At 44.6% G+C, this 72089-nt stretch overlaps 2 protein-coding genes across 3 annotated transcripts in view; one reads left to right on the forward strand and one right to left on the reverse strand.

The window, feature by feature from the left end:
• Positions 1-4396: 4396 nt before the first annotated feature.
• Positions 4397-46175, forward strand: PRPF38A (pre-mRNA processing factor 38A). The gene is made up of 9 exons (XM_088463462.1): positions 4397-4551; positions 21323-21444; positions 24059-24144; positions 24252-24362; positions 30771-30880; positions 40774-40800; positions 41599-41699; positions 44913-44961; positions 45997-46175. Exons 1-9 carry the CDS (start codon positions 4415-4417, stop codon positions 46037-46039), a joined length of 786 nt encoding a protein of 261 aa, XP_088319588.1. The 5' UTR covers positions 4397-4414; the 3' UTR covers positions 46040-46175.
• Positions 46176-70294: 24119 nt separating this feature from the next.
• TUT4 (terminal uridylyl transferase 4) overlaps positions 70295-72089 on the reverse strand; it is a 117159-nt gene continuing 115364 nt past the window's right edge. Inside the window, exon 11 of one of the 2 annotated variants that reach the window (XM_088463464.1) lies at positions 70295-71002. In XM_088463464.1, the coding sequence (XP_088319590.1) occupies positions 70911-71002 (92 nt within the window). In that variant the 3' untranslated portion in view covers positions 70295-70910. Of the gene's footprint in view, positions 71018-72089 lie in introns of both variants that reach the window. The other variant, XM_088463463.1, reaches the window with a different exon arrangement.

Raw genomic sequence — 72089 nt, forward strand, 5'->3', positions numbered from 1 at the left:
TATGTGTATGGGGGGGGGACAGGGAGCGTTGGGGCAGTATGTGTTTGGCGTGGGGCCAGGTAACGTTGGGGCAGTATGTGTATGGGGGGGGGACAGGGAGCGTTGGGGCAGTATGTGTTTGGCGTGGGGCCAGGTAACGTTGGGGCAGTATGTTTATGGGGGCGGCAGGGAGCATTGGGGCAGTATGTGTATGGGGGGGGGGCAGGGAGTATCGGGGCAGTATGTGTATGGCGGGGGGCCAGGGAGCGTTGGGGCAGTATGTGTATGGGGGGGGGCCCAGGGAGCGTTGGGCAGTATGTGTATGGGGTGGGGCAGTATGTGTATGGGTGGGAACCAGGGAGCGTTGGGGCTGTATGTGTATGGGGTGGGGCAGTATGTGTATGGGGGGGGACAGCGAGCGTTGGGGCAGTATGTGTATGGCGGGAGGCAGGGAGCATTGGGGCAGTATGTCTATGGGGGAGGCAGGAGCGTTGGGGCAGTATGTGTACGGGGGGTGCCAGGTAACGTTGGGGCAGTATGTGTACGGGGGGGTGCCAGGTAACGTTGGGGCAATATGTGTTCGGGGGGGGGGGGCCAGGGAGCATTGGGGCAGTATGTGTACGGGGGGGCCACGAGGCATTGGGGCAGTATGTGTATGGGGGGGGGGCCGGGAGCGTTGGGGCAGTATGTGTATGGGGGGGGGCCATCGAGCGTTGGGGCAGTATGTGTATGGCGTTGGGGCAGTATGTGTATAGGGGGGACAGGGAACGTTGGGGGAGTATGTGTATGGGGGGGACAGGGAGCATTGGGGCAGTATGTGTATGGCGGGAGGCAGGGAGCATTGGGGCAGTATGTGTGTGGCGGGAGGCAGGGAGCGTTGGGGCAGTATGGGGGTGGGGGGGGGGGCAGGGAACGTTGGGGCAGTATGTGTATGGCGGGAGGCAGGGAGCGTTGGGGCAGTATGTGTATGGGGGAGGCAGGGAGCGTTGGGGCAGAATGTGTACGGGGGGAGGGCAGGAAGCATTGGGGCAGTATGTGTACGGGGGGGGGAGGGAGCGTTGGGGCAGTATGTGTATGGAGGGGGCAGGGAGCGTTGGGGGCAGTATGTGTACGGGGGGGCAGGGAGCATTGGGGCAGTATGTGTACGGGGGGGGGGCCAGGGAGCATTGGGGCAGTATGTGTACGGGGGGGGGGGGCCAGGGAGCATTGGGGCAGTATGTGTACGGGGGGGGGGCCAGGGAGCATTGGGGCAGTATGTGTACGGGGGGGGGCCAGGGAGCATTGGGGCAGTATGTGTACGGGGGGGGGCCAGGGAGCAGTGGGGCAGTATGTGTATGGGGGGGCGCCAGGTAACGTTGGGGCAGTATGTGTACGGGGGGGGGGGGGGGGCCAGGGAGCATTGGGGCAGTATGTGTACGGGGGGGGCCAGGAAGCATTGGGGCAGTATGTGTGGGGGGGGGGGCCAGGGAGCGTTGGGGCAGTATGTGTATGGGGGGGGGCCAGGGAGCGTTGGGGCAGTATGTGTATGGGGGGGGGGGGGCAGGGAGCGTTGGGGCAGTATGTGTATGGCGGGAGGCAGGGAGCGTTGGGGCAGTATGTGTATGGCGTTGGGGCAGTATGTGTATGGGAGGACAGGGAACGTTGGGGGAGTATGTGTATGGGGGGGCCAGGGAGCGTTGGGGCAGTATGTGTATGGGGGGGCAGGGAGCATTGGGGCAGTATGTGTATGGGGGGGGGGGGGCCAGGGAGAGTTGGGGGCAGTATGTGTATGGGGGGGGGGCAGGGAGCGTTGGGGCAGTATGTGTATGGGGGGGGGCCAGGGAGCATTGGGGCGGTATGTGTATGGGGGGGGGGGCCAGGGAGCATTGGGGTGGTATGTGTATGGGGGGGTCCCGGGAGCGTTGGGGCAGTATGTGTATGGGGGGGGCAGGGAGCGTTGGGGGCAGTATGTGTATGGGGGGCCAGCGAGCGTAGGAGCAGTATGTGTATGGGGCGGGCCAGGGAGCGTAGGGGCAGTATGGGGGGGGGGCAGGGAGCGTTGGGGGCAGGGTGTGTATGGGGGGGGGTGGGCAGGGAGTGTTGGGGCAGTATGTGTATGGGGGGCGTGGGCAGGGAGCGTTGGGGGAGTATGTGTATGGGGGTGTGCCAGGTAACGTTGGGGGAGTATGTGTATGGGGGTGTGCCAGGTAACGTTGGGGCAGTTTGTGTATGGGGGGGACAGGGAACGTTGGGGCAGTATGTGTATGGGGGGGGGGGGCAGGGAGCATTGGGGCAGCATGTGTATGGGGGGGGGGGAGACAGGGAGCGTTGGGACAGTATGTGTACGGGGGGGGGGCCAGGGAGCATTGGGGCAGTATGTGTACGGGGGGGGCCAGGAGCGTTGGGGCAGTATGTGTATGGGAGGGCAGGGAGCGTTGGGGGCAGTATGTGTATGGGGGGGACAGGGAGCATTGGGGCAGTATGTGTATGACTGGAGGCCGGGAGCATTGGGGCAGTATGTGTACGGGGGGAGGCAGGAGCGTTGGGGCAGTATGTGTACGGGTTGTGCCAGGGAGCATTGGGGCAGTATGTGTTCGGGGGGGCCACGAGGCATTGGGGCAGTATGTGTGTGGGGGGGGGTGGGGGTGGCAGGGAGCGTTGGGGCAGTATGTGTACGGGGGGGGGGGGGCCATGGGTGGGGGGGGCAGGGAGCGTTGGGGTAGTATGTGTATGGGGGGGGCAGGGAGCGTTGGGGTAGTATGTGTATGGGGGGGGGCAGGGAGCGTTGGGGTAGTATGTGTATGGGGGGGGGCAGGGAGCGTTGGGGTAGTATGTGTATGGGGGGGGGGCAGGGAGCGTTGAGGTAGTATGTGTATGGGGGGGGCAGGGAGCGTTGGGGTAGTATGTGTATGGGGGGGCAGGGAGCGTTGGGGTATTATGTGTATGGGGGGTGCAGGGAGCGTTGGGGTAGTATGTGTATGGGGGGGGCAGGGAGCGTTGGGGTAGTATGTGTATGGGGGGGGGCAGGGAGTGTTGGGGCAGTATGTGTATGGGGGGGGGGGCAGGGAGCGTTGGGGCAGTATTGGGGGGGGACGCCAGGGAGCATTGGGGCAGTATGTGTACTGGGGGGGGGCCAGGGGTGGGGGGGGCAGGGAGCGTTGGGGCAGTATGTGTATGGGGGGGGCAGGGAGTGTTGGGGCAGTATGTGTTTGGGGGGGCCAGGGAACATTGGGGCAGTATGTGTATGGGGGGGTACCGGGCAGTATGTGTATGGGGAGGGTGCCGGGCAGTACTTGGTAGTGAATAAATTCACTGGCGCAGGTTTCGCAAAGCCAACGTTTCCATGCCTTTAATGTATCTTCACGGTACTATAGCATAATAACAATAAAAAAGCTCATCTTATACCCCCACCACCAAGTGCTGGGACCAGGGGAGGGAGCACAAACCGATGACGTTACAGCCGCGACCGGTATGTGGTACTTCTGCCATTCATATACCTTATGTGTCAGATATATGAGGTATGTGGTACTACTGGCATTTGTATACCTTATGTGTCAGATATATGAGGTATGTGGTACTACTGGCATTTGTATACCTTATGTGTTAGATATGAGGTATGTGGCACTACTGGCATTTGTATACTTTATGTGTTAGATATATGAGGTATGTGGCACTTCTGCCATTTGTATACCTTATTTGTTAGATATATGAGGTATGTGGCACTTCTGCCATTTGTATACCCCATGTGTCAGATATATGAAGCTAAGGGTGGTACACATCGTGATGCCTGGTGGGCTCCCTCCACCCAGATTCTCTAAGATCTCAGCGTAAGACCCCTTAGGATTCTGATTCTTTATACCTTTCTTTTTACTTTATATCATTCTGTGTAATTATATGTATGTCTTCTTTATTCACCTATTTTTCTTGTAATTTCACCCTGGAGATATTTCTCAATAAATCCTAAAACTTTATCAGCGTTACCTCTGTACTGTAATGAATTCACGGCCTGGAGTGGCCCATGCTATATTTGTGTTTAATTGTTTGGCGAACGTAAGAGCGCTATTTTAATACTGTTCGTGGTGGCAGCTTAGGTGAAACCCACGTCACAACCACCCACCTACGTCAGGTTGGCGTATCTGACCTTATGCTGGGCTCGGTGTCGTGCCAGCATCTATTCACCCGATGGTGCCTGTTTCAGCGTAACTTTCCCATCCGCGATACACTGCAGTCGCTGTAAGGGCAGGGTGCATTTTTAGCGTTTAAAAATTGGGCAGGACTCTGCGCCCTTCTGAAAGAGCCGATCAGGAACGCTAGGTATGGGGGTGTAATAAACGATGCCACTAATACCACTCCTACTGCACCTGTTTTCAAGAGCAGTCTCATTAAATCTCATACACACAAGTTTATATTGCAATTTTTTCTTATTTTCCTAGCGGAGCTGGTTGTGGATAAAGCCATGGAACTCAAATTTATTGGGGGTGTTTATGGAGGAAACATCAAGCCCACCCCGTTCTTGTGTCTGGCACTAAAAATGCTGCAGATCCAGCCAGAGAAAGACATCATTGTGGAATTTATAAAGAATGAAGACTTTAAGTGAGTGTAATGATGGAGGTAACAGTATGACATGCAGTACTTCTGCTGAGTGTAATGATGGAGGTAACAGTATGACATGTAGTATTTCTGCTGTGTGTAATGATGGAGGTAACAGTATGACATGCAGTACTTCTGCTGTGTGTAATGATGGGAGGTATCAGTATGACATGTAGTACTTCTGCTGTGTGTAATGATGGGAGGTATCAGTATGACATGCAGTACTTCTGCTGTGTGTAATGATGGGAGGTAACAGTATGACATGTAGTATTTCTGCTGTGTGTAATGATGGAGGTAACAGTATGACATGCAGTACTTCTGCTGTGTGTAATGATGGGAGGTATCAGTATGACATGTAGTACTTCTGCTGTGTGTAATGATGGAGGTAACAGTACTTCTGCTGTGTGTAATGATGGAGGTAACAGTATGACAAGCAGTACTTCTGCTGAGTGTAATGATGGAGGTAACAGTATGACATGTAGTACTTCTGCTGTGTGTAATGATGGAGGTAACAGTATGACATGTAGTACTTCTGCTGTGTGTAATGATGGGAGGTAACTACTTCTGCTGAGTGTAATGATGGAGGTAACAGTATGACATGTAGTACTTCTGCTGTTTGTAATGATGGGAGGTAACTACTTCTGCTGAGTGTAATGATGGAGGTAACAGTATGACATGTAGTACTTCTGCTGTGTGTAAATGATGGAGGTAACAGTATGACATGTAGTTTTTCTGCTGTGTGTAATGATGGAGGTAACAGTATGACATGTAGTACTTCTGCTGTGTGTAATGATGGGAGGTAACTACTTCTGCTGAGTGTAATGATGGAGGTAACAGTATGACATGTAGTACTTCTGCTGTGTGTAATGATGGAGGTAACAGTATGACATGCAGTACTTCTGCTGTGTGTAATGATGGGAGGTAACAGTATGACATGTAGTACTTCTGCTGTGTGTAATGATGGAGGTAACAGTATGACATGTAGTACTTCTGCTGTGTGTAATGATGGGAGGTAACAGTATGACATGTAGTACTTCTGCTGTGTGTAATGATGGAGGTAACAGTATGACATGTAGTACTTCTGCTGTGTGTAATGATGGGAGGTAACAGTATGACATGCAGTACTTCTGCTGTGTGTAATGATGGAGGTAACAGTATGACATGTAGTACTTCTGCTGTGTGTAATGGGAGGTAACAGTATGACATGTAGTACTTCTGCTGTGTGTAATGATGGGAGGTAACTACTTCTGCTGTGTGTAATGATGGGAGGTAACAGTATGACATGTAGTACTTCTGCTGTGTGTAATGATGGGAGGTAACAGTATGACATGTAGTACTTCTGCTGTGTGTAATGATGGGAGGTAACAGTATGATATGTAGTACTTCTGCTGTGTGTAATGATGGGAGGTAACAGTATGACATGTAGTACTTCTGCTGTGTGTAATGATGGGAGGTAACATTATGACATGTAGTACTTCTGCTGTGTGTAATGATAGAGGTAACAGTATGACATGTAGTACTTCTGCTGTGTGTAATGATGGAGGTAACAGTATGACATGTAGTACTTCTGCTGTGTGTAATGATGGGAGATAACAGTATGACATGTAGTACTTATGCTGTGTGTAGTGATGGAGGTAACAGTATGACATGTAGTACTTCTGCTGTGTGTAATGATGGGAGGTAACATTATGACATGTAGTACTTCTGCTGTGTGTAATGATAGAGGTAACAGTATGACATGTAGTACTTCTGCTGTGTGTAATGATGGGAGGTAACAGTATGACATGTAGTACTTCTGCTGTGTGTAATGATGGGAGGTAACAGTATGACATGTAGTACTTCTGCTGTGTGTAATGATGGAGGTAACAGTATGACATGTAGTACTTCTGCTGTGTGTAATGATGGGAGGTAACTACTTCTGCTGAGTGTAATGATGGAGGTAACAGTATGACATGTAGTACTTCTGCTGTGTGTAATGATGAGAGGTAACAGTATGACATGTAGTATTTCTGCTGTGTAATGATGGGAGGTAACAGTATGACATGTAGTACTTCTGCTGTGTAATGATGGGAGGTAACTACTTCTGCTGAGTGTAATGATGGAGGTAACAGTATGACATGTAGTACTTCTGCTGTGTGTAATGATGGAGGTAACAGTATGACATGTAGTTTTTCTGCTGTGTAATGATGGGAGGTAACAGTATGACATGTAGTACTTCTGCTTTGTGTAATGATGGAGGTAACAGTATGACATGTAGTACTTCTGCTGTGTATTGATGGGAGGTAACTGCTTCTGCTGTGTGTAATGATGGAGGTAACAGTATGACATGGAGTACTTCTGCTGTGTAATGATGGGAGGTAACTGTATGACATGCAGTACTTCTGCTGTGTGTAATGATGGGAGGTAACAGTATGACATGTAGTACTTCTGCTGTGTGTAATGATGGGAGGTAACAGTATGACATGCAGTGCTTCTGCTGAGTGTAATGATGGGAGGTAACAGTATGACATGTAGTACTTCTGCTGTGTAATGATGGAGGTAACAGTATGACATTTAGTACTTCTGCTGTGTGTAATGATGGGAGGTAACAGTATGACATGTAGTACTTCTGCTGTGTGTAATGATGGAGGTAACAGTATGACATGTAGTACTTCTGCTGAGTGTAATGATGGGAGGTAACAGTATGACATGTAGTACTTTTGCTGTGTGTAATGATGGAGGTAACAGTATGACATGCAGTACTTCTGCTGTGTGTAATGATGGAGGTAACAGTATGACATGCAGTACTTCTGCTGTGTGTAATGATGGGAGGTAACATTATGACATGTAGTACTTCTGCTGTGTGTAATGATAGAGGTAACAGTATGACATGTAGTACTTCTGCTGTGTGTAATGATGGAGGTAACAGTATGACATGTAGTACTTCTGCTGTGTGTAATGATGGGAGGTAACAGTATGACATGTAGTATTTCTGCTGTGTAATGATGGGAGGTAACAGTATGACATGTAATACTTCTGCTGTGTGTAATGATGGGAGGTAACAGTATGACATGTAGTATTTCTGCTGTGTAATGATGGGAGGTAACAGTATGACATGTAGTACTTCTGCTGAGTGTAATGATGGAGGTAACAGTATGACATGTAGTACTTCTGCTGTGTGTAATGATGGGAGGTAACAGTATGACATGTAGTAGTTCTGCTGTGTAATGATGGGAGGTAACAGTATGACATGTAGTACTTCTGCTGTGTGTAATGATGGGAGGTAACTACTTCTGCTGTGTGTAATGATGGAGGTAACAGTATGACATGTAGTACTTCTGCTGTGTGTAATGATGGAGGTAACAGTATGACATGTAGTTTTTCTGCTGTGTAATGATGGGAGGTAACAGTATGACATGCAGTACTTCTGCTGTGTGTAATGATGGGAGGTAACAGTATGACATGTAGTACTTCTGCTGAGTGTAATGGAGGTAACAGTATGACATGTAGTACTTCTGCTGTGTGTAATGATGGAGGTATCAGTATGACATGTAGTACTTCTGCTGTGTGTAATGATGGGAGTAACAGTATGACATGTAGTACTTCTGCTGTGTGTAATTATAGAGGTAACAGTATGACATGTAGTACTTCTGCTGTGTGTAATGATGGAGGTAACAGTATGACATGTAGTACTTCTGCTGTGTGTAATGATGGGAGGTAACTACTTCTGCTGTGTGTAATGATGGAGGTAACAGTATGACATGCAGTACTTCTGCTGAGTGTAATGATGGAGGTAACAGTATGACATGTAGTACTTCTGCTGTGTGTAATGATGGAGGTAACAGTACTTCTGCTGTGTGTAATGATGGAGGTAACAGTATGACATGTAGTACTTCTGCTGAGTGTAATGATGGAGGTAACAGTATGACATGTAGTACTTCTGCTGTGTGTAATGATGGAGGTAACAGTATGACATGCAGTACTTCTGCTGAGTGTAATGATGGAGGTAACCGTATGACATGTAGTACTTCTGCTGAGTGTAATGATGGAGGTAACAGTATGACATGTAGTACTTCTGCTGTGTGTAATCATGGGAGGTAACAGTATGACATGTAGTACTTCTGCTGAGTGTAATGATGGAGGTAACAGTATGACATGTAGTACTTCTGCTGAGTGTAATGATGGAGGTAACAGTATGACATGCAGTACTTCTGCTGAGTGTAATGATGGGAGGTAACAGTATGACATGTAGTAATTCTGCTGAGTGTAATGATGGGAGGTAACAGTATGACATGTAGTACTTCTGCTGTGTGTAATGATGGGAGGTAACAGTATGACATGTAGTACTTCTGCTGTGTATTGATGGGAGGGAACTACTTCTGCTGAGTGTAATGATGGGAGGTAACAGTATGACATGTAGTACTTCTGCTGTGTGTAATGATGGAGGTAACAGTATGACATGCAGTACTTCTGCTGAGTGTAATGATGGGAGGTAACAGTATGACATGTAGTAATTCTGCTGAGTGTAATGATGGGAGGTAACAGTATGACATGTAGTACTTCTGCTGTGTGTAATGATGGGAGGTAACAGTATGACATGTAGTACTTCTGCTGTGTGTAATGATGGGAGGTAACAGTATGACATGTAGTATTTCTGCTGTGTAATGATGGGAGGTAACAGTATGACATGTAGTACTTCTGCTGAGTGTAATGATGGAGGTAACAGTATGACATGTAGTACTTCTGCTGTGTGTAATGATGGGAGGTAACAGTATGACATGTAGTAGTTCTGCTGTGTAATGATGGGAGGTAACAGTATGACATGTAGTACTTCTGCTGTGTGTAATGATGGGAGGTAACTACTTCTGCTGTGTGTAATGATGGAGGTAACAGTATGACATGTAGTACTTCTGCTGAGTGTAATGATGGAGGTAACAGTATAACATAAAGTACTTCTGCTGTGTGTAATGGAGGTAACAGTATGACATGTAGTTTTTCTGCTGTGTAATGATGGGAGGTAACAGTATGACATGTAGTACTTCTGCTGAGTGTAATGATGGAGGTAACAGTATGACATGCAGTACTTCTGCTGAGTGTAATGATGGGAGGTAACAGTATGACATGTAGTACTTCTGCTGTGTGTAATGATGGGAGGTAACAGTATGACATGTAGTACTTCTGCTGTGTAATGATGGGAGGTAACTACTTCTGCTGAGTGTAATGATGGAGGTAACAGTAGGACATGTAGTACTTCTGCTGTGTGTAATGATGGGAGGTAACAGTATGACATGTAGTACTTCTGCTGTGTGTAATGATAGAGGTAACAGTATGACATGTAGTACTTCTGCTGTGTGTAATGATGGGAGGTAACTACTTCTGCTGAGTGTAATGATGGAGGTAACAGTATGACATGTAGTATTTCTGCTGTGTAATGATGGGAGGTAACTACTTCTGCTGAGTGTAATGATGGAGGTAACAGTATGACATGTAGTACTTCTGCTGTGTGTAATGATGGGAGGGAACAGTATGACATGTAGTACTTCTGCTGTGTGTAATGATAGAGGTAACAGTATGACATGTAGTACTTCTGCTGTGTGTAATGATGGGAGGTAACTACTTCTGCTGAGTGTAATGATGGAGGTAACAGTATGACATGTAGTACTTCTGCTGTGTGTAATGATGGGAGGTAACAGTATGACATGTAGTGCTTCTGCTGAGTGTAATGATGGGAGGTAACAGTATGACATGTAGTACTTATGCTGTGTGTAATGATGGAGGTAACAGTATGATATGCAGTACTTCTGCTGTGTGTAATGATGGAGGTAACAGTATGACATGTAGTACTTCTGCTGTGTGTAATGATGGGAGGTAACAGTATGACATGTAGTACTTCTGCTGTGTGTAATGATGGAGGTAACAGTATGACATGTAGTACTTCTGCTGTGTGTAATGATGGAGGTAACAGTATGACATGCAGTACTTCTGCTGTGTGTAATGATGGAGGTAACAGTATGACATGCAGTACTTCTGCTGTGTGTAATGATGGAAGTAACAGTATGACATGTAGTACTTCTGCTGTGTAATGATGGGAGGTAACAGTATGACATGTAGTATTTCTGCTGTGTGTAATGATGGAGGTAACAGTATGACATGTAGTACTTCTGCTGTGTAATGATGGGAGGTAACAGTATGACATGTAGTACTTCTGCTGTGTGTAATGATGGAAGTAACAGTATGACATGTAGTACTTCTGCTGTGTAATGATGGGAGGTAACAGTATGACATGTAGTACTTCTGCTGTGTGTAATGATGGAGGTAATAGTATGACATGTAGTATTTCTGCTGTGTGTAATGATGGGAGGTAACAGTATGACATGTAGTATTTCTGCTGTGTGTAATGATGGGAGGTAACAGTATGACATGTAGTACTTCTGCTGTGTGCAATGATGGAGGTAACAGTATGACATGTAGTATTTCTGCTTTGTAATGATGGGAGGTAACAGTATGACATGTAGTACTTCTGCTGAGTGTAATGATGGAGGTAACAGTATGACATGTAGTACTTCTGCTGTGTAATGATGGGAGGTAACAGTATGACATGTAGTACTTCTGCTGTGTGTAATGATGGAGGTAACAGTATGACATGTAGTGCTTCTGCTGTGTGTAATGATGGGAGGTAACAGTATGACATGTAGTACTTCTGCTGTGTGTAATGATGGGAGGTAACTACTTCTGCTGTGTGTAATGATGGAGGTAACCGTATGACATGTAGTACTTCTGCTGAGTGTAATGATGGAGATAACAGTATGACATGTAGTACTTCTGCTGTGTGTAATGATGGAGGTAACAGTATGACATGTAGTACTTCTGCTGTGTATTGATGGGAGGTAACTGCTTCTGCTGTGTGTAATGATGGAGGTAACAGTATGACATGTAGTACTTCTGCTGTGTAATGATGGGAGGTAACAGTATGACATGCAGTACTTCTGCTGTGTGTAATGATGGGAGGTAACAGTATGACATGTAGTACTTCTGCTGTGTGTAATGATGGGAGGTAACAGTATGACATGTAGTACTTCTGCTGTGTGTAATGATGGGAGGTAACAGTATGACATGCAGTACTTCTGCTGTGTGTAATGATGGAGGTAACAGTATGACATGTAGTACTTCTGCTGAGTGTAATGATGGGAGGTAACAGTATGACATGTAGTACTTCTGCTGTGTGTAATGATGGGAGGTAACAGTATGACAAGCAGTACTTCTGCTGTGTGTAATGATGGGAGGTAACAGTATGACATGTAGTACTTCTGCTGTGTGCAATGATGGAGGTAACAGTATGACATGTAGTTTTTCTGCTGTGTAATGATGGGAGGTAACTACTTCTGCTGTGTGTAATGATGGAGGTAACAGTATGACATGTAGTACTTCTGCTGTGTGTAATGATGGAGATAACAGTATGACATGTAGTACTTCTGCTGTGTGTAATGATGGAGGTAACAGTATGACATGTAGTACTTCTGCTGAGTGTAATGATGGAGGTAACAGTATGACATGTAGTACTTGTGCTGTGTGTAATGATGGGAGGTAACAGTATGACATGTAGTAATTCTGCTGTGTGTAATGATGGGAGGTAACAGTATGACAAGCAGTACTTCTGCGTGTAATGATGGGAGGTAACAGTATGACATGTAGTACTTCTGCTGTGTGCAATGATGGAGGTAACAGTATGACATGTAGTACTTCTGCTGTGTGTAATGATGGAGGTAACAGTATGACATGCAATGCTTCTGCTGTGTGTAATGATGGGAGGTAACAGTATGACATGTAGTACTTCTGCTGTGAGTAATGATAGAGGTAACAGTATGACATGTAGTACTTCTGCTGTGTAATGATGGGAGGTAACTACTTCTGAGTGTAATGATGGAGGTAACAGTATGACATGTAGTACTTCTGCTGTGTGTAATGATGGGAGGTAACAGTATGACATGCAGTGCTTCTGCTGTGTGTAATGATGGGAGGTAACAGTATGACATGTAGTACTTCTGCTGTGTGTAATGATGGAGGTAACAGTATGACATGTAGTACTTCTGCTGTGTGTAATGATGGGAGGTAACAGTATGACATGTAGTACTTCTGCTGTGTGTAATGATGGAGGTAACAGTATGACATGTAGTACTTCTGCTGTGTGTAATGATGGGAGGTAACTACTTCTGCTGAGTGTAATGATGGAGGTAACAGTATGACATGTAGTATTTCTGCTGTGTAATGATGGGAGGTAACTACTTCTGCTGAGTGTAATGATGGAGGTAACAGTATGACATGTAGTACTTCTGCTGTGTGTAATGATGGGAGGTAACAGTATGACATGTAGTACTTCTGCTGTGTGTAATGATAGAGGTAACAGTATGACATGTAGTACTTCTGCTGTGTGTAATGATGGGAGGTAACTACTTCTGCTGAGTGTAATGATGGAGGTAACCGTATGACATGTAGTACTTCTGCTGAGTGTAATGATGGGAGGTAACAGTATGACATGTAGTACTTCTGCTGTGTGTAATGATGGGAGGTAACAGTATGACAAGCAGTACTTCTGCGTGTAATGATGGGAGGTAACAGTATGACATGTAGTACTTCTGCTGTGTGCAATGATGGAGGTAACAGTATGACATGTAGTACTTCTGCTGTGTGTAATGATGGAGGTAACAGTATGACATGCAATGCTTCTGCTGTGTGTAATGATGGGAGGTAACAGTATGACATGTAGTACTTCTGCTGTGAGTAATGATAGAGGTAACAGTATGACATGTAGTACTTCTGCTGTGTAATGATGGGAGGTAACTACTTCTGAGTGTAATGATGGGAGGTAACAGTATGACATGTAGTACTTCTGCTGTGTGCAATGATGGAGGTAACAGTATGACATGTAGTACTTCTGCTGTGTGTATTGATGGGAGGGAACTACTTCTGCTGAGTGTAATGATGAGAGGTAACAGTATGACATGTAGTACTTCTGCTGTGTAATGATGGAGGTAACAGTATGACATGCAGTACTTCTGCTGTGTGTAATGATGGAGGTAACAGTATGACATGTAGTACTTCTGCTGTGTAATGATGGGCGGTAACAGTATGACATGCAGTACTTCTGCTGTGTGTAATGATGGGAGGTAACAGTATGACATGTAGTACTTCTGCTGTGTGTAATGATGGGAGGTAACAGTATGACATGTAGTTTTTCTGCTGTGTAATGATGGGAGGGAACTACTTCTGCTGAGTGTAATGATGGGAGGTAACAGTATGACATGTAGTACTTCTGCTGTGTGTAATGATGGAGGTAACAGTATGACAAGCAGTACTTCTGCTGTGTGTAATGATGGGAGGTAACAGTATGACATGTAGTACTTCTGCTGTGTGTAATGATGGAGGTAACAGTATGACATGTAGTACTTCTGCTGAGTGTAATGATGGGAGGTAACAGTATGACATGTAGTACTTTTGCTGTGTGTAATGATGGGAGGTAACAGTATGACATGTAGTACTTCTGCTGTGTGTAATGATGGGAGGTAACAGTATGACATGTAGTACTTCTGCTGTGTGCAATGATGGAGGTAACAGTATGACATGTAGTTTTTCTGCTGTGTAATGATGGGAGGTAACTACTTCTGCTGAGTATAATGATGGAGGTAACAGTATGACATGTAGTACTTCTGCTGTGTGTAATGATAGAGGTAACAGTATGACATGTAGTACTTCTGCTGTGTGTAATGATGGGAGGTAACAGTATGACATGTAGTACTTCTTCTGTGTAATGATGGGAGGTAACTGCTTCTGCTGAGTATAATGATGGAGGTAACAGTATGACATGTAGTACTTCTGCTGTGTGTAATGATGGAGGTAACAGTATGACATGTAGTACTTCTTCTGTGTAATGATGGGAGGTAACTGCTTCTGCTGTGTGTAATGATGGAGGTAACAGTATGAAATGTAGTGCTTCTGCTGTGTAATGATGGAGGTAACAGTATGACATGTAGTACTTCTGCTGTGTAATGATGGAGGTAACAGAATGACATGTAGTACTTCTGCTGTGTGTAATGATGGAGGTAACAGAATGACATGTAGTACTTCTGCTGTGTGTAATGATGGAGGTAACAGTATGACATGTAGTACTTCTGCTGTGTGTAATGATGGAGGTAACAGTATGACATGTAGTACTTCTGCTGTGTGTAATGATGGAGGTAACAGAATGACATGCAGTACTTCTGCTGTGTGTAATGATGGAGGTAACAGTATGACATGTAGTACTTCTGCTGTGTGTAATGATGGAGATAACAGTATGACATGTAGTACTTCTGCTGTGTGTAATGATGGGAGGTAACTACTTCTGCTGAGTGTAATGATGGAGGTAACAGTATGACATGTAGTACTTCTGCTGTGTGTAATGATAGAGGTAACAGTATGACATGTAGTACTTCTGCTGTGTGTAATGATGGGAGGTAACAGTATGACATGTAGTACTTCTTCTGTGTAATGATGGAGGTAACAGTATGACATGCAGTATTTCTGCTGTGTGTAATGATGGGAGGTAACAGTATGACATGCAGTACTTCTGCTGTGTGTAATGATGGAGGTAACAGTATGACATGTAGTACTTCTGCTGTGTGTAATGATGGGAGGTAACTACTTCTGCTGAGTGTAATGAATGAGATAACAGTATGACGTAGTACTTCTGCTGTGTGTAATGATGGGAGGTAACAGTATGACATGCAGTACTTCTGCTGTGTGTAATGATGGAGGTAACAGTATGACATGTAGTACTTCTGCTGTGTGTAATGATGGGAGGTAACAGTATGACATGTAGTAATTCTGCTGTGTGTAATGATGGGAGGTAACAGTATGACATGTAGTACTTCTGCTGTGTGTAATGATGGGAGGTAACTACTTCTGCTGAGTGTAATGATGGAGGTAACAGTATGACATGTAGTATTTCTGCTGTGTAATGATGGGAGGTAACTACTTCTGCTGTGTGTAATGATGGGAGGTAACAGTATGACATGTAGTACTTCTGCTGTGTGTAATGATGGGAGGTAACAGTATGATATGCAGTACTTCTGCTGTGTGTAATGATGGAGGTAACAGTATGACATGTAGTACTTCTGCTGTGTGTAATAATGGGAGGTAACAGTATGACATGTAGTACTTCTGCTGTGTGTAATGATGGAGGTAACAGAATGACATGTAGTACTTCTGCTGTGTGTAATGATGGAGGTAACAGTATGACATGTAGTACTTCTGCTGTGTGCAATGATGGAGGTAACAGTATGACATGTAGTACTTCTGCTGTGTGCAATGATGGAGGTAACAGTATGACATGTAGTACTTCTGCTGTGTGTAATGATGGAGGTAACAGTATGACATGTAGTACTTCTGCTGTGTGTAATGATGGGAGGTAACAGTATGACATGTAGTACTTCTGCTGTGTAATGATGGGAGGTAACAGTATGACATGCAGTACTTCTGCTGTGTGTAATGATGGAGGTAACAGTATGACATGCAGTACTTCTGCTGTGTGTAATGATGGAGGTAACAGTATGACATGTAGTACTTCTGCTGTGTGTAATGATAGAGGTAACAGTATGACATGTAGTACTTCTACTGTGTGTAATGATGGGAGGTAACAGTATGACATGTAGTACTTCTGCTGTGTGTAATGATGGAGGTAACAGTATGACATGCAGTACTTCTGCTGTGTGTAATGATGGAGGTAACAGTATGACATGTAGTACTTCTGCTGTGTGTAATGATGGAGGTAACAGTATGACATGTAGTACTTCTGCTGTGTGTAATGATGGAGATAACAGAATGACATGTAGTACTTCTGTGTGTAATGATGGGAGGTAACAGTATGACATGCAGTACTTCTGCTGTGTGTAATGATGGAGGTAACAGTATGACATGTAGTACTTCTGCTGTGTGTAATGATGGGAGGTAACAGTATGACATGTAGTACTTCTGCTGTGTGTAATGATGGGAGGTAACAGTATGACATGTAGTACTTCTGCTGTGTGTAATGATGGGAGGTAACTACTTCTGCTGTGTGTAATGATGGGAGGTAACAGCATGACATGTAGTACTTCTGCTGTGTGCAATGATGGAGGTAACTGTATGACATGCAGTGCTACTGCTGAGTGTAATGATGGGAGGTAACTACTTTTGCTGAGTGTAATGATGGGAGGTAACAGTATGACATGTAGTATTTCTGATGTGTGTAATGATGGGAGGTAACAGTAGGACATGTAGTTCTTCTGTTGTGTGTAATGATGGGATGTAACAGTATGACATGTAGTACTTCTGCTGTGTGTAATGATGGAGGTAACAGTATGACATGCAGTTCTTCTGCTGTGTGTAATGATGGAGGTAACCGTATGACATGTAGTACTTCTGCTGTGTGTAATGATGGAGGTAACAGTATGACGTGTAGTATTTCTGCTGTGTGTAATGATGGGAGGTAACAGTACTTCTGCTGTGTGTAATGATGGGAGGTAACAGTATGACATGTAGTACTTCTGCTGTGTGTAATGATGGGAGGTAACAGTACTTCTGCTGAGTAATGATGGGAGGTAACAGTACTTCTGCTGTGTGTAATGATGGGAGGTAACAGTATGACATGTAGTACTTCTGCTGTCTAATGTAGGAGGTAACAGTATGACATGTAGTACTTCTGCTGTGTGTAGTGATTGGAGGTAACAGTATGACATGTAGTACTTCTGCTGTGTGTAATGATGGAGGTAACAGTATGACATGCAGTTCTTCTGCTGTGTGTAATGATGGGAGGTAACTACTTCTGCTGTGTGTAATGATGGGAGGTAACAGTATGACATGTAGTACTTCTGCTGAGTGTAATGATGGGAGGTAACAGTACTTCTGCTGAGTAATGATGGGAGGTAACAGTACTTCTGCTGTGTGTAATGATGGGAGGTAACAGTATGACATGTAGTACTTCTGCTGTGTGTAATGATAGAGGTAACAGTATGACATTTAGTACTTCTGCTGTGTGTAATTATGGGAGGTAACAGTATGACATGTAGTACTTATGCTGTGTGTAATTATGGGAGGTAACAGTATGACATGTAGTACTTCTGCTGTGTGTAATGATGGGAGGTAACAGTATGACATGTAGTACTTCTGCTGTGTGTTATGATGGGAGGTAACAGTATGACATGTAGTACTTCTGCTGTGTGTAATGATGGAGGTAACAGTATGACATGTAGTACTTCTGCTGTGTGTAATGATGGAGGTAACAGTATGACATGTAGTACTTCTGCTGTGTGTAATGATGGAGGTAACAGTATGACATGTAGTACTTCTGCTGTCTAATGATGGAGGTAACCGTATGACATGTAGTACTTCTGCTGTGTAATGATGGAGGTAACAGTATGACATGTAGTACTTCTGCTGTGTGTAATGATGGGAGGTAACTACTTCTGCTGTGTAATGATGGAGGTAACAGTATGACATGCAGTACTTCTGCTGTGTGTAATGATGGAGGTAACAGTATGACATGCAGTACTTCTGCTGTGTGTAATGATGGAGATAACAGTATGACATGTAGTACTTCTGCTGAGTGTAATGATGGAGGTAACAGTATGACATGTAGTACTTCTGCTGTGTGTAATGATAGAGGTAACAGTATGACATGTAGTACTTCTGCTGTGTGTAATGATGGAGGTAACAGTATGACATGTAGTACTTCTGCTGTGTGTAATGATGGGAGGTAACAGTATGACATGTAGTACTTCTGCTGTGTAATGATGGAGGTAACAGTATGACATGTAGTACTTCTTCTGTGTGTAATGATGGGAGGTAACTACTTCTGCTGTGTAATGATGGAGGTAACAGTATGACATGCAGTACTTCTGCTGTGTGTAATGATGGAGATAACAGTATGACATGTAGTACTTCTGCTGAGTGTAATGATGGAGGTAACAGTATGACATGTAGTACTTCTGCTGTGTGTAATGATAGAGGTAACAGTATGACATGTAGTACTTCTGCTGTGTGTAATGATGGAGGTAACAGTATGACATGTAGTACTTCTGCTGTGTGTAATGATGGGAGGTAACAGTATGACATGTAGTACTTCTGCTGTGTGTAATGATGGAGGTAACAGTATGACATGTAGTACTTCTGCTGTGTGTAATGATGGGAGGTAACAGTATGACATGTAGTACTTCTGCTGTGTAATGATGGAGGTAACAGTATGACATGTAGTACTTCTTCTGTGTGTAATGATGGGAGGTAACTACTTCTGCTGTGTAATGATGGAGGTAACAGTATGACATGCAGTACTTCTGCTGTGTGTAATGATGGAGGTAACAGTATGACATGCAGTACTTCTGCTGTGTGTAATGATGGGAGGTAACAGTATGACATGCAGTACTTCTGCTGTGTGTAATGATGGGAGGTAACAGTATGACATGTAGTACTTCTGCTGTGTGTAATGATGGAGGTAACAGTATGACATGTAGTACTTCTGCTGTGTGTAATGATGGGAGGTAACAGTATGACATGTAGTACTTCTGCTGTGTAATGATGGAGGTAACAGTATGACATGTAGTACTTCTTCTGTGTGTAATGATGGGAGGTAACTACTTCTGCTGTGTAATGATGGAGGTAACAGTATGACATGCAGTACTTCTGCTGTGTGTAATGATGGAGATAACAGTATGACATGTAGTACTTCTGCTGAGTGTAATGATGGAGGTAACAGTATGACATGTAGTACTTCTGCTGTGTGTAATGATAGAGGTAACAGTATGACATGTAGTACTTCTGCTGTGTGTAATGATGGAGGTAACAGTATGACATGTAGTACTTCTGCTGTGTGTAATGATGGGAGGTAACAGTATGACATGTAGTACTTCTGCTGTGTGTAATGATGGAGGTAACAGTATGACATGTAGTACTTCTGCTGTGTGTAATGATGGGAGGTAACAGTATGACATGTAGTACTTCTGCTGTGTAATGATGGAGGTAACAGTATGACATGTAGTACTTCTTCTGTGTGTAATGATGGGAGGTAACTACTTCTGCTGTGTAATGATGGAGGTAACAGTATGACATGCAGTACTTCTGCTGTGTGTAATGATGGGAGGTAACAGTATGACATGCAGTACTTCTGCTGTGTGTAATGATGGGAGGTAACAGTATGACATGCAGTACTTCTGCTGTGTGTAATGATGGAGGTAACAGTATGACATGCAGTACTTCTGCTGTGTGTAATGATGGGAGGTAACAGTATGACATGTAGTACTTCTGCTGTGTGTAATGATGGGAGGTAACAGTATGACATGTAGTACTTCTGCTGTGTGTAATGATGGAGGTAACAGTATGACATGTAGTACTTCTGCTGTGTGTAATGATGGGAGGTAACAGTATGACATGTAGTACTTCTGCTGTGTAATGATGGAGGTAACAGTATGACATGTAGTACTTCTTCTGTGTGTAATGATGGGAGGTAACTACTTCTGCTGTGTAATGATGGAGGTAACAGTATGACATGTAGTACTTCTGCTGTGTGTAATGATGGAGGTAACAGTATGACATGCAGTACTTCTGCTGTGTGTAATGATGGAGGTAACAGTATGACATGTAGTATTTCTGCTGTGTGTAATGATGGGAGGTAACAGTATGACATGTAGTACTTCTGCTGTGTGTAATGATGGAGGTAACAGTATGACATGCAGTACTTCTGCTGTGTGTAATGATGGGAGGTAACAGTATGACATGTAGTACTTCTGCTGTGTGTAATGATGGAGGTAACAGTATGACATGCAGTACTTCTGCTGTGTGTAATGATGGAGGTAACAGTATGACATGTAGTTTTTCTGCTGTGTGTAATGGGAGGTAACAGTATGACATGTAGTACTTCTGCTGTGTGTAATGATGGAGGTAACAGTATGACATGCAGTACTTCTGCTGTGTGTAATGATGGAGGTAACAGTATGACATGCAGTACTTCTGCTGTGTGTAATGATGGAGGTAACCGTATGACATGTAGTACTTCTGCTGTGTGTAATGATGGAGGTAACAGTATGACATGCAGTACTTCTGCTGTGTGTAATGATGGAGGTAACAGTATGACATGTAGTAGTTCTGCTGTGTGTAATGATGGAGGTAACCGTATGACATGCAGTACTTCTGCTCTGTGTAATGATGGAGGTAACTGTATGACATGTAGTACTTCTGCTGTGTGTAATGATGGGAGGTAACAGTACTTCTGCTGTGTGTAATGATGGGAGGTAACAGTATGACATGTAGTACTTCTGCTGAGTGTAATGATGGAGGTAACAGTACTTCTTAGTGCATTGGATTGCATAGGGATTACTCATAGTGTAGGGCTTGGTACACACTGGAGCGTTCGGCTTTCATTCCAACATTGTAATGAATGCCCATGAATAGTGATTGACTTTAATGAACGATCACAGTTACGTCATTCATTAACAATAGATTGGCCGCTAGCGATATCGCTAGATTTGATGGAAAGCATATCAAACCTGACAACCATCGCTAGCTATCGTGATACGCACTGAGCGATGTAGGCGCAACGTCATGATGAAACGGCATATCGGCCCGATATCGCTCCATTGTGTCCTGGGCTTTACTGTAACGAGTGAAGATGGCACCATGATCTTTATTACAACACGTGTTGGTGTAAAACTGACTCTTCTTAACCTAAACAATGGTGTTTTAGTTGGGACCGTTGTATGCGCTGAGTTCTGTGCTCCTCCCATTCTGACAGGTATGTTCGTGCACTAGGAGCCCTGTACATGCGCCTGACGGGCACCGCCAGTGACTGTTACAAATATCTTGAGCCACTGTATAATGATTATCGGAAAATCAAAACTCAGAACAGGAACGGAGGTAATTCTTTTATTGTCACGGTGTCTGTAGCTTTGTGTTTAACCTTTGTTTACATGCAAATCATTTTACTATATATTTTGTGAATTAATATCCATTTTTCTCACCATAGGGACACAGGCTTTAGACAGTGGGTGTAGGCTAGAGTAGGAGTTCGGGGACACCAAACCGGTAATGTTTTTTTCTCCCAGCAGCCCAGGCTCCGTTTCCCCTATACCCTGAAAAAATAATTGAAGGACGCTTGTGGAATGACAACCACGGACGGTCGGGGGCTGTGCTTTATAGCAACAGCCTGCATGGCCCCTGCACTGCATGAAGGAGGTGTAATATGCGGTCTTCAAGTTAAAAGATCGCACATTACACCCCCTGAGTTCCAGTTCCCCTGTCTCAGAGAGGCAAGGGCTTTTATACCAACCTCTTCTTGGTTCAGAAGCTGAACGGTTCCTTCCAGCCAATCCTCAACTTGAAGACCCTCTTGCGGGTCTCCAGATTCCGTGTGGAGTCTCTACGTTCTGTCACTCTGGCGCTGGACCCGGGGACATCCAGGACGCCTATTTCAATGTCTCTATTCGGCTCAGTCACTAGCACTTCGTCAGGTTTCCGGTCCGAGGGGAACATTTACAATTTTGTCGCATTGCCATTTGGTTTTTCCACAGCTCCTTGTGTCTTCATGAAAGGGCGGGCATGGCAGGTCATTTGCGGCCAAGAGGAGCAGGATTCTACCTTATCCAGGAGACCTACTGATCCTTGCCCGGTCACCGCAAGTCCTCAGGGAACACACGTCTCACAATAGATCTTCTCCAGTCCCACGGATGGATCACCAATCGGGAGAAATCTTTCTGGACTCTGTCGCAGCATATGTGCCGTTTTGGGGGTTGGATTCCGAAGTTGAGTGGGTCTTCCTCACGGCAGAAAGGCAGGCCAGGATTCGCAAGTTCTTAATTCATCGCTGAGTGTCAATACACTTTTGCATGCACACCCTGGGCTCTCTTGTCTCTACCTTCGACATGATGGAGTATGCCCAGTTCCACTCCTGGCCTCTTCAGCTGGAAGTTCTGTCCCAGTGGATGAAGTCGTATCAGCAGCTCAAGACGCAGACTATCATCCTCTTGAGAGGTCTCACCTGTACAAGGACTGTCCCTTTTTAGATTCAGAACGGTCTTCCTTACCACTTACGCAAGTCTTTGCGGGTGGGGTGCAGTAACCGGTCAGCAGACCTTACAGGGTCAGTGGCCGGCTCAAGAGAGCCGGCTACCGAACAACATTCTGGAGTTCCGAGCGATCTTCATAGCTATTTGTCTCACTGTGCTGCTCATCCAGTATTGTCCGGACCAGGTACAGTCCAACAATGTGACAGCCGTCATCTACATAAACCATCAGGACGCCACTCGCAGTCGCGGCGCCATGAAGTTGAGACTCATCCTCAACTGGGCAGAGTGTCATCTTCCGGCTCTGTCAGCAATTTTCAACCCTGGAGTCCAGAATTGGGTGTGGACTTCCTCAGCCACCAGGACATTCATCCAGACGCCTTTCAGTTCCTAGTTCTTCGCTGGGGCTTGACTGACAATGACTTGATGGTGTCTCGGCACAACCACTAGCTGCCGAGGTTATTGCTCTCACACCACGGATTCGGGAGTCTTTTCTGGTGGACGTCTAGACTGTCTGGTGAACTTTCTATTTCATGTACGTTATCCCCCCCCCCCCCCCTCTCTCCCCAGCTCTCGCTGATTCCATAGGACCTCCAAAAGTCGAAGGACGAGATGGTGATCCTGGTAGCTGTCAATTGTCCGAGGCAGGCTTGGTACATGGATCTTCTCCAACTATCCGCTGCGTCTTCCTCTGCGGCCGGATCTTCGATCTCTGGGTCCGTGATTTCATCTGTCTGGCCCATCACGCTTTGACAGGGTGGCTATTGAGACAGTTGGCAGGCAGTGGATGACTGGGAGGAGATGAGAGACCTGAAATAAGATTTGTTTCAAGAGAGAGAGGGCAAAGCCATAGGTGAAATGTATGAAGTCTGCAACACCGCGTGACCTCCAGTGTCACTCAGCGGTGTGATAGCATTTTTGGAGGTACCTGGTGAATTTGAAGTGTCCAGTTTGGTGAAAGGACTGACAGAGGCTACAAGTGACACATGAGGCACTAGAGTCCAGGGCAGAATTGTACAGAGGGAGCCTGGTCAAGGCAAGTAGTGATGGAGGAAAGCGGTGCGTGAGGTAGTGTGCTGGGAGAGGAGAATATGGGAAGGCTACAGGAGAGAGGTGATCAGAGAGAGGGAAGGCGGAGTTGCTGAAGTCACTGATTTTGCGCCTGTGGGAAAATGAGATCTAGGGAGTGACCACTGGAGTGTGAGGTGATGCATTGGGTGAGTCTGACAGCGGAGGACCAGGATAGGAGTTTGGCATCAGTAGCCTCCAAGTTTAAGAGAAGCTTTGAGGTTGAGGGGTCTTTAGCTCCCATTCTCTGTCAGGTCAGTGGGTGGTGAGTTCCTGTTGTCCTTGAGGCCAGGCGTTTAGTGTCCTGACTGACAGGGCAGCAGATTTAGCCTATGCCGTGTCCTACCCATGGTTGTACTTTGTGTTAGGAAATGGTTCATCTAATTCTCTTACTTTCTCAGATTTTGAACTGATGCATGTGGATGAGTTCATAGATGAACTGCTTCATAGTGAACGGATCTGTGACATTATATTACCACGGTTACAGGTAAGTGTGCACATCTTGTCACAGCTGCGGATTTGGGCTGCTTTGGTTGGCCAACATTGGGAATGAAAGTGGTTTTGCGCCATAACGTCTGTCTGTTTCCTTCCTAGAAACGTTACGTGCTGGAGGAGACTGAGCAGCTGGACCCTCGTGTTAGTGCTCTTGAAGAAGACATGGATGATGTAGAATCCAGCGAGGAAGAAGATGATGAAGATGAAAAGGTTGGTTTCTACTTCAGGGTCCATAGGGGGTTCACAGGGTTGACCTTGGGGTTATAGCTGGAACAGGATCCATGGGCACCACACAGTTAAGCTTTTAGCTCCCAGGATGCACTTGGGTCCTCCTCTATACCCCGCCCCCGAGCCACAGGCACCTCAGTGTAAGCTGGTGCCCGGCCGGAGTCGGTCACCGCGCAGGGGGGCTGCAGGAGCAGCCCCCAGAAGCTTTTTATTTTAAGTTAGATTTTATTTATTTTTAATCTATTTTTACTACAGACGGCAGCGAAGGGCTGTCTGTACAGACGCCCACGCTGCCGCTCTGATCCCCGACTGGCGCCGCGACGCCAGTACTGATCTGGGGATCGCGGCGGGAGGGCAGAGTCCGTACTAGCCGGACTCTGTCCACCTCCCAGGACTGCTGCCGGAGTCGCCGGGGATTCAGGTAAGCCGCGCGTCGCTGGCTAGCGGCGGTGCGCGGAATGCCTTAAATGCAGTCCTTTAGCCTCCGGTCCGGGGAACAGACCGGAGGCTGCTGGCAGTGGCGGCGGGCCCCCCCCATAACCCGTGGGACCACTAGACCACCAGGGATAAAGGGGCAAGCGGGAAGCCAGCATCCCTGGGGTTATGGCCAGCCAGGGGAGGAAGCCTTCCCTGTTCAGCGGCTCCTCCCCTCAGCTCAGCGCGCCTTTCAGCACGCAGTCTGGCGTCGCTGAGCTGCAGTTACACGGCCACTCCTCCTCTGAGGTCTCCAGCGGCCATTTTCCCAGTGGCAGCGCAGATCTCAGGGAGCACGCGGACCGGTCCCCCTGTGTACCTCTCCCCTGATTAAGGACAGTGTACACAGCACTATAGCCCTCCCAGACACTGAATCTGGGCAGGTTGATTGTAGTGTAAAGGTGCAGTGAGTATATCTTCCTGCATGGTATGTGACTTTTGCTAGTGCTGCCTGTCTGTGCTTATTTTCCGCTTACTGTCAGCTTATACCTATCCCTTTACTTCTCCTACAATCCCTACAGGTGTGTGGGGGAGGGGCGTTTCTACTGACCTCACTTATATAGATCACGTATTTGTGAGGTCCGTCACATACAGTTGTGTGCTACTCAGTGCCATATTGTGGGCTGTTGTTCAGCACACCGGTGAGTGCGTTTTACTTCTACCCTGGTGCCAGATATATAATATATTCTGTCATGTCAGACGAGGAGGTTGAGCGCTCAGTGGCTCCGGTGTTGGCCTCCTGCGGACGCTGTTCTGCAGGAGTAGATAGGGAGGATTTGTCACAGGATGGCCTGTGTAGTCGATGCCAGGTGGCTCCTGGCCCATCCAGACCTTCTCTGGTGCAGGAACCACCGTGGGCGATGTTTTCTCAAGTGCTGGTGTCTATTGCGGACCGTCTGTCGGTCCCGACTGCTCTCCCTACTAGGGCGGTGCCCCAGCCGACCATCCCCCATTCCCCGGGTGTCCCGCAGTTATTGCGGAGTCCTCCTGGGTCTCAATCAGTTGGTCCCTATGCGGGGTTGCCTATGTATATACAGGCTTCCCCTGTGCCGCAGCAGCCTGTGGTACCTTTTCAGGCCCCTATGGCGACGCCTCCACCATGGGTGGATGTGCTCTCCAACTCCGTGCAAAATTTGGCGGCCGCTTCCTCGGCTTTTCAGTCAATGTTGCAGACTGACATGCCTTCTAGGATTTCTAAACGCCCACTCATGACACGGGCTGCTCAGGTATCGGACTCAGAGGGTTCCTCAGATGATGGGGAGGTCCCTGATGACACTGACTCGGACGCCTCGGTCCAGGAAATGGATACCAAGTCGTCCATTAATGTGCGAGCACTAGTTAGGGCGGTGCAAGCTATTCTTCTTATAGAGGATGAGGCACCGGTTCCTAAGTCGAAGTTTCCTAGTTTCAAAAAAACTAAGGTGGCTTCTGCGGTGTTTCCCCTGTCGGATCAGTTGACTGATCATATGGCGGTAGCTTGGCAGGCGCCCAGTAAGAGATTTCTTCCTCAGAAGCGGTTGGCTTCTAATTACCCCGTCCCTGAGGCACATTGTAAAAAATGGGAAACTCCACCGGCGGTGGATTCCCATGTCACCCGTTTAACTCGGGGCGCCACCTTACCATTACCGTCGATATCCTCGCTGAAGGATCCCACGGACAGGAAAGTTGAGACTTGCTTAAAGTCTATTTACTCCCTCTCCGGGGCGGTGGCCCGACCATCCATGGCCATCTCCTGGGTGGCCAAGGCCATTGAGGGGTGGGCCAATGCATTGGAAGATACCTTCCCAGACGACGCTCCGGATGTCCAGCGGACGTTGTTGGGACAAATGAGGGACGCTGCTTCTTACATTGGTGAAGCTTCTTTAGATGCTAGTCTGCTGACCTTGCGGGTATCGGCTGCAGCGGTGTCTGGCCGCCGATCCTTGTGGTTGCGGTCCTGGAGAGCGGACTCTGATTCAAAGAAGGGTCTGGAGGCCTTACCTTTCAATGGTGAATTACTATTTGGTCCGGACTTGGACAAAATAGTGGACACCCTGGCTAAATCCAAGTCGGCCTTCCTCCCTTCAGCGGCACTGCCTGCTAAGGTTCGGAGTTCGGCTTTTCGTTCCTTTCGGGTTCAGGGTAAGGCGAAAGGTCAGTCCTTCCCGAGACAGTCTGCGAGTAAGACTGCCTCTAAACCCAAGAAGCAAGTCTGGAGTGCTCGGCGCCCTTCTTCCAAGCAGGAAGATAAACCTGCGGCCTGATGGGACGGGCCTCCCTCTGGGGGACCTCAGAGTGGGAGGCCGACTTCTTCTATTTGCCCAGTGCTGGCACAATACCACCACGAATGCCTGGGTTCGAGAAGTGGTCTCCCAGGGGTACGCCCTGTCTTTTCGGCACAGACCACCCCACCAGTTTTTCTGCACAAGTCCTTCTCAGGACAAGACCAAGGCGTTACAGGTTCAGGAGGCTATAGAGTCCTTGCTGAAAGCAGGGGTCATTGTTCCCGTTTCTCTATCACAACGAGGGACGGGGTATTATTCGTCTCTGTTTCTGGTGCAGAAACCCAATGGTTCTCATCGCCCTATCCTCAACTTGAAGTCTCTGAACAGATTCCTCAGAGTTCCCAAGTTCAGGATGGAAACGTTACGTTCCATCATTCTGGCGATGGAACCGGGAGATTACATGGTGTCCCTGGACATCCAGGACGCCTACCTCCATGTTCCGATAGCATCTTCACACCAGCGGTATCTGAGGTTCGCTATCCTTCAACACCACTATCAGTTCCGGGCGCTACCCTTTGGTCTCTCCACGGCACCGAGGGTGTTCACGAAGATTATGGCGGTCATGGCCGCACATCTTCGAAACCAGAATGTACGGCTGCTGCCGTATCTGGACGACCTCCTGTTGCTGGCGAGCTCCCCGGAGGTACTGCTTCAACATCTCCAGCTGACGATCGCTTGCCTGCAAGCACACGGGTGGTTGATAAATTGGAAAAAGTCCTCCCTGATTCCATCTCAGCGGATGGTTCATTTGGGAGCCCTGCTGGATTCGCGTCAGCAAAGGATCTTCCTGACTCCGGAGAAGGTCGCCTCCCTACAGCTGCGGATACACAGTTGCCTGAGCCGTTGCCGCCTGTCGGTCCATTCGGCTATGAGAGTTCTGGGGTCCATGGTGTCGACATTCGACATGGTGGAATTTGCCCAGTTCCATTCCCGGCCCCTGCAGGGGCTGATTCTATCAGAATGGAACGGGTTACCTCACCGGATCCGCTCTCAGATGCTGGTGTTGTCTCCGGACGTTCGGCAATCTTTGGCTTGGTGGCAGTGACCGGCTCTTTGTCGCTTCAGGGTCGTTGGTCAGCGGAAGAAGCACTTCTCCCCATCAACATCCTGGAACTGCGGGCAGTATACCGGGCCCTGCAGTCGTCCGGCCCCGCTCTTCACGGAAGGGCGGTACAGGTGCAGTCCGACAACGCCACCACGGTGGCGTATATCAACCACCAAGGCGGAACTCGCAGTCAGGCAGCGATGTCGGAGGTGTCTCGTATCCTGACTTGGGCGGAGGGTCACATTCCGGCGATCTCGGCGGTCTTCATCCCCGGAGTCCTCAATTGGGAGGCGGACTTCCTCAGCCGTCACGACGTGCATCCCGGGGAATGGTCGCTTCACCCAGAGGTGTTTCAGCTACTCGTGGACAGGTGGGGACTGCCGGAGCTGGACTTGATGGCCTCCCGTCACAATCACAAGTTGCCCGTTTACGGGTCAAGGACAAGAGACGCAGGCGCAAGTCTGGTGGACGCGCTGTCGGTGAAATGGACGTTTCACCTGGCGTATCTGTTTCCTCCGCTATCCCTGCTTCCTCGGGTTCTGCGGAAATTCAAGCAGGACGGCGGCATGCTCGTGCTGGTAGCTCCGGCGTGGCCCAGACGTCCTTGGTACTCCGATCTCAGGAGCCTCTCCATCGACGCTCCGTACTTTCTTCCTCAGCGCCGGGACCTGTTGTCTCAGGGGCCCTGCCTTTACCCGGATCTGGGTCGGCTGTCTTTGACGGCGTGGCTCTTGAGACAGCCGTCTTGAGGTCTCGGGGCTTTTCCAGTTCGGTTATTGGTACCATGCTCAGGGCACGCAAGCCTGCTTCAGCACGGATTTATCACAGAGTGTGGCACACTTACTTTCAGTGGTGTGAGTCCAGACATTATGATCCTCAGGTGTTCCGAGTTTCTAGGATCTTGGAATTTCTTCAGTCAGGATTGGATCTCGGCTTACGCCTTGCATCTCTGAAGGTTCATGTGTCCGCCTTGTCCGTGTGGTTTCAACGGCGGATTGCAATACTACCAGACGTTCACACCTTTTTCCAGGGTGTTCTCAGGATCCAGCCTCCCTTTGTGCCTCCTGTGGCTCCTTGGGACTTGGCGGTGGTGCTACGGGTCCTGCAGGGTCCTCCGTTTGAGCCTCTTGAGTCGGTGGAGCTCAAGTGGCTGACATTTAAGACGGTTTTTCTCCTGGCAATTGCTTCGGCCAGGAGGGTGTCTGAATTGGGGGCGCTTTCCTGTCGCCCTCCTTTCCTGATTTTTCACCAGGACAGAGCGGTGCTCCGCACTCGTCCTGAGTTTTTGCCCAAAGTGGTCTCGAAGTTCCATATTAATCAGGAACTTGTTGTGCTAGCTTTTCAGTCCCCTGGTCTTTCAGCCGGTGAGACTTCCTTAGATGTGGTCCGGGCGCTTAGAATTTATGTAGACCGGACGGCTTCGGTTAGGAAGTCTGATTCCTTGTTTATCCTCTTTGGTTTTCACAAGAGGGGTTGGCCTGCCAACAAACAAACGTTAGCCCGTTGGCTTCGTTCCGTTATTTGTGAGGCTTATGCACAAGAGGGTTTACCTGTGCCAGCCTCTGTTAAGGCTCATTCCACTCGTTCTGTGGGTCCCTCTTGGGCTGCTAGACGTGGCGCTTCTGCTGTTCAGCTGTGTAAGGCGGCCACTTGGTCTTCTATTCAAACGTTTTTGAGGTTCTATGCGTTTGACACCTTCGCCTCTCAGGATGCTTCCTTTGGGCGCCGGGTGCTCCTTTCAGCACAGGAGCGTCCCCGCCCTTAGTTGAACTGCTTTGGGACATCCCCAAGGTCAACCCTGTGGACCCCCTATGGACCCTGAAGTAGAAAACAAGAGATATGGTAAGAACTTACCTTTGTTATCTCTGTTTCTACGAAGTCCATAGGGTCCACAGGGCGCCCGCCCTGACGCACCTGGCTTCAAATGGGCTGTGTGGCTGGTCACCGGTTTTCCGTCTCCTATTGCTGTGAGTATGGTTTCTTGTGTGTTCCAGTCTTCCTTCTGTCTGTTCCATATTCTCCTCCGGCCTAGGCTGCTTACCAACTGAGGTGCCTGTGGCTTGGGGGCGGGGTATAGAGGAGGACCCAAGTGCATCCTGGGAGCTAAAAGCTTAACTGTGTGGTGCCCATGGATCCTGTTCCAGCTATAACCCCAAGGTCAACCCTGTGGACCCCCTATGGACTTCGTAGAAACAGAGATAACAAAGGTAAGTTCTTACCATATCTCTTGTTTTTCTGATGCTCTCAATTTTATACATCTATATTTTGTCTCCAGTCTGTCAGATGGGAAAATAAAAGAACATTACAATGTATGATTTGTACAGGTCTGAGAGATGAGCTGGGCATGAAGTAGAACATATGAAGAATCTGTCTGGATGTAGCCCCATCACATTATGTATAGGGTGACGGGGAAGAAACCCACTCCCACACTGTGAGGAACTAGACGGATTATCATGGGTGCTATAGATTATTCTCTGTCACTTACATACACATCAGAAAATGTAGTATAAGAACACACAGGCTGTCTCTTTCTACCGTAGTCAAATGCTGAAATTCACCTGTCTGAGACTGGCAGTAATGATTCCCCTCCCAACCGGTCTGTTACAGGGCAGAGATCCTTCTCCTGATCATCATAGGCGCAGCTACCGTGACCTAGACAGACCACGCAGGTCTCCTTCACCTCGCTATCGGAGAAGTCGCAGCCGTTCACCTAGAAGGTAATTAGAGTGCGCGTAATCTCTGCACTATAAACCTGAGTATATGTTCTGCTGACCAGTTACCCAGATGTTACAGATTGTGTGCCGGCTACTTGAAGGCCCTTTTAAAATGGCTATTAGAGAAATAAATGAGTGCAGGCATTAACGTTTTTAGAAATTTCTTACACGCCCGCGCGCCCCCACGCCGAGCCGTGTACTGCCGATGGGCACACCTGACATAGTGGAAGCTATTCCCCCCTCCTATCTGCGCTCAGTGTGTTGCGGCGGGCAGGTAGAAGGGCATGTAATCCTGGCTTAGCCTGTGAGTGGCTTTTGCACAGTAGATGTATGTGGACAATGAGTGACTATAGGCGCGCGCACGTAACCATTCTGTAACCGACGGTTTTATGTCAGATTTTCCCTTGAAAAGTGAACGATTTTTTGAATGATGAACGAATAATGTTCCTTCCATTAATGAAAATCGCCATGTTGGACAGTCTGAAATGAATGATAACTACTAACGGGAGTGCGCATTTGTGATTATCGTTCATCGGTATAACTCATAAACTGACCGATTGTTTATTTTATTTTTTTGTAACTATTTAACCATAACGACTACGTAAAAATAAGTGTATGCACCTTAACAGTATTGCCCCATGCCCTTCCCCTGCCCGGTATTGCCCCATGTGGAGATTCTGCCTTTTATATGTCTATATGCTTCTCCAGTGTGTAGTCCTCTGCTTGTGTGTAGTGTATATGGATGCGCAGTGTGTAGTGTATATGAATGTGCAGTGTGTAGTCCTCTGCTTGTGTGTAGTGTATATGGATGCGCAGTGTGTAGTGTATATGAATGCGCAGTGTGCAGTGTATAGTCCTCTGCTTGTGTGCAGTGTATAGTCCTCTGCTTGTGTGCAGTGTATAGTCCTCTGCTTGTGTGTAGTGTATATGGATGTGCAGTGTGTAGTGTATATGGATGTGCAGTGTGTAGTGTATATGAATGTGCAGTGTGTAGTGTATATGAATGTGCAGTGTGTAGTGTATATGAATGTGCAGTGTGTAGTGTATATGAATGTGCAGTGTGTAGTGTATATGAGTGTGCAGTGTGTAGTGTATATGAGTGTGCAGTGTGTAGTGTATATGAGTGTGCAGTGTGTAGTGTATATGAGTGTGCAGTGTATAGTCCTCTGCTTGTGTGTAGTGTATATGAGTGTGCAGTGTGTAGTGTATATGAATGTGCAGTGTGTAGTGTATATGAATGCGCAGTGTGTAGTCCTCTGCTTGTGTGTAGTGTATATGAATGCGCAGTGTGTAGTGTATATGAATGCGTAGTGTGTAGTGTATATGAATGCGCAGTGTGCAGTGTATAGTCCTCTGCTTGTGTGTAGTGTATATGAATGTGCAGTGTGTAGTGTATATGAATGCGCAGTGTGTAGTCCTCTGCTTGTGTGTAGTGTATATGAATGCGCAGTGTGTAGTCCTCTGCTTGTGTGTAGTGTATATGAATGTGCAGTGTGTAGTGTATATGAATGCGCAGTGTGTAGTCCTCTGCTTGTGTGTAGTGTATATGAATGTGCAGTGTGCAGTGTATAGTCCTCTGCTTGTGTGTAGTGTATATGAATGCGCAGTGTGTAGTGTATATGAATGTGTAGTGTATATGAATGCGCAGTGTGTAGTCCTCTGCTTGTGTGTAGTGTATATGAATGTGCAGTGTGTAGTGTATATGAATGCGCAGTGTGTAGTCCTCTGCTTGTGTGTAGTGTATATGAATGCGCAGTGTGTAGTGTATATGAATGCGCAGTGTGTAGTGTATATGAATGCGCAGTGTGTATGAATGCGCAGTGTGTAGTCCTCTACTTGTGTGTAGTGTATATGAATGCGCAGTGTGTAGTGTATATGAATGCGCAGTGTATAGTCCTCTGCTTGTGTGTAGTGTATATGAATGCGCAGTGTGTAGTGTATGTGAATGCGCAGTGCGTAGTGTATATGAATGCGCAGTGCGTAGTGTATATGAATGCGCAGTGTGTAGTGTATATGAATGCGTAGTGTGTAGTGTATATGAATGCGCAGTGTGCAGTGTATAGTCCTCTGCTTGTGTGTAGTGTATATGAATGCGCAGTGTGTAGTGTATATGAATGTGCAGTGTGTAGTGTATATGAATGCGCAGTGTGTAGTCCTCTGCTTGTGTGTAGTGTATATGAATGTGCAGTGTGCAGTGTATAGTCCTCTGCTTGTGTGTAGTGTATATGAATGCGCAGTGTGTAGTGTATATGAATGTGTAGTGTATATGAATGCGCAGTGTGTAGTCCTCTGCTTGTGTGTAGTGTATATGAATGTGCAGTGTGTAGTGTATATGAATGCGCAGTGTGTAGTCCTCTGCTTGTGTGTAGTGTATATGAATGCGCAGTGTGTAGTGTATATGAATGCGTAGTGTGTAGTGTATATGAATGCGCAGTGTGCAGTGTATAGTCCTCTGCTTGTGTGTAGTGTATATGAATGCGCAGTGTGTAGTGTATATGAATGTGCAGTGTGTAGTGTATATGAATGCGCAGTGTGTAGTCCTCTGCTTGTGTGTAGTGTATATGAATGCGCAGTGTGTAGTGTATATGAATGCGCAGTGTGTAGTGTATATGAATGCGCAGTGTGTATGAATGCGCAGTGTGTAGTCCTCTACTTGTGTGTAGTGTATATGAATGCGCAGTGTGTAGTGTATATGAATGCGCAGTGTATAGTCCTCTGCTTGTGTGTAGTGTATATGAATGCGCAGTGTGTAGTGTATGTGAATGCGCAGTGCGTAGTGTATATGAATGCGCAGTGCGTAGTGTATATGAATGCGCAGTGTGTAGTCCTCTGCTTGTGTGTAGTGTATATGAATGCGCAGTGCGTAGTGTATGTGAATGCGCAGTGCGTAGTGTATATGAATGCGCAGTGTGTAGTCCTCTGCTTGTGTGTAGTGTATATGAATGCGCAGTGTATAGTCCTCTGCTTGTGTGTAGTGTATGTGAATGCGCAGTGCGTAGTGTATATGAATGCGCAGTGCGTAGTGTATATGAATGCGCAGTGTGTAGTCCTCTGCTTGTGTGTAGTGTATATGAATGCGCAGTGTATAGTCCTCTGCTTGTGTGTAGTGTATATGAATGCGCAGTGTGTAGTGTATATGAATGTGCAGTGTGTAGTGTATATGAATGCGCAGTGTGTAGTCCTCTGCTTGTGTGTAGTGTATATGAATGCGCAGTGTGTAGTGTATATGAATGCGTAGTGTGTAGTGTATATGAATGCGCAGTGTGCAGTGTATAGTCCTCTGCTTGTGTGTAGTGTATATGAATGCGCAGTGTGTAGTGTATATGAATGTGCAGTGTGTAGTGTATATGAATGCGCAGTGTGTAGTCCTCTGCTTGTGTGTAGTGTATATGAATGCGCAGTGTGTAGTGTATATGAATGCGCAGTGTGTAGTGTATATGAATGCGCAGTGTGTATGAATGCGCAGTGTGTAGTCCTCTACTTGTGTGTAGTGTATATGAATGTGCAGTGTGTAGTGTATATGAATGCGCAGTGTGTAGTCCTCTGCTTGTGTGTAGTGTATATGAATGCGCAGTGTGTAGTCCTCTGCTTGTGTGTAGTGTATATGAATGCGCAGTGTGTAGTGTATATGAATGCGCAGTGTGTAGTGTATATGAATGCGCAGTGTGTATGAATGCGCAGTGTGTAGTCCTCTACTTGTGTGTAGTGTATATGAATGTGCAGTGTGTAGTGTATATGAATGCGCAGTGTATAGTCCTCTGCTTGTGTGTAGTGTATATGAATGCGCAGTGTGTAGTGTATGTGAATGCGCAGTGCGTAGTGTATATGAATGCGCAGTGCGTAGTGTATATGAATGCGCAGTGTGTAGTCCTCTGCTTGTGTGTAGTGTATATGAATGCGCAGTGTATAGTCCTCTGCTTGTGTGTAGTGTATATGAATGCGCAGTGTGTAGTGTATATGAATGTGCAGTGTGTAGTGTATATGAATGCGCAGTGTGTAGTCCTCTGCTTGTGTGTAGTGTATATGAATGCGCAGTGTATAGTCCTCTGCTTGTGTGTAGTGTATGTGAATGCGCAGTGCGTAGTGTATATGAATGCGCAGTGCGTAGTGTATATGAATGCGCAGTGTGTAGTCCTCTGCTTGTGTGTAGTGTATATGAATGCGCAGTGTATAGTCCTCTGCTTGTGTGTAGTGTATATGAATGCGCAGTGTGTAGTGTATATGAATGTGCAGTGTGTAGTGTATATGAATGCGCAGTGTGTAGTCCTCTGCTTGTGTGTAGTGTATATGAATGCGCAGTGTGTAGTGTATATGAATGCGTAGTGTGTAGTGTATATGAATGCGCAGTGTGCAGTGTATAGTCCTCTGCTTGTGTGTAGTGTATATGAATGCGCAGTGTGTAGTGTATATGAATGCGCAGTGTGTAGTGTATATGAATGCGCAGTGTGTATGAATGCGCAGTGTGTAGTCCTCTACTTGTGTGTAGTGTATATGAATGTGCAGTGTGTAGTGTATATGAATGCGCAGTGTGTAGTCCTCTGCTTGTGTGTAGTGTATATGAATGCGCAGTGTGTAGTCCTCTGCTTGTGTGTAGTGTATATGAATGCGCAGTGTGTAGTGTATATGAATGCGCAGTGTGTAGTGTATATGAATGCGCAGTGTGTATGAATGCGCAGTGTGTAGTCCTCTACTTGTGTGTAGTGTATATGAATGTGCAGTGTGTAGTGTATATGAATGCGCAGTGTATAGTCCTCTGCTTGTGTGTAGTGTATATGAATGCGCAGTGTGTAGTGTATGTGAATGCGCAGTGCGTAGTGTATATGAATGCGCAGTGCGTAGTGTATATGAATGCGCAGTGTGTAGTCCTCTGCTTGTGTGTAGTGTATATGAATGCGCAGTGTATAGTCCTCTGCTTGTGTGTAGTGTATATGAATGCGCAGTGTGTAGTGTATATGAATGTGCAGTGTGTAGTGTATATGAATGCGCAGTGTGTAGTCCTCTGCTTGTGTGTAGTGTATATGAATGCGCAGTGTGTAGTGTATATGAATGCGTAGTGTGTAGTGTATATGAATGCGCAGTGTGCAGTGTATAGTCCTCTGCTTGTGTGTAGTGTATATGAATGCGCAGTGCGTAGTGTATATGAATGCGCAGTGTGTAGTCCTCTGCTTGTGTGTAGTGTATATGAATGCGCAGTGTATAGTCCTCTGCTTGTGTGTAGTGTATATGAATGCGCAGTGTGTAGTGTATATGAATGTGCAGTGTGTAGTGTATATGAATGCGCAGTGTGTAGTCCTCTGCTTGTGTGTAGTGTATATGAATGCGCAGTGTGTAGTGTATATGAATGCGCAGTGTGTAGTGTATATGAATGCGCAGTGTGTAGTGTATATGAATGCGCAGTGTGTAGTGTATGTGAATGCGCAGTGTGTAGTGTATGTGAATGCGCAGTGTGTAGTGTATATGAATGCGCAGTGTGTAGTGTATATGAATGCGCAGTGTGTAGTCCTCTGCTTGTGTGTAGTGTATATGAATGCGCAGTGTATAGTCCTCTGCTTGTGTGTAGTGTATATGAATGCGCAGTGTGTAGTGTATATGAATGCGCAGTGTATAGTCCTCTGCTTGTGTGTAGTGTATATGAATGCGCAGTGTGTAGTGTATGTGAATGCGCAGTGTGTAGTCCTCTGCTTGTGTGTAGTGTATATGAATGCGCAGTGTGTAGTCCTCTGCTTGTGTGTAGTGTATATGAATGCGCAGTGTGTAGTGTATATGAATGCGTAGTGTGTAGTGTATATGAATGCGCAGTGTATAGTCCTCTGCTTGTGTGTAGTGTATATGAATGCGCAGTGTATAGTCCTCTGCTTGTGTGTAGTGTATATGAATGCGCAGTGTGTAGTGTATGTGAATGCGCAGTGTATATGAATGCGCAGTGTGTAGTGTATATGAATGCGCAGTGTGTAGTCCTCTGCTTGTGTGTAGTGTATATGAATGCGCAGTGTGTAGTGTATATGAATGCGCAGTGTGTAGTGTATATGAATGCGCAGTGTGTAGTGTATATGAATGCGCAGTGTGTATGAATGCGCAGTGTGTAGTCCTCTACTTGTGTGTAGTGTATATGAATGTGCAGTGTGTAGTGTATATGAATGCGCAGTGTGTAGTGTATATGAATGCGCAGTGTGTAGTGTATATGAATGCGCAGTGTGTAGTGTATATGAATGCGTAGTGTGTAGTGTATATGAATGCGCAGTGTGTAGTGTATGTGAATGCGCAGTGCGTAGTGTATATGAATGCGCAGTGCGTAGTGTATATGAATGCGCAGTGCGTAGTGTATATGAATGCGCAGTGTGTAGTCCTCTGCTTGTGTGTAGTGTATATGAATGCGCAGTGTGTAGTCCTCTGCTTGTGTGTAGTGTATATGAATGCGCAGTGTGTAGTGTATATGAATGCGCAGTGTGTAGTGTATATGAATGCGCAGTGCGTAGTGTATATGAATGCGCAGTGTGTAGTCCTCTGCTTGTGTGTAGTGTATATGAATGCGCAGTGTGTAGTCCTCTGCTTGTGTGTAGTGTATATGAATGCGCAGTGTGTAGTGTATGTGCAGTGTATATGAATGCGCAGTGTGTAGTGTATATGAATGCGCAGTGTATAGTCCTCTGCTTGTGTGTAGTGTATATGAATGCGCAGTGTGTAGTGTATATGAATGCGCAGTGTATAGTCCTCTGCTTGTGTGTAGTGTATATGAATGCGCAGTGTGTAGTGTATGTGCAGTGTATATGAATGCGCAGTGTGTAGTGTATATGAATGCGCAGTGTGTAGTCCTCTGCTTGTGTGTAGTGTATATGAATGCGCAGTGTGTAGTCCTCTGCTTGTGTGTAGTGTATATGAATGCGCAGTGTGTAGTCCTCTGCTTGTGTGTAGTGTATATGAATGCGCAGTGTGTAGTGTATATGAATGCGCAGTGTGTAGTCCTCTGCTTGTGTGTAGTGTATATGAATGCGCAGTGTGTAGTGTATATGAATGCGCAGTGTGTAGTGTATATGAATGTGTAGTGTATGTGAATGCGCAGTGTGTAGTGTATGTGAATGCGCAGTGTGTAGTGTATGTGAATGCGCAGTGTGTAGTGTATGTGAATGCGCAGTGTGTAGTGTATATGAATGCGCAGTGTGTAGTGTATATGAATGCGCAGTGTGTAGTCCTCTGCTTGTGTGTAGTGTATATGAATGCGCAGTGTGTAGTGTATATGAATGCGCAGTGTATAGTCCTCTGCTTGTGTGTAGTGTATATGAATGCGCAGTGTGTAGTGTATGTGAATGCGCAGTGTGTAGTCCTCTGCTTGTGTGTAGTGTATATGAATGCGCAGTGTGTAGTCCTCTGCTTGTGTGTAGTGTATATGAATGCGCAGTGTGTAGTCCTCTGCTTGTGTGTAGTGTATATGAATGCGCAGTGTGTAGTGTATGTGAATGCGCAGTGTATATGAATGCGCAGTGTGTAGTGTATATGAATGCGCAGTGTGTAGTCCTCTGCTTGTGTGTAGTGTATATGAATGCGCAGTGTGTAGTGTATATGAATGCGCAGTGTGTAGTGTATATGAATGCGCAGTGTGTAGTGTATATGAATGCGCAGTGTGTAGTGTATATGAATGCGCAGTGTGTAGTGTATGTGAATGCGCAGTGTGTAGTGTATGTGAATGCGCAGTGTGTAGTGTATATGAATGCGCAGTGTGTAGTGTATATGAATGCGCAGTGTGTAGTCCTCTGCTTGTGTGTAGTGTATATGAATGCGCAGTGTATAGTCCTCTGCTTGTGTGTAGTGTATATGAATGCGCAGTGTGTAGTGTATATGAATGCGCAGTGTATAGTCCTCTGCTTGTGTGTAGTGTATATGAATGCGCAGTGTGTAGTGTATGTGAATGCGCAGTGTGTAGTCCTCTGCTTGTGTGTAGTGTATATGAATGCGCAGTGTGTAGTCCTCTGCTTGTGTGTAGTGTATATGAATGCGCAGTGTGTAGTGTATGTGAATGCGCAGTGTATATGAATGCGCAGTGTGTAGTGTATATGAATGCGCAGTGTGTAGTCCTCTGCTTGTGTGTAGTGTATATGAATGCGCAGTGTGTAGTGTATATGAATGCGCAGTGTAGTGTATGTGAATGCGCAGTGTGTAGTGTATGTGAATGCGCAGTGTGTAGTGTATATGAATGCGCAGTGTGTAGTCCTCTGCTTGTGTGTAGTGTATATGAATGCGCAGTGTGTAGTGTATATGAATGCGCAGTGTATAGTCCTCTGCTTGTGTGTAGTGTATATGAATGCGCAGTGTGTAGTCCTCTGCTTGTGTGTAGTGTATATGAATGCGCAGTGTGTAGTGTATGTGAATGCGCAGTGTATATGAATGCGCAGTGTGTAGTCCTCTGCTTGTGTGTAGTGTATATGAATGCGCAGTGTGTAGTGTATATGAATGCGCAGTGTGTAGTGTATATGAATGCGCAGTGTGTAGTGTATGTGAATGCGCAGTGTGTAGTGTATGTGAATGCGCAGTGTGTAGTGTATATGAATGCGCAGTGTGTAGTGTATATGAATGCGCAGTGTGTAGTCCTCTGCTTGTGTGTAGTGTATATGAATGCGCAGTGTGTAGTGTATATGAATGCGCAGTGTATAGTCCTCTGCTTGTGTGTAGTGTATATGAATGCGCAGTGTGTAGTGTATATGAATGCGCAGTGTATAGTCCTCTGCTTGTGTGTAGTGTATATGAATGCGCAGTGTGTAGTGTATGTGAATGCGCAGTGTGTAGTCCTCTGCTTGTGTGTAGTGTATATGAATGCGCAGTGTGTAGTCCTCTGCTTGTGTGTAGTGTATATGAATGCGCAGTGTGTAGTCCTCTGCTTGTGTGTAGTGTATATGAATGCGCAGTGTGTAGTGTATGTGAATGCGCAGTGTATATGAATGCGCAGTGTGTAGTGTATATGAATGCGCAGTGTGTAGTCCTCTGCTTGTGTGTAGTGTATATGAATGCGCAGTGTGTAGTGTATATGAATGCGCAGTGTGTAGTGTATATGAATGCGCAGTGTGTAGTGTATGTGAATGCGCAGTGTGTAGTGTATGTGAATGCGCAGTGTGTAGTGTATATGAATGCGCAGTGTGTAGTCCTCTGCTTGTGTGTAGTGTATATGAATGCGCAGTGTGTAGTGTATATGAATGCGCAGTGTATAGTCCTCTGCTTGTGTGTAGTGTATATGAATGCGCAGTGTGTAGTGTATGTGAATGCGCAGTGTGTAGTCCTCTGCTTGTGTGTAGTGTATATGAATGCGCAGTGTGTAGTCCTCTGCTTGTGTGTAGTGTATATGAATGCGCAGTGTGTAGTCCTCTGCTTGTGTGTAGTGTATATGAATGCGCAGTGTGTAGTGTATGTGAATGCGCAGTGTATATGAATGCGCAGTGTGTAGTGTATATGAATGCGCAGTGTGTAGTCCTCTGCTTGTGTGTAGTGTATATGAATGCGCAGTGTGTAGTGTATATGAATGCGCAGTGTGTAGTGTATATGAATGCGCAGTGTGTAGTGTATGTGAATGCGCAGTGTATATGAATGCGCAGTGTGTAGTGTATGTGAATGCGCAGTGTGTAGTGTATATGAATGCGCAGTGTATAGTCCTCTGCTTGTGTGTAGTGTATATGAATGCGCAGTGTGTAGTGTATGTGAATGCGCAGTGTGTAGTCCTCTGCTTGTGTGTAGTGTATATGAATGCGCAGTGTGTAGTGTATATGAATGCGTAGTGTATATGAATGCGTAGTGTATATGAATGCGCAGTGTGTAGTGTATATGAATGCGCAGTGTGTAGTGTATGAATGTGCGGTGTAGTGTATATGAATGCGCACACATGCATTTCTCACAGCACTTTGTTTACATTTCAGACGCAGCCGTTCCCCCAAGAGAAGGAGGTGCGTATCTGATATCGCTGCTTGCCATCAGTCTTTCCCCATTGCAGGGCTTGTAGAATTAATGTACAACCAATATGTTCTGCGGATAATGGAGAGTGGGCGGCTTTCCCCGTTGCGGACAGACAATGGAGAGTGGGCGGCTTTCCCCGTTGCGGACAGACAATGGAGAGTGGGCGGCTTTCCCCGTTGCGGACAGACAATGGAGAGTGGGCGGCTTTCCCCGTTGCGGACAGACAATGGAGAGTGGGCGGCTTTCCCCGTTGCGGACAGACAATGGAGAGTGGGCGGCTTTCCCCGTTGCGGACAGACAATGGAGAGTGGGCGGCTTTCCCCGTTGCGGACAGACAATGGAGAGTGGGCGGCTTTCCCCGTTGCGGACAGACAATGGAGAGTGGGCGGCTTTCCCCGTTGCGGACAGACAATGGAGAGTGGGCGGCTTTCCCCGTTGCGGACAGACAATGGAGAGTGGGCGGCTTTCCCCGTTGCGGACAGACAATGGAGAGTGGGCGGCTTTCCCCGTTGCGGACAGACAATGGAGAGTGGGCGGCTTTGTGCGCTTTAGGAAAGCGTTTTTTTTGCACGTTGTTCTCCAGGCTACATCTTTATACGCGGCGAGCTGTGCATCTTTATTTATACGCGGCGAGCTGTACAACTTTATTTATACGCGGCGAGCTGTACATCTTTATTTATACGCGGCGAGCTGTACATCTTTATACGCAGTTTCCCAGGTCTGTGTGATGATGTGAAATGTATTTTGCTGTAACAGTATTTGCTGATTGTCTTTTCTTCTGCTAACAGTCCTTCTCCTCCTCGCCGAGAGAGACACCGGAGTAAAAGTCCAAGAAGACACCGCAGTAGATCTAGGGAAAGACGTCATCGATCTAAATCTAAATCTCCAGGTACTGTATGCTGTATAATATAACGCCTGCTCTCCCGGGTACCTGGGGGATCGCTTGTGCCAACACCCAGGGCTTCAGCTTTTTCTGCAGGAAACTCCTGTGGCCTAATGTATAAGGTTCCCAATAAGAATACACACAGGTGAATATACCCAATGCTGGCTTTACTTCATTAAAGGATATGAAGAATTTAGGAATTTCGAATAACTATCAATATAAAAATGTTAATTTATTCTTAGCCCTTACTCACAATTTTCAAAAAGGAATAAGAATTATAAAGCTAACTCACAAGTGACTAGTAAATCCCTTTTTATACTTATGACCATTATTTAGGTGCATTGGGCAAAATTTACTAAGCGGCGGTTTGACATTTCAGTCACCAGTCCTCTCGGCTGCTGTGGCCTCATTGACTGTGGTCCGGCCTCTCCAGATTTATGTGATCCGTTCAAGTTCCTTCAGGAAATCAGGCTACTTATTTGTGGTCTTTAGATTTCACAGGAAAGGATGGCCGGCCAATAGACTGACGTTGGCTAGATGACTTCGTATGTCTATATCGGGCGCCTACACATAGGCTAGGTCTTTCTGTTTCTGTGGATACTTATTCTACTTGGGCTGTGGGCCCCTCGGGGGTGGCTCGCTCTGGCGCCTCGGCTGTTCTGCCTTGCAAAGTGGCCAAGTGGTCTTCTGTCCGCACCTTTTTAAGGTTCTATGCATTGGTTTCCTTTGCCTCTCAGGATGCTTCCTTTGGGCGACGGATTCTCCTTTCTGCACAGGAGCGCCCCCGCCCTTAGTTGAACTGCTTTGGGACATCCCCAAGGTAAACCCTGTGGACCCCCTATGGACCCTGAAGTAGAAAACAAGAGATATGGCAAGAACTTACCTTTGTTATCTCTGCTTCTACGAAGTCCACATGGTGCCCGCCCTGCCGCACCTGGCTTCATATGGGCTGTTTGGCTGGTCACCATTTTCCCGTCTCCTTTTCTGTGAGCGTGGTTATTGGGTGTTCCAGTCTTCTTTCTTTTTTTCTCCTTTTCGTTCCTCTTCTTTTTTTTTTTTTTTTTCCTCCGGACTGAGGGAACCCACTTCTATAGTCCACACGCCAGACACAAGCATAACTTTTTTATAAATCAGTATTTTCTGGGTAAACAGAATTCCAGCTTTGCACAGCGTCATCCCATTTACCAAATTACAGAGAGGCAGCTTGAGAACGCTGGATACCTTTGTATTAGATAGAAAAAAAAAAAGAGATTTGCCCTCCAGCACACAGCAGAAAAATCAACAAAAAATACTTAAATACCTCTGAATCTCGATCATGTAGGATTTGTTACACACATTTGCAAATATATGAATAAGCGCCAGGCCATCGTCAAGGCTCCTCTATATTGGCGTCCATAACATTAATGAGATCACGTCCGAGAAGCAAGGTAGCCCAAAAAATTCCAGCCAAGGACCATCCCCAGGACATCACACGAAAAGGGGAAAAAAGGTGACTCAATACCAGATGTTTTATATCTATTTTGCACGGCATATAATTCCCCTCGCAGAGGGATCATTGCAGTTATGTCCACGTGGCCATTCCCCAATAGCTGATCTATATATTCACTTTTACAAATGCCCGTTCTTAGAATTTTTTGGTTTCATGTTTGTAAGTTCACCTTGGATCACTTGGTGAATTTTCCTCTTACTAATGAGTAGTATTTGGAATATTATCAGAGGACCTCAGGGTGACAAAGGGATATAAATAATTATTATTAATAATGAGTGCAGTGGCCCAAAAAGCAATTTTGCAAACTTGGGATAAGTCTTAATCCTCCTACATTAAAGTTGTTTTGGGAGAAACTTTTCCATGTGTTTAATATGGATTGGTTAGAAACCACTTTGGAAAATGAAACCCATGTTTCCAAATTGTTTGATACCTGGGAGAGTTATAGCGCTCAGCCTTGCCGAGTGGTGTCCAAAAGAATATTTGTGTCACTTAAAAATATGTAATGGTATAGTTCCCGTGTTGGCTAATGGCCCCCCGATTTATATTGGTTTCTTAGAAGAATCTATTGGAATCTTTTCCTCCTAGAAACTTTTGATTTGTGTCCATCATTTTGTTGGCGTTTGCCTGGTCTCTGCCCCACCCTGTGACTTTTTACCCCCATTTTTCTTATTGGCACATTGTAAAGAAACAGAAGCAGCGTTATTGGCACATTGTAAAGAAACCTAGAAGCAGCGTTATTGGCACATTGTAAAGAAACAGAAGCAGCGTTATTGGCACATTGTAAAGAAACCTAGAAGCAGCGTTATTGGCACATTGTAAAGAAACATAGAAGCAGCGTTATTGGCACATTGTAAAGAAACCTAGAAGCAGCGTTATTGGCAGTAATTCCAGTATTTGTGGATCACAGATCAGCATCAGTTTCACGTTTTCTGCAGTTGCTTCAATAGCAGCCGATCTGTCCTTTGAGGCAACGCTAAGCTAATATGGTGTTAGTGAGACTTACCATCCATTTCTGTCTGTCTGTAGCTTTCTCCTACTATCTCCTACTTGGTTCCTTGCATCTAATGACGCCCTCACTGATTCTTAGGGTTTTCTTTCCATTAGTCTTTCAATGTCTCTGAGGTAATCTATTTAGCTCAATTAAAACTCACCACAGTCACCTCTCCAGCTCTAACGCCATTAGCTTTCAGGCTGGTACATTTCTCATTTGTTATTCCTCATTAGGTCGCTCACGTTTTGTCTGTAATCTCACCACTTGCTTCTCCTTCGGAATTATCAGTGCTGTGCAGCCTGAAGACTTTCTTCTGTGCCCTCGCTGGCCTTGAGCCCCTGGCCCGCACCCTGTGCCCTCGCTGGCCTTGAGACCCTGGCCCGCACCCTGTGCCCTCGCTGGCCTTGAGACCCTGGCCCGCACTCTGTGCCCTCGCTGGCCTTGCTTTTATCCTGCTTTCATGCTCCTCAGATTAGAAACTGCAACTAGCTTGTCTCCCTCCACAGGTGTTTCTGTTCTCTCTCTCCACCTAACCATATGTAGAGGGGATGATGGGGACCTCCTCTCAGCAAGGCACCCCTGCAATCCCCACTGTCTCTGTAAGACCGGCTTTCTGTACTGCATTAATTTACACGAGGCAGCTATATTAGAATTGCTTATTGGAAGATGTACTGGAAGGGTTCTAACCAGATTCCTGCAAACACAATTTTAACATTTTTTTTGTTTGTTTTACCGACAGGACATCATCGAAGTCACAGACACAGGAGCCATTCCAAGTCTCCGGAGAGGTAATTGGCTTATTATAGATGTGTTTATATGGGAAGTCACACAGGGGCCATTCCAAGTCTCCGGAGAGGTAATTATTATAGATGTGTTTATATGGGAAGTCACAGACACAGGGGCCATTCCAAGTCTTCGGAGAGGTAATTATTATAGATGTGTTTATATGGGAAGTTACACAGGAGCCATTCCAAGTCTCCGGAGAGGTAATTATTATAGATGTGTTTATATGGGAAGTCACAGACACAGGGGCCATTCCAAGTCTCCGGAGAGGTAATTATTATAGATGTGTTTATATGGGAAGTCACAGACACAGGAGCCATTACTGATCTCTATAGGACGGGCACTGATACCAATGCAGAGGTTGGTATCTATACAGTCACTGCCCTGTCCATAGCCACCATCATTAGTGCCCTCATTTGCCTTGGTTCTTGTTTCATGCGATCTATCTGAGAACAGGCAGATTATCACATACAGGAATCTCACCTATAGAGAAGCAAGTCTGCCCCAACATGGCACCCCGCTTCCTCCGCTATGGAAACAATGAGCATCAGAAATGCTGCCGGGACCCATTCATTCAATGGAGAGAACAGCTGGGTGTAGCTCTGTATTAGGCCACGCTGCTCTCCTACCACTCGTGGTCTGATGAGGGACTGTGTGCAAACTCCCCGCTACCAGCCAGTTACACTCAGCCACAAGTGCTCGGCTAGGGAGCGTGTGCAGTGTGACAGCGTATCAGCAGTGGTGTAACGCTCTGCATTGGCTGCCATATAGAGGGGTCTAATGTCCTCTCCAGTATTTCATGAGACGGAAATGTGTCGCCTGTGTCACAGAAATTGTCATCTTGTGTGAATAATATGAACTGAGCCTTTCTCGTCACTACGTTAAATAATAATTTGATAATATACATTTCTACAGATATTTTAGGCAAGTGTGAAATGTAGTCTGTGACGCCTGTATTACCTGGGAGTGACCCCCGGAATACAGGAAGCGCTGGTGTCTTTCTTATCTATGTAACCCTGGAATTATTTGTTTTATTATAGGTCAAAGAAGAGTCATAAAAAGAGCCGACGTGGAAATGAGTGACCAGAGCGCTAGAGCTGTCCCTATATTCACAACGTCTTGTATATAATGACTGCTCCATTTTGTTTCAATGCTGATCCTGTATGTCCACTTGTCATTTGTTCTGTTCAATCATTTTTAATAAAATAACTGACTTGTGCTGGATTGTCTACGATGATACAGTGTAACAGACCCAGGTGAGGGCATCGTATGTGACCTATATATATATAGGATGGGAGAGACGAGTATGACTTGTGCTGGAGTGTCTATGATGTAACAGACCCAGGCGAGGGCATCGTATGTGACCTATATATATAGAATGTAAGAGACGAGTATGACTTGTGCTGGAGTGTCTATGATGATACGATGTAACAGACCCAGGTGAGGGCATCGTATGTGACCTCTATATGTAGGATGGGAGAGACGAGTATGACTTGTGCTGGAGTGTCTGATGATACAATGTAACAGACCCACGTGAGGGCATCGTATGTGACCTCTATATGTAGGATGGAATAGACGAGTATGACTTGTGCTGGAGTGTCTATGATGTAACTGACTCAGGCAAGGGCATCGTATGTGACCTATATATATATATATATATATATATATATATATATATATATAGATATATAGAAGAGACGAGTATGACTTGTGCTGGAGTGTCTATGATAATATGATGTAACAGACCCAGGTGGGGCCATCGTATGTGACACCTATATATAGGATGGGAGAGACTAGTATGACTTGTGCTGGATTGTCTACGATGATACCACCAAGTACGATAAAGAGAGAGTGGAATTCCTCGACTTAGATATATACATTGAGGATACATGCATTAAGACTAGAACACACTATAAAAAAAGTAGATGTGAATAGTTACATCCTGGCAGCGAGTAATCACCATCCAAGTTGGATTCGGAGTATCCCCCAGAGCCAATTTACACGCATTCGAAGGAACTGCACAGACATTAAGGAGTATGAGGTACAGGGACAAAGATTAAAAGAACAGTTTAAGGCAAAACAAAATGATGAAACAGAAGTAGAGACAGCTTATGAAAAAGTGAAAGAGAGATCCAGAGAGCAACTATTAATGTACAAAGACAAAAAGAAACAAGGCGAAACTGAGGGTAATGAAGTATACTTTGTTACCAATTACAGCAACTCGGCCCCCAAAGTCAGGAACATACTGAAAAAACATTGGTCCATCTTACATCTGGACGACAAACTGACAGCTATTCTCCCAGACATACCTGACGTAGTGTATAGAAAGGCTCCTGATTTAAAACAAACTAGTTAGGAACCATTTAAAGACTAACAAATACGCTAGACAATCCACATTGGATGGTACTACCGCCAAGAGCGGTTTCTACTATTGTGGATATTGTCAACCATGCAAAAATCAAGGACATCAAAGTACTATTCCAATTAATAATATAGTAAGCAACACAACCAAACAAGAGCATAAAATAAGACATACTCTAAGCTGTAACAGCAAAGATGTTATTTACATCCTTGAATGTCCATGTCACGTACAGTATGTGGGACGCACCACTAGAGGTTTGAAGATTAGGATTGGAGAACACATTCGCAACATCAGGAAAGGGTTCGAACAACACAGTGTGTCAGAACACTTTAAGAAAGAACATCACATGAACCCTAGGGGACTAAAATTTGTAGCCATTGATCAAGTCACACCAAATTGGAGAGGTGGTGACCACAATTCTAGAATTGATAAAATAGAAAGTAGATGGATCTTCAACTTACGGACACTTATCCCAGAAGGATTAAATATTGACCCATAAGTACAGTTGTTCAAATTATAGAGGGAACCACTTGGAGATGTAGACCCTCTGCATCATTATATAGTGTGAATCCCAAAAATTACAACCCCATAGAACATGTCTAACAATCTCACTATTATCAGCAACTAATATGTATAGGACGAATCGAGCCCCATGTAGAGATATACATGGTGCTGCTCTAGACTCCGCCCTTAATTCGTCCATGTTCAATTATCTACTCACATACTTGAATAATATAATAGTTGGTGTTTCAACAACCAATTGCCCCAAAATTAAGTGACATTTATAGTTATATAATTTAATTAAAGACTACAGAGGTAGTGAGATGTATGTTTATCATTTAAAAGTAGTTTGCAATACGCTTAATAAGAAAAGATAGGGGGAACCTTGTTTATTCTTTATTCATTTATTTATGCAAATATTAGCGAAGATGATCAGATTAGGAATATTGTAACTGATTTCTAAAGAGTATCATTATAGTTTATTGTTATGTTACCAACTAACAAAATGGCTGCCGTATGTACAGCACTACTTAATCAATCCAATTTCTAACAACCATAAAGATGGCTGAAGTAAGGCTATACCAAAAGAGCTAGTCTGTTAATAACCAACAAAATGGCCACCTTGTGATACACTACAGCAATACAATCGATCACAGACAAAATGGCCGCCGGAGGTGGCTGATATCCAACACAGACTCTAATGATAGTTATGCTCCTAAGTACGGTGCTTATGCTCCTAAGTACTGTGAAGTATGGTTTAAAATGACGATGAGGAGTGTTAGACCGTTCCCCAGAATTGGCAGCTTTGATAAGGAAGTATTGAACAATGTCCGAGATAACATCTGTATGGTGCGCTCTCGAATGAAAAAGGTAAAATATAACGAGTGTTTCAAATTATGGCAGCGTAAGGGGGATGCGTGGCTAAAAGGTGTGCACGCAACGCAAACTAGCGTCGTGAGCATGTCACCGGAGAGTACACACGCAGCGCTAAACTGCGGTGCGTGCACGTCGCGAGATAGCACGCACATGCAGCAAGGTAGCGTTGCGTAAGGTATCGCCAGTGGTTCATGCGCACCACCGCCCTATGCGGATGGGGGTGCAGGTACAGTTGTTGAAAAACCCATAAAAATGTAACAAGTAATTTGTACCCTCTCAAGTAATCATAAGGAAAATGTTTATGATGCGGAGGATGAGCCTATTGTTATATCTGCCATTTCCCATGCTGTACACATGTTAGATGCTCCACCACGACAAGAACAAGTGGTGCCGCCATCTCCATCAGTGATAGTACAGGAAGTGTTAACATCCACTGCACCCGTACAGCAAGTTGTTAACCACATACGTAGCAGTAATAGACTAAATCCCCAGCCAGGTAACAAGGTCAAAAGTAATAGTGCGGCCGGTCTGCATCCCATCCGGACAATAACTGTTCCGAATGGGAATGCGGATGCGAATGGTGTAGTGCCCACAAGGGAGGTAGCAATGCATTGTCCTTGGACAAGAGCGGAGCTAAACTCCATAATTAATGATTTCCCTGACCCTAAAAAGGAATTAGCCAAATGTCAAAGATTTTTTAAAAATTTGGGTAGTGCTCATGAGCCAACCAATAAAGATCGGCGAGTGGTGTTAAGGGCCTGTCTTCCACGCAATACCGACATGACAAAGTTTATCACGGATTGTGTATTGGATGGAGATGTTCCCATAACAGACGAAATTAACCAAGGTAACATATCCTGCATTATAACTCAATTGGGTGTATATTTTCCAGTAGTAGTTAACTGGAGCAAAATTTTCACCATAAAACAAAAAAGAGAGTGAATCTGCAGAGGATTATTGTAACCGAGCTCTGCAGATTCAATCACCCAGTACACTGGGTTAGAGGATATTAAAGATAGCACTCATCACAGGGGAATGATCGTCACTGTACTTATGGATGGTCTAAAAGACAATCTAAAGACCCAAGTTCAGATCTCACTACCTGGCTGGAGGGGAGTCACTGTAGTCACACTCATAGAATCCGCTATTGAACATGATAAGAACATCCTTAAAAAGAGAGAGACACAGAACGAGAATCTAATGGCTGTTAGTATCCAAGCTCTAGAAGGAATGACTGTAACATCACAACCAGCAGACACACCTGCACCTGCACAGCTACACGTCCTCACCAATCCTGCACCACCTCAAACAGCCCTACCCCACGTATCACACACAGCCACAAAACCCTTACTATCCACAACCACCATAGTACCCTCAAACTCCTTATCCACACTCACAATCTTTCCCTACCGCTCAACCCACACAGCAACCCTTTCACCCACCCCACTCACGAAGGTGCTTTAACTGCAACCAAGTGGGACATGTAAGTAGGAACTGTAGGGTGAAGAAGGTAGGACCCCCTAACCAGGGAATACCTGGATATCCCCATACGGGATATACACAGAGTACAGGAAACCTACCACAGGCACCAGCTCCAATTGTGGCCGTTAATGCTTTATTGGAGAATGGTAGCCAACGCTAGGGGTCAGGTCATACCTGTAGTCTACAGATAGTCAGGTTAGCGGGAAGAACCGGTAATGATGGTTGATGTAGCTGGTACTAAATATCCTTTTCTTGTAGACACAGGGGCGACCAGGTCAGTGATAAAATCTCCCACTAACTTACAGGTAACCAGCGAGACGGTACCAGCAATGGGCTTAACGGGTAAAGTGCAACATTATCCTTTAACCAAATCTACAGAGGTCACTTTTGGGCCATTGCATACCAGGCATTCTTTCCTCCTGGCAGCAGCGGCTCCTACTAACCTACTGGGAAGGGATTTGTTATGTAAGATGGGATGTGTCATATATTGTATCCCTGATGGTATATTTTTAGATATCCCAGAGTGAGTTGCGCACGAGATGAGGGATATGTTTGACACTCCCCAGCGGATAATGTATCACTCTACTGGTTTAAGTGAAAATCCATCTCAGGTAGATCAAATGTTATCCCAAATTCCAGATTCACTTTGGACCAAGGATGGACAGGACACTGGATTAATGGCAAACATAAGTCCCATAATGGTAAATCTAAAAAGTGGTAGACAAGCTCCTAAAATTTACCAGTACCCATTCCAACAGGAGGTAGAGTTAGGGGTTTATCCCAGAATTGAGCGATTATTACAACAGGGAATTTTAGTTCGTACAGCCAGTGTAGCCAACAGTTCCATCTTTCCTGTGAAGAAGAGTGGTGGGAGGGGTTATAGGCTGGTGCAAGACCTTAGAGGGGTTAATAAGGTGGTAGAGAGCTAATTCCCCATAGTGCCAAATCCAGCTGTCATTTTTTTTTTTTTTTTTTTTTTTTAAATCTTTTTATTAAACAGCAAAGTCAGTTATATATTGTACAATGAAAAAACTGAGTATAATAAAGTTATCAAATGTACAACTGGTCTGTTTCAAAAAATTAGAAAATTAATAACAGTAATTTTGTATCTAGAACAAGTATAAATTGAATAGAAATCATTTCAGAGTACAGAAAAGAGTACCCGATTTACATTTAACATACTAAATAGACAAAATTTGCATATACTGCAGCAAAATTAGTATAATACATTATTAATTAGTATAAAAAGAAAAGAAAAAAGGGGGAAAATAAAAGGTCTAATATAACATATAAGCAAAGTAATTCAGGCTACACAGCCTATATAATTAGTATAAACAATAACTGGTATTTTAATATATTATCATCAACATATCAATAGAATTTGTGTTGTCATGTAAATATGTAGAGTAGAGGGAGTGAACGAAGTTAGAGGGGGGGGGGAATACGTTGTCAGAAGATATTTCATGAAGAGAAGCTCCTGTATAATGGTGACAGAAGTTATTTTAGTTAATGTGCCGGTATGAATATACCTCGGTATGTAGGATAGTGTGTAGCAGTTGTAATAAGAGAGGCGATATGAGGTTATGAAGGTTGGTGCATTAATGGGATGTAGTTCAGATTTATTCACGTTGATACGATAACCTGCGAAAGAACCAAACTTGTCAATTATGTCTAAAAGAGCAGGAATTGAGCATCAGATCGTCTGCAAATAAAGACACTTTACATTCCTGGTCTCTGATGCGAATGCCCTTTATCTCCATTCTTTGTCTTATTGCTATCGCTAGCGGCTCAAGCGCAATTGCGAACAGGAGCAGAGAGAGCGGGCAGCCCTGTCTTGTCCCTCTCTGTATATAAAAAGGAGGTGATAAATATCTGTTGGTGAGGATTTGGGTAAGGGGGGAAGTATATAAGGACATTATAGTTTCAGTGAAAAAGGCGGGCACCCCAAAACGGCGTAAAGATTCGAACAGGTGATCCCAGGTCACCAGATCAAACATTTTTTCTGCATCTAAAGACAACAGAAACCGGGATCACCGGCTCCATCATCCCGCAAGGACTGTAAAATCGAGATAACTTTTCTGATGTTTGTAACTGAGTTTCTGCCCCATATAAACCCAGTTTGATCGGGATGTATGATGGATGGGAGGATCAACTTGAGCCGTTCTGCTAACATTTTTGTCAACATTAAGTAGAGAAATGGGTCTGTACGAGGAGGGAAGAAGAGGATCTCTACCTGGTTTTAATAGGACTTTCACAGTGGCCGAATTAAAATATTGGGGGATCGATCTGTTGTCCATTATGGAATTGAATAAATTGGTTAAAGTTTCTATGATTTGTGGACGTAACAGTTAGCGGAGAATTCTTCAGAGACCATTTGGGCCAGGGGCTTTGAAAGATTTGAGAGATCTAATAGCTTGGTCAACTTCTTCATGAGTAATTTTGCCAAACAGGTTCTCAGCCTGTGAGGAGGAAACCTGCGGTAGAGCATGTGATTCCCAAAAGGCATCTCTTTGCGTAAAATCTATTGGGTCTTGGGAGTAGATATTTTGATAGTAAGGAAAGAATGTTTACTATATCTTCTGCTTTGAAGTGTGTGATGAAATGTTCATCTCTAAGTGCTGCGATATTGTTATGTGATTTATTTCCCCTTAGCATGTTTGACAGAAGCCGGCTAGACTTATTGCCATGCCGGAAAAAGTGTAGCTTACCCGAGTAAATATATTTGTCATCCATTTGGGTGAGGGTTTGGTGTCAAAATGCAATTTGCACTCAATGGGGGAGATGTATGAAGCCCAGAAGCGGTATCAGCGCACGTTATGTGCGCTGATACCGCTTCTCCCCAATGTATGATCGGGGGTCTGGGCGGTAAATGACAGGGGCGCTATGCGCCCCTGTCATTATCGGCGCTGCTATCTACAAGATAGCAGTGCCGAGCGGCAGGGCCATGTACGAACGGTCATACCACATGACCGCTCGGCCGGCTGTAGCTGTCGTTATCGACAGCTACAGCCTGGCGCTAGCCTATCCCCACAGCAGGGACAGCGCTGTCCCTGCTGCGGTGGCTGCTGGCTCCAGGCTGCGCGCGTGGATCTCGCGATACTTGCGAGATCCCGTGCATGCTCAATGGAGCCGGCCGGGCCTGACGCACATCGCATCAGCACTAGGCTTATTGCCATGCCGGAAAAAGTGTAGCTTACGCGAGTAAATATATTTGTCATCCATTTCAGTGAGGGTTTGGTCAAAATGCAATTTGCACTCATTATATGCAGCTCTAGTTAATGGTGAAGGTGAAGTCTTAAAGCTTGAAAAGCAGACGTTAAGGATGTTTGTGCGGATCTGTAAGTAGCCTCCTATTCAGCTTTATATTTTTTCATGAAGGAAATAATTTCTCCCCTTATTACCACCTTAGCAGTTCGCCAATATAAACCTGGATTGTCTTTATGTGTTTGGTTATTCATCTCATACGTGGCCCAAGCTGATTCCAGCATTGATTTAAAGTGAAGAAGATAATTTCGCTGGGAACCGCCACTGGGTGTGTGATCCTAAAAGGAACTTCCCTTGAACATCAATCCAAACAGGGGCATGGTCTGAGATGGCTATGGGTCCAATAGATGTGTCGACAACCATTGGGGACAATGAGTTAGATAAATAGAAGTAGTCTAGTCTAGAAAAAACATTTAGAGTACACATATTACTCAGCCACTCACAATCAGTGGGATGTCTCGTTCTACACATGTCTAATAAATGTAATTCTGTAGCCATATAATTTAAGCCTATTTTTGGTTGTTTGGGAGGGGTACGGGATGAAATCTTCCTATCTAATACCGAGGAAGTTACCAGATTAAAGTCGCCCCCTAACATGATCTTAGAATCTGAAAAGGAATATAGTTTATTAATTATTCCTAAGAGAAAAGATTTGTCGTATATATTGGGGCCATAAACAGTATCTAGTGCCGTCTAAGGTGACATCCATGAGAATATATCGGCCATTTTGATCCACATCAGTGGAATGGATGTCATACTGGATACCTTGACGTAGTAAAATTGTCACTCCCCGCGATTTAGAGTTAAATGATGAGGATGCTAGCACCTGATGGTGTAGTGTATTTAATTTGGTATGTTCTGTGGGAGTCAAGTGTGTCTCCTGTAAGTAGGTGACATCGGATTTAAGTTTATTAAGGTATGTCAATATGCGTCTCCTCTTATTGGTGTATGTATCCCCCTAACGTTCCAAGTACAAAATCTAAGGTGGAAAGACATCACATGTTGTGGAAATGAGATAATGTAAGTGGTGTAAATTTATAGCGGGAATAGATACAATCCCCCTATAGTACCAGCAAGTGTTAGATATGATCATAACAACGGAGACACTTAGGTCAATGTGAGGGGTAAATAAGTGGAATAGGATAAGACATTTGCGATTCATATGATATAAAAACACAAACATAGAAATGAAAAAGAAATAGAAACAAATATTCGTACAATGAAATCGTGCATTGTAAGAGAACATAGTAATAATAATAATAGTAGTAATAATAATAGTAATAATAATAATAGTAGTAATAGTAATAATAATGTAACCAGTGACCACGGCCATCTTGAAAAACAACAATAACAACAACAGTAGCTGTGAGGCAACATCACAAATAGGGAGTTATAGTCCTATATCAAAGAATATATAAATCTTAAGAATGTAAAGAAAACCTGGTATATGTATCAAATTAGAGATGGGGCATCTTCACAGGATCAATCATTATGGTCTATTGAGGAGGAGTTAGAAGCCTAATTTTCTCCATTAAGGAAAGCCTGGGCGTCAGCAACTTCTGTAAACTGTTTGGGGGTATGCAATTGGGAAGCCGACTGCCTAAATACCGGCAGCCGGCTTCCCGACTGTCATATCCCGGCAAGGGTGAAATGCCGGGCGTCTAGATGTAGACGCCCGGCATTTCCCTGACGCCGGGAGACCGGCGCCCGGCATCCTGATCGTAGTGATGCCGGGTGCCGCAGGCGGACAGCCGCGGGGGGGGAGGGTTAGGTTTAGGGCTCCTGGGGGGGACTTAGGGTTAGGCTAGGGGGGAGGGAGGGTTAGGCACCCCCCCGGGGGACTTAGGTTTAGGCAGTGGGGAAGGGGGTGGTTAGGGTTAGGCACTTGGGGGGGAGGTTAGGCACCCCTAAGGAGGGTTAGGGATAGGGGGGTTAGGTTAGACAATACTTACCTATCCACGATCGGGATTTCCAGCGCTGTCGGGCTTCCGCTGCCGGGATCTCTGCTGATGTCGGGCTGCCGCTGCCAGCGGTATTTCATACCAATTCCCTCTTTGGGACCTTGAGGCGAGTAAATGCGAAGTCTAGTTGGGAATAAGAGAGGGAAACGAGTTCCTGATTTGATGAGTTGTGAACAAATAGGAGACATGTTTCTGCGAGCTCTGACAACCTCTGCAGAATAGTCTTAAAATAAGAGGATGCGTTGCCATCCCACTGAATTGGGCATTTTTGTCGAGCAGCCGACCACATGAGATCTTTGTGTCGGAAATTTAAGCATCTAAAAATGACGGCTCTAGGACGTGAAGTGTCAGAGTCTCGGAAGGGGCCCAGTCTATGTGCTCGTTCTATTTCAAAATTATTTAGGTCCGTCGAGATGCCAAGTAGCTCTGGGAGGTCAATTTGAAGGAATTTAGTAAGGTCAGTGCCTTTAATTGTTTCCTTAAGACCAGGAGTCGCAGGTTGTTGCGTCTGGATCTATTTTCCAGGTCGTCGACTTTGGACAATAATTGTTGCTGAGTAGGTGACATGGTAGAGACTTGTTGTTTTAAATCTGAGAGTTCATGAAAGTTGACACCAATTCTATTCTCATTTTCGCGCACCTGCTGAGAGATAGAGGACATTTGTGTTTTGATATCAGCTAGTGCTCCCATGAATTTGTCTGCTTGACTTAGAGAAACAGTGGAACCACTGCTACAAATAGCTCTGACAACATCCATATAAGAGAGAGGGGCAGGTACCGATCCTGCTGTATTTTGGGTAGTAGTGGGTTCAGGATTGTGCATATGATGTATGTCTTCCACCGTATCTGTGGGCTGGTCTGCACATTTATTGTTACCCCTGGCTCGTTGCGACTTAGGAGTAGGCAGTGGAGCCATGAATTTATCCATGTAGATTATATTAGTGAATTTCACCAGGATAATATATTAGTATTATGAAAGATGTTGCTTAGAAATGGCCGTGATCTTAGGTACTGTATGGGAGATTTTACATTTCAATTGGTTTTGAAGAGGCTTGAAGGAATGGATAATAGCACCATCTGGTGGTAAAAACTGATATTGTTACAGTTCCTCAAAAAGGGACAGAGAAAAAGTGAATATATGGGGGGTTTCAAAAGCTCATTCTGCCACATGCAATAGAATGGATGGGTTAATCATGTACAAGCTTTCTGTGTTTTTTATGTGACGTCCCCTTCCTTTTGTATTGTAATGACTTGGCTGATGTGATACTGTGCAGTACCCTTATCAACTTGTGGCTGCAAAATGGCTCTGGCGTCTAGCAGGTATATGCACCAAGAGGATCCTGCAGAGTACTTGCTTTGAATAATAGGTCTGCGGCTGCAGGGACCCGACCAGCGGCATCCCCACGTGTTCCAGAGGCAGCACGCGCCCTGGGTGCACTCGGCAAGTGGGTGTTATAGGTCCCGCCGGTGTTACAGGTAAGGTGGAAGGGATGGGGATCCGTCCCAATACTCCAAGCTGCGGTGGCGCTAGGCTGCGTGATCCGGTGGTCCGTTTTCAGGCACCGTGACCCCGCGAAACGCTGGGAACACCCACTCTGGGGGGATAGGTCAATTTGTAGCGGTAGGACAGTCGAGCGGCACTAAGTGGGAAGAGCGGATCTGGTGGGGTAGAGTCAGAATGAGCAGAGCTCTGACTCCATGCTGCAGTCTTCCTCGGAGTCCAAGCCACGCCCCCTCAGCTGTCATTCTTATGCAGATCCCACCCAACGCAACCCATTTCACTGTCATTGACCTCTGTTCTGCTTTCTTCTCTGTACCTCTTCATCCTGACTGTCAGTACCTATTCGCCTTTACATACAGGGGTGTACAATACACATGGACACGATTGCCCCAGGGTTTCATAGACAGTCCCAGTATCTTCTCCCTGGCCTTACACGACTATTTACAATCTTTTCAACCTGCCAATGGATCTGTTCTAATACAATATGTGGACGATTTATTGTTATGTTCTGATTAGTTTATGTCATGTTTAAATGATACTAAACTTTTGTTGCTTCATCTCTCGCAAACAGGACACAAGGTGGCTAAGGACAAACTACAGCCATGCCAATCCAGAGTAAAATATTTGGGACACTGCCTAACCCAGGGGTTACAACATCTCACAAATGACAGAATCCAGGGCATAGAGAACATGACACTGCTGCAGAATCAACAGCAAATTCGTGCCTTCTTGGGAATGTGTGGATAATGCAGAATGTGGATCCCAGGTTTTTCTATTTTGGCCTTGCCATTACAGGACTTAGGGCCTGATTCAGAGCCGGATGCTATTTGCGCTCGCTCGTTCAGAAAAAGGGGCTGGATATTTAAATAGAGTGCTCGCTCTTTGCGGTCTGTTGACGCCTCTATGTCTGAGCGAGCGAACTAAATATGCGCTCTTTATTTTGTAAAGACGCCCCCTGGCCATTCGCATCATACATCATCTCCGCTATTTATTAGATTAATCGAGTACATCGAAAGGCATCTGAACTGCTCGCAGTGCTTGTGGTAGCATTTTCCTACCGCAATCGTGCGAACAGTTCAGGCTAAAAGACAACCAAGTGACGTGGTCGATGACGCTGCTTTGTTAATTATGCACACCCATTAAATGCCCGTTTTGACAATTTGGCACGCCTGCGTTCGGATCTCCACTCCCCGTTTTCAAGCACCTTCCCCTGTTACCACCCACAAACGCCACATCCTGTCAGTCAAATTAGCAGGCACTCGCTATTTTGCGAACATACGATTTCCGACCGCAATGACTGGTTGGCGCATGCGCATTATGACCCATACGCATGCGCAGATGTGCGAACATCGCTCGGAGCGAACGAGCGGCCGCTTATGAGCGGCTCTGAATCAGGCCCTTAGTCTCTTCCTCAAAGCCCGATCGTGTCATACACACAGAGTTATCAGAGCAGGCTTTCCTTAATCTTAAGGATAGTCTGACAAGAGCACCTGCATTGGGAATACCTGATTATGAAAAACCTTTTGATTTGTATTGTATGGAAGCTGATGGTTGCGCAGCAGGTGACCTCACACAAAAACATGGTGATGCCAGTAGGCCCGTAGCATACTACAGTGCACAATTGGACACTGTGGCAACATCACTCCCAACGTGTTTAAGAAGTGTAGCAGCATCTGCTCTATTGGTCAGTAAGAGTGAGGATGTAGTATTAGGCCATGATATGATTGTTTATACACCCCATGCTGTATCTGCTTTCCTAAACTCTACCCAAACCTGACATGTCTCCTCAGCTAGGTTCACAAAATAGGAACTAGCCCTAATAGTACCTGCAAACATCACCATCAAACGGTGCAGTACGTTAAATCCAGCAACGTATTTACCATATGTGCAACAGGATGCACAAAGATTGGAGAGAGGTGAGTCGCTGGCGGAAGGTGAGTTCTGCAGGTATATTGATGCACATGATTGTATGGAATATCTGAATCAAACTCTTACTGCAAGACCTGACATACGGTATACACCTTTAGAAAATGTAGATGTGACATTTTACACGGATGGGAGTTGTCATAGACAAACTGACACTGGAGAATTATATGTACAGGTTATGCTGTGGTAATGACGAAGACATCATAGAAGCCGAACCTTTAGGACCACCACACTCGGCCCAAGTGGCAGAACTGGTGGCACTAAAGAGAGCATGTAAATTAACGAAAGGTAAATTTGCTAATATCTACACTGACTCTAGGTATGCCTTCGGGGTAGTACACGATTTCGGTGCCTTATGGCGTCTGAGAAAATTTATGACAGCAGCAGGCACACCAATTGCACATTCCAAACATATAAAAGGACTATTAACAGCAATCCAATTGCCAAAGGCAGTGGCAGTAATTAAGTGTATAGCCCATACATGTGAGGATGAACCGGTGTCACTGGGCAACAATAGGGCAGACGAAGCTGCAAAATGGGCAGCAGGATTAAAAATGAATGTACCAATTGAACAAATCATGACTTTTCAAACAATTGATATGCTGAAATTAATTGAGATGCAAAATTTGTGTTCTATCCAGGAAAGGTCAGTCTGGAGGTCCAAGGGATGTGGGCAAGAGTCCTCTGGACTCTGGAGGGATGGACAAGGTAAGCCAGTGGCTCCCAAGGCATACTACCCCAGCCTGGCTGAGGCAGCGCACGGTCTGACTCATTTGGGAAAGCAAGGTATGTGCAAATTGGTGAGAGCATACTGGTGCGCACCAGGTTTTTCTTCTCAAGCAGAAAAGAGAGAAATGTCCTGTCTGACCTGCTTGAGGAAAAACATTGGGAAAACGATCCCTACCGAACCATTTCACATTCCTCCGACTGACGGACCTTTCCAGGTAATACAAATTGATTTCATCCAATTACCACCCTGCAGGAATCTCAAGTATGTATTAGTGTGCACTGATGTGTTTTCCAGTTGGGTTGAGGCATACCCAGCTGCCACTAATACTGCTGCATTTACTGCCAAGAAAATTGTTCAGGAGTTTGTGTGCAGATACAATATCCCTAAAATCATCGAGAGTGATAGGGGTACTCATTTCACAGGTGATGTTTTTCAAAATATATGTAAACTGATGGGTATTAATAGTCGCAAAGGAATGTATACTGGAACCGCACTGAAAAAATTCTGCTAAAATATAATGAATAATGTATCTCTTGGATATACCTAAAACAGACAATATATACACACACATATACGTGTCATAATACTACTATCATATATCATAAGACCACAGTCTAACAGGCCCATCAATAGGAAAGTCTATGGTGCTCCCCAGAGTCAGTTTATAACATGTAAGCCACAAAAAGAAAGAGAAAAGAGGACTCTTGGTGGGGGCACACGATAGGTATAGAGATATGGCTGATACCAGCAAATTAAAAATTAACTTTTATTCAATATAATATTAAAAAGATAAGCAACTAAAGATGATTCAACAAACAAAAAAAACAGACAATATGTATGTACGTAAATCAAGGGAGATGCATTCTCCACTGTGGATTGAAAAAAGCCAGGCGAGATAATACTATCATAATATAGATATTTATATGTGCCTTTGGCCACAATATAATATTTTATACCAATTGATTCACAGTTAAGGCATACTACATCAAGAAAAATTCACCTTTGATGCTAGTGTCTATCTCCTGACAGGATAAATTCCCATTTATTTATATAAGATATAGTCATATATATATATATATATATATGCCCGCATGCACTGGCGGTTAATACAAAAAAATATTGTCAAATAAATCATACATTGTATCAAGATTGGATTAATAACTTACAAAGCCCTTCATGACCATGGCCCAGGGTACCTGAAACAGCTTCTGATTCCTTACTGTCCCACTCGATTACTGCGATCCATTGATGAAGGATTATTAACAGTACCAAGAATCTCACGGAATTCGTCTGGGGGTCGAGCTTTCAGTTTTGTGGCTCCAACCTTTTGGAACTCACTTCCCCGCACAGTTTGAGAGGCCTCCACTCTAGAATCCTTCAAAAATAGACTCAAGACTTACCTATTCACCCAGCATTTCACTAATGTCCCTTGTTTAAGCTTATTTTGTATTTTGTACTATAAATGTAAAGCACTTTGAGTCCTTTAGGAGAAAAGCGCTATATAAATAAAATTATTATTATTATTATATGTGGAATGAAATTATATAGTTAATTTGGAGTGTAATACATGCCAAGAATGAGTATTATTTATAAGTCCCACACAGAAAAACTTCAAAAGTATGACAGAAGACAGCACAGAGAAAAAACCAGGATGGACCTCATTAATATGTATTACTAAAGTTGATGATAGATACTATTAGTTAATTGCATAGTATGAGGGTATATAGTGGTAAATATAGTCAGAGCAGTCAATCGCTTGTCCCTCTTAGTTAATTAACTATTATGCTGCAAATAGAAAAAAAAGGGGGGTCCAGCAAGTGTGTGTTTAGTGATGGATGAATAAGCTGTCAGGTTAGGTGGCCGTCTGCCCTGATGCGCTAGGCAGTGCAGGGGGTATGCGCTACTTACCTGATCAGCATGCGGTCCTGGTTTGTAGTCTGTAGTGCTGTAGATTGTGCCAGTGCATGCCGCTGTGTGTAGCTGGAAAACATGAGTCACGTGTGCGCATCACGTGACCCGGAAGTGTCAGTCTGACGCGCGTTTCGCCGCTGATAGGCTTGCTCACAGTTCCAACCCTGTAGCCATTAGCAATGGGTCAGCCTTCTTGTACCCATTGTTAACCAATCGCATCATCTCTTTTGTGAGTGATAAACCAATTGGCCTATCAGTATTGTGGATCCTTCTGTCCACTCTTATTGGATCAATCTGTGATGGACATATATATTAGCCAATCAAAAGGCTAGAAAAACAACAATATACAATAAAGAATCATTCTTAATAAATAACAGTCTGCTAATAACACAGATTCTTAATGAGGATGATGGTTGGTGCCACTGAAAGGGCAGGTTAACATACATATATCTATAGCATATAGCAATACATATATGAAATAAAAGAAAGGGGCATAGGTCTTACAAAGCCATTGCCTTATGTGACTTGTTACAATGAGAACATGATTATTTCAAAAAAATTAAAAATAAAATAAAAATATCAAAAGTATATATCATAAAAAAGGATAATTTTGTTAGTATATCTAGATCAAAGTCCATATAGATACCTAGTGAATACAACATGATTACAAATAATATAGACAAAGAGAATAGTCTATTCCCTAGTTAGCATGCTAAGTGAGCAGCTACTGCACGTCATTATACCTCAGTAGTGAAAGACATGTGAGCGTACCCAGAAAGCACCTAGGGATGAGAAGAAGTCAGTGAGGCATCTGCTGTCACATTGTATCAGCTGAAAGGTGCCTGATGATAACCATTGCAGGCATCTTTCCTGAAAATCTATGATGAGAGTGCCCTTAAAAGTAAGTGGAGATGCAATATGAGAGAAAAGAAAAAACTATATCAGTATATGATCAGGAAATCATGCTTAGAGTAACTATATACCAATGGAACTGATGATTAGTAAGCAATGAAAAAACCTGTATATTGACAGAAGGAAGATAGAGAATACTGCAAACATATTGGCTATGCTGAACGCTCCACTTTGCAATTCCTAATGGTAACAGAGTGATGAAAGTGCTTAGGCCATTGATGCTACAGATCAGAAAACTGACAAAAGGAGAAAAAAATGCATAAATCTCCATTAGTAATAGTATCATAGAAGAAAGAAATAACATACACAGGGGACCTGATGAAAAGAGAATATGTGTATATACTCTTTATAATATAATATGTGTATAACCCATTATATATAATATAATGGGTGACTCTGTATAAAACTGTGATATGTGAGGTGACGGATGATGTCAGCATTAATATGTTCAAGTGTAACTGATGTGAGACTAAATAAAGATAATTGTAATGGTGAATATAATACAAAATAATAAAGATAGATGATATATGTGTTTGATAAATGTGGGTGCTGTGCGTGAAGTAACAAGTGATTACAAATAATGAAGAGCAAGTGTGAAAAAAAACTAGAACTAAAAGAATGCATGAAGGTGAAAATCTGTGGTAAGAAAATTGATTGGCTGTAATATGACAAAGGTAAATAGAATGGAAAATGCTACATCATTATAGATTAAAGAAAAAAAAGGCTTTTAAAGGCCTGATAATAATATAGAGAAGTATCTTCAGGTTAGTAAAAAGGCACCAAAATTAATGTATTCATTCATGCCTGTAGGTGCAACTGCTCCTAATCTAAAGGTCCACTCACTCTCTTTCCTAAGTAAGGCATTGGTGATGTCTCCACCACGTATGCCCAGTTTGACCCTCTCTAGTCCACAAACTTTAAGATCTTTATAGGACTTTTGATGATGGTAAAAGAAGTGTCGGGCCACAGTAGTTAGCTTTTTCATTTTCTGTAGATCCGTGGCTGCATTGCGTATTGTGCCTATATAGTTAGCATGCTAAGTGAGCAGCTACTGCATGTCATTATACCTCAGTAGTGAAAGACATGTGAGCGTACCCAGAAAGCACCTAGGGATGAGAATAAGTAAGTGAGGCATCTGCTGTCACATTGTATCAGCTGAACGGTCTGACTCATTTGGGAAAGCAAGATATGTGCAAATTGGTGAGAGCATACTGGTGCGCACCAGGTTTTTCTTCTCAAGCAGAAAAGAGAGAAATGTCCTGTCTGACCTGCTTGAGGAAAAACACTGGGAAAATGATCCCTACCGAACCATTTCACATTCCTCCGACTGATGGACCTTTCCAGGTAATACAAATTGATTTCATCCAATTACCACCGTGCAGGAATCTCAAGTATGTATTAGTGTGCACTGATGTGTTTTCCAGTTGGGTTGAGGCATACCCAGCTGCCACTAATACTGCTGCGTTTACTGCCAAGAAAATTGTTCAGGAGTTTGTGTGCAGGTACAGTATCCCTAAAATCATCGAGAGTGATAGGGGTACTCATTTCACAGGTGATGTTTTTCAAAATATATATAAACTGATGGGTATTAATAGTCGACTTCATACCCCATACCGACCACAAGCCAGTGCCAAGGTGGAGAGGATGAATGGTACTATTAAAAATAAATTAAGTAAGATCATGGCAGAGACTGGACTAGGATGGCCAGAAGTATTACCATTGGTCCTACATAGCATAAGGACCACTCCTAGACCCCCTCTAAATCTGTCCCCCTTTGAAATACTATTTGGTAGACAACCTCATTTGATTATAAGTCTGCAGGAAGATTTGAAAGGTAACAACGAGGTAACTGTAAGGTATCTTATAACAATGAGTAAACAGTTAAAACAGCAACAGCAGACACTGTTTCAGGCATATCATGGGACAACAATTTCAAACTGTCATGATGTTGAACCTGGAGAATATGTTATGATCAGAAATTTCTTGCGTTCGGGTTGTTTGACTGATCGTTGAGAAGGTCTGTATCAGGTGCTGCTGACGAGTACCACATCTTTGAAGGTGGCCGAGAGAGATACCTGGGTCCATTCCACTCACTGCAAGAAGGTCAACCAACAGGTGGAGAAACGAGACTGATAACGTGGACCTGTCGATCGTGAGCTTTTCCGGGAGTGTTTAAAGGTTGCAGTGAGATATCTGAACTAAAGAAATTTGCAGGCAATGGACTGGTCTGCTGTGTTCATTTTTGTATTCTCTTCCAGAGTTTCCATCATCCTGGTTTGTTCGGGGATCTCTGGTTTCTGTGACGGGGGACCGATAGAGGAAATGGGAGCTAATGGCAGTATTGATGGAGTGGAGTCGAGAAGAAGAGTGCTATGCCAATCAGGGGAGTGTTTGACCAATCTTAATACAGTAATTGTTAAGAGATCTGCTTTTTTGGATACTCGTAGACAGTGTGAAGGTCTATCGTCTGAGGATTATTGTATGTGTGAGTTCTGTGGGTCCGTAATTGATGAGAATTTCATCCAGCGGTGTCAACCTAAGTATAATCAGTATTGGGGTGAGTATCCTTTAGAGGATTATCACACCATGGTGGGCATAATTTTACACCAAACCAATTGTTGTGTGTATTCTCACGTGCCCCATGGACAGCATAATGTAGGATTAATTGCCATTCCCATTAAATGTCTCTGAAATTATAGAATCACTAGATGGAAAATTTCTTAATATCAAACCACCCCATTTTAAACTCCACCAGTACCAAGTAGATAAATCAATTTTATGTTTAAACATCACCAACTCCAATGAACCAGGAAGCTGGGAGGTGACTGGGAATATTCAGACGAAGACCTTCTCACTAAGAGCTGATCAAGAGCCCATGAATTATGAACTGTGACGCACAATTAGGTCGAGTGGAAGACACTTCCGGTATAAATATACACTGAGTCCCACCAAAGAAATGATTGGTAGGGTACCAGAAGGGTATTGTGCCAAGATATTACAACCCGAAACTTGTATGATTCAAATGGACCTGAAGTAGGATCACTTGCCAGAGAAATGTGTACCACAATAATGATGTTTACTATTCCTTATGTTCTCCCCGATGATGTATATTTTATATGTGGAAGGAAAGCGTATAAGTGGCTCTCTCCGAGTTCCGAAGGTTTGTGTTACTTGGGTAGAGTAGTTCCTGAAGTTATGACCCTCACACATGGTGAAATAATTGATATTCATAAAGACACATCATCACCATATCTTTACACACAGTATGAACACAGAGACAAAAGAAATATGATACCTGGTGATGTACATAAAGCCACACAGTTAATTAGTGAAACAACTGGCTTTCAAGTTTTGGTAGCATTGGATCCCACCAGGATCGCTTGGGGTACACTAAAATATATCCAAGATCTTGCTAAATTAATAGATAATATCACCGAGATGTATGATGACACATTCAGGTATACAGGGAAGGAGTTGCTAGCGAACAAGAGAGAACTGGTGCAACACAGACTAGTGTTAAATTATTTAACAGCTGTCACTGGAGGGTATTGTGTAACTTTGGCCACCCAATTTGGAGTGAAGTGTTGCACTTACATCACAAATGATACCAGCGATCCCAAGGAGGTGATAGACCGGAAGATGGATAAAATTCTGCAGCTAAAATGGGAATTTCGAAAGAACCATAATGCTTCAGTGGCTGAAGTAGAGGAGAAGGTAGAGGAATGTGTTTCATGGTTGAACCCAGTGAAATGGTTCTCAGGTCTAGGAGAGTGGATCCAGGAAATGATTGCGAGTATAGGTAAACTCCTGATCCTCATACTGGTTGTCATCATAGTAATTTGCCTATGTGTCAGGTGTGTTCCTACTGTGTTGAAATGTGAACAATTTAAAGATAAGGTAAACCGGAAGAACGAAATTATGATGGTGGTCAGTGGTAACAATATGAATACTGAGGTAAATGTAGGACTGCATTACAACCCTGAACTAGAAGGTACCATCATATGATGTATAAGATTTAGACATGCATAAAATGTATAATTAAAATGTTATTTTAAACATCTCAAATAATGTAAGTCCCTATTCCTCCTCAAGACTTCCTTTATAGGACTGGTGCATCCCCACATCTTTCCCATGATCTCCCAAGATCCGCGGTGTGCGTATAGGGGTAGTTTTATGTCCCCTCCTAGAGACATATTATTGATGGATGAAGAACCACCTTGTGCCATCCTATAATATAACATTAAATGATATGTCATAATGTAAGCCTAAATTAATTTTAAAATCAGAGTATGATAGCATGTTGTTTGCTATCAAAGGGTGGACTGTCAAAGCCACCCTTTGGCTGAGACAGGATCGGTTTAAAATTAGATCTGCGCGACGCCACTTTGCGAATGGCAATGAGACTCCATTCTGCGACTGGCCGCTCAGCGCCATTTTAGTGAAACTCGCCATTATAAGTACATACGGCGATGCTATTATTTAGCGTCGTGCGATTCCCACGCAATAGAAAGAAGTTAAAAGTCCTCACCATGTAAATACAGTCACTAAAACATATAAAATGATTAACCCTGCAAAACACGTACCATAATGTACTCCACAAAACACAGTCGCACAGCGCTAACTAGCATCTTTTCCCTATTCCCCACTACTTACACACTGCACACTTACATAAAAGGTTCCCTAGTATTAAAGTGTAATATTCAAGGTTTATTCAGTAATTATTAATGTTGTGAAATAAAGATTATTTGATATCTAAGGTTTAGTACATGGTAAGCAGACCATGTTTGGTGTTGTACTGATCCACTGTGTCTCAACAGATTTCCGGTATCATCGGTGAGAAGATCGCAACATGCGTCTGCAAACTATGGATTATAGAGAGTTAAAACATTAAAATGTACTGTGTAATGTTAGCAGCTTAGATTAGCATGCAGCGGGAAAAAGGACAGAAAGGGCGGTTGGAGGCTGTTTGTGTCTATTTGAATTGACCTATGAACTATCCTGTAACAAAAGCACCTTTAAGAAGAACCAATGGAATCATGTCAAACTTGTCTATTGTATTGCCTATCCCTGCAAGAGTATATATGTGCGCTCTCTGACCCCAGTCTTGAGTCTTCTTGCTGTGTTGACGGAGGTTTCTAATGCTGATGCCGGTATCTGGGCCCAGAGCGCGTGCGTATGTAACAACTGTACTTGGGTCTGTATGATTTATTTGCACTAATTGTATTTAGATCACAGCGTGTAACCATCTGTCTTTACTGAATAATATCTTTTTGTGCTTTGGAACCACATTCAAAGTCTGAAAGCATTTATTTCTTGTGCGACTCATTACGCTGAATAGGGACAATTTTAGAAGGTATAGGAAGGAATATTGTTTAGTAGGTATAGGCATGAATCGATTGTTAGAAGGTATAGATAGGTAGGAATCGATAATATGGAGGACACAAGGCATTCTGGGAGCTGAAAGCTTTAACTGTTTGGTGCCTGGATCTCTCCAACCACATTACCCCATGGTATCCCTGTGGATCCCTATGGACCCTGAAGAAGAAATTAAGGGTTTTTTTGTTTAGTTAGGTGATTACATATTAGCAATTCCTTTATACAGTGTTTTTTTTAAAGCATGACCTGTCTTATTATGTTCTCAGTAAATAAAATTAATTTCACATAAATTCCTCTTGCTGTTGATAGCCATGCAAATACCTTGCTTTGTCACTTTGTAACGTATATACTGTATATATATTAGTAGTTTTAGGTCCACACTCTCGTCTATTTATGCAAAATGCTGGGATAGCGACCAATATGAGTACAACGGATCCAAAAGAAAAAGTCCAAATAAGGTGCACTCACCGGACTTGCAGAACAGCAAAAGAGTCTTTATTCACAGAAAAGCCATCACAGGATCTCTTTGACTAAAGACCCTTTTGCTGTTCTGCAAGTCTGGTGAGTGCACCTTATTTGGATTTTTTTTTTTTTTATCTCATACTGTATATACATAACAAATATATATATATTATCAGAGTTGAAGCAGGAGCACTTGGATAGAATGGCCGTCGGGCACGGAATGTATCTGTTCTATTAACCAAATGTAACAATAAAATCTCTGTTTACTTTATCTACTGACGTGAGTGCTGGTCTTTCCCTTATACTGCTGGATTTGGAATGTAGACACTGCCAGGAGCCTGCATCAATGCAAGTATCCAGCATTCAATACAGTCTCTGCATCATGGCAAGTATTCCTAATGTATCACTGTGACTGCATCTCAGCGGTATTCACTAAGTGCCTGATCCCCCGCTACACTTACAGTAAGTGCCTACCTATAGTGACTGCACCTCAGCGGTATTCACTTAGTGCCGGATCCCCCGCTACACTTACAGTAAGTACCTACCTATAGTGACTGCATCTCAGCGGTATTCACTAGTGCCAGATCCCCCGCTACACTTACAGTAAGTACCTACCTACAGTGACTGCATCTCAGCCATATTCACTAAGTGCCGGATCCCCCGCTACACTTACAGTAAGTGCCTACCTACAGTGGCTGCATCTCAGCGGTATTCACTAAGTGCCGTCCCCCCTTCACACACAGTAAGTGCCTACATACAGTGACTGCATCTCAGCGGTATTCACTAAATGCCGGATCCCCCACTACACTTACAGTAAGTGCCTACCTACAGTGACTGCATCTCAGCCAGAGCATTGCGTTCATCAGAGACTCTATTACCTCTTGTGTGATCTTCAGTGTCTGCTTCAGGTATTGCCCCATTTATACCAAGTGTCTGGTTATCTACAGTACTTTGCTAGTATACCATCGGCTGTAGGTGTCTGGTCTCTCTGCTATGGGTTCCTGGTAGTGAGGGCTAACCCTGAGCTCAGGTTCTAGTTCCAGTTCTGTCTTCAGTGTGCAGGTTCCAGATGTGTAAGTGCGCAGACCCGAGTCCCTCATTCCTGGAGATCCCAGTAGTGGGTGCCAACTCCATGTTCCTGGAATCAGGTTGTGAGGTTGCAAACACCATTATCGGTACTAGGGTACTCTACCCTGGATTCCAGTTCTGTACTCTGGGCCAGGTCCTGGTCTAGTGACCTATCCCGTTACCTGTGGTTACTGAATGCTCGGTCCCGGCTTCCCGCACAGTTGATCTTTACTAATCAATGTTATCCTGGACTTTCCTGTTACTCTGATCTCTGTATTACACCCTGTGTGCACCAACAAACCATTGTGTCACTATACTAACATTATTCAGGGCAAACACACTCACACACACACCGCATACTCACAACCACACACACACCGCATACTCACACACACACACACTGCATACTCACACACCACATACACACACACACCGTATACACACACACACCGTATGCACACACACACCACATACACACCGCATACAGGGAAAACCGATATCTGTTCTTATCTAGAGAAAATGTATGTAATACAGCCACGGCCAAAAGCCCTGGACTCCACAAACTCCATACTATCCCCCTGTCGCTGTATTTATCAGGGCACCACTGAACTGGAATATCTACCAACTGAATAGTGCAAATTACTACACAAGGACAATAGAGAATCCAAAATGAATTGCAAATGGCACTGAAACCCCAATATATATGAATAGAGAATATATACGCTACTGAAAATGATTCCTATCTGCCCTACAGTAATCAACACTCAAACAGCACAAACTCTGATCAAAATCAAATGTCTAAATTTGCACAATTGTTATAATCATTGGAGAAAAGCATCTGCCTGGGAGGCACAGAAAGGTCCCCCCTTCCCCATCACAGGGGCACTCAGCTTCTGCAGAGCATGGGATGAGGGTCTCACAGGTGGCCCCGGCTTGGTCAACATTTGAAATACACAAGTTTACACCGAGAAAAAAATATATTGACAAGAAGTTTCCCATTTCCATGGTATACTCAGTTTTATTAAAAATGAAGAAACCAATTTATCAAATATGTTACAATTTATAGCTTGGATTTTCACTTTAATAACAAAAAGAAGTTTCTCTACACTTCATGGGACAAAGAATTCGATAAAATGGCCTTTTCCTGGTACCAAAAATAAAACATGAATTCAGCTTTAAAAGATTTTTGGCACCTGCTTCAGACTCAAATAATAAAAGACATTTACAAAAAATTACATTCCTTTCTCTTTAAATCCTCTTTTTATAACTAAAATATATACATTTATAGAGAGCTTGAAGCAGCCAGCTTTAGGATAGAGCGAGTAGAAAATAAAGGACTTATATTTCTGGTCTTTTTTTTATTTTTTTTTTAAATGCTTTTTTCTTTTTTTTTATTTATTTTAAACATTTTACTGGGATAGAACACGAGTCTGCCCTCAAAATGGGGCAATGAAATAAAAGAAATTAGCATCACTCGAAGGAATGATTCCAGTACATCTAAAGCCGATATATTTACACATTATACATATTACATGTTCTCGTTCCGCAGAGAGACCATTAATGGCGGCCACAGCGTGGAGTAAAACCCAGCTCACAGGGAAGATGGACGCTGCTACATATAGCTCATTTCTTTTGCTGAATGTAACTGGAGTTCAGGTGAGGATGCCCTTGTGATAAGACTGGGAATTGCTGCCCGTTCTGGATCAATGAGGCAGCTGCAAGAGAAAAGGCTGAAAATAAACGAGATTGTAGCGTACCGACATACCGGGAGCTCCGGGAAGCATCAGTCAGCGACACATCGGGAAGGAGACAGATTACATCACATGTTCTTACACAATCAGTCAGCGACACATCGGGAAGGAGACAGATTACATCACATGTTCTTACACAATCAGTCAGCGACACATCGGGAGGGAGACAGATTACATCACATGTTCTTACACAGTCAGTCAGTGACACATCGGGAGGGAGACAGATTACATCACATGTTCTTACACAGTCAGTCAGTGACACATCAGGAGGGAGACAGATTACATCACATGTTCTTACACAATCAGTCAGCGACACAGCGTGGAGGGAGACAGATTACATCACATGTTCTTACACAGTCAGTCAGTGACACAACGTGGAGGGAGACAGATTACATCACATGTTCTTACACAATCAGTCAGCGACACATCGGGAAGGAGACAGATTACATCACATGTTCTTACACAATCAGTCAGCGACACATCGGGAGGGAGACAGATTACATCACATGTTCTTACACAGTCAGTCAGTGACACATCGGGAGGGAGACAGATTACATCACATGTTCTTACACAGTCAGTCAGTGACACATCAGGAGGGAGACAGATTACATCACATGTTCTTACACAATCAGTCAGCGACACAGCGTGGAGGGAGACAGATTACATCACATGTTCTTACACAGTCAGTCAGTGACACAACGTGGAGGGAGACAGATTACATCACATGTTCTTACACAATCAGTCAGCGACACAGCGTGGAGGGAGACAGATTACATCACATGTTCTTACACAGTCAGTCAGTGACACATCGGGAGGGAGACACATTACATCACATGTTCTTACACAATCAGTCAGCGACACAGCGTGGAGGGAGACACATTACATCACATGTTCTTACACAATCAGTCAGTGACATCGGGAGGGAGACACATTACATCACATGTTCTTACACAATCAGTCAGCGACACAGCGTGGAGGGAGACACATTACATCACATGTTCTTACACAATCAGTCAGTGACATCGGGAGGGAGACACATTACATCACATGT

Source organism: Taudactylus pleione, unplaced genomic scaffold (assembly GCF_031769625.1).
Source record: "Taudactylus pleione unplaced genomic scaffold, aTauple2 ptg001379l, whole genome shotgun sequence".
NCBI lineage: Eukaryota > Metazoa > Chordata > Amphibia > Anura > Myobatrachidae > Taudactylus > Taudactylus pleione.

Excerpts from the sequence above, each read along its gene's own strand:
- PRPF38A (XM_088463462.1), top strand. The coding sequence starts at position 4,415 with ATGGAACTCAAATTTATTGGGGGTGTTTATGGAGGAAACATCAAGCCC. Across the intron at positions 21,445-24,058 it reads AACTCAGAACAGGAACGGAG|ATTTTGAACTGATGCATGTG; the intron begins GTAATTCTTTTA and ends TTACTTTCTCAG. Across the intron at positions 24,363-30,770 it reads AAGATGATGAAGATGAAAAG|GGCAGAGATCCTTCTCCTGA; the intron begins GTTGGTTTCTAC and ends GGTCTGTTACAG.